The 72,089-nt window shown below is 35.2% G+C and overlaps 3 protein-coding genes across 4 annotated transcripts; 2 read left to right on the top strand and 1 right to left on the bottom strand.

The window, feature by feature from the left end:
* Positions 1–14,129: 14,129 nt before the first annotated feature.
* LOC136807201 (uncharacterized) lies at positions 14,130–33,598 on the top strand. Of its 2 annotated transcripts, none has more exons than XM_067063785.1 (4): positions 14,130–14,212; positions 29,467–30,438; positions 31,047–31,285; positions 32,522–33,598. In XM_067063785.1, exons 2-4 carry the CDS (start codon positions 29,504–29,506, stop codon positions 33,274–33,276), a joined length of 1,929 nt encoding a protein of 642 aa, XP_066919886.1. In that variant the 5' UTR covers positions 14,130–14,212; positions 29,467–29,503; the 3' UTR covers positions 33,277–33,598. The 2 variants fall into 2 exon arrangements, with proteins under 2 accessions (XP_066919886.1, XP_066919887.1); XM_067063786.1 differs by lacking the exon at positions 14,130–14,212 and adding an exon at positions 21,095–21,117.
* A 1,773-nt stretch (positions 33,599–35,371) lies between these two features.
* Positions 35,372–41,943, bottom strand: LOC136807211 (N-alpha-acetyltransferase 40-like). The gene is made up of 11 exons (XM_067063806.1): positions 41,900–41,943; positions 40,692–40,736; positions 40,377–40,427; positions 40,160–40,212; positions 39,500–39,595; positions 39,041–39,109; positions 38,746–38,835; positions 38,050–38,133; positions 37,062–37,099; positions 36,301–36,337; positions 35,372–35,747 (listed from the first exon to the last, which is right to left on the bottom strand). The coding sequence occupies exons 1-11, from the start codon at positions 41,903–41,905 to the stop codon at positions 35,651–35,653; spliced, it is 666 nt and encodes a 221-aa protein (XP_066919907.1). The 5' UTR covers positions 41,906–41,943; the 3' UTR covers positions 35,372–35,650.
* A 1,357-nt stretch (positions 41,944–43,300) lies between these two features.
* Positions 43,301–69,327, top strand: LOC136807210 (uncharacterized). Its single transcript, XM_067063805.1, has 7 exons — positions 43,301–43,474; positions 61,866–62,099; positions 63,863–64,087; positions 65,149–65,915; positions 66,482–66,813; positions 67,260–67,458; positions 68,736–69,327. The coding sequence occupies exons 3-7, from the start codon at positions 63,867–63,869 to the stop codon at positions 68,972–68,974; spliced, it is 1,758 nt and encodes a 585-aa protein (XP_066919906.1). The 5' UTR covers positions 43,301–43,474; positions 61,866–62,099; positions 63,863–63,866; the 3' UTR covers positions 68,975–69,327.
* Positions 69,328–72,089: the final 2,762 nt, after the last annotated feature.

The raw sequence follows: 72,089 nt of genomic DNA, 5'->3' as shown, positions 1-72,089 counted from the left end.
AATTGGATCGTAATCGTAATACAACGAAGAACTTTATCAAGTTTTTGAAAATAAAATTACGATTACGTTCGATTACGATCGTAATACACATCTATTACGTTGATACATATAGCCTGGTTTTGGCCTATATTTACCTTATTTTTGGGTTTTCGGAAGTACAATTTCCAACCCCCCGGCAATTAGGGAGAATTAGGTCCCCCTATTTATCAATATCTCGTACGTTGTTACTAAAAGTGGTAACGATAGGTAACGATAGGTAACGATAGGTAACGACAAGTAACGGTAGGTAACGACAGGTAACGATGAAGTAACGGTCGGTAACGATGAAGTAACGCAAGTAACGAGGGGTAACGAAAAAGTAACGAAAAAGTAACGAAGTAACGATGGGGAAAAAGCTGAAAATGGTGGCCCTGACGTGTCGAACTATCAAAATTTGTAAATTTGTGCACCAGAGCTAATGGTCCCGGTGATTTTGGGAGAACCTAACGACGCTGGTTAATCTATTCAAGAATTTGGGAAATCTGATGATTGTACAGCAGGATCTGATCGTTCTGGTGAATATGACTGTGGAGATAATAAATCCAATTGTTTTTATTGTAAATTGGTGTTTGTGAATAAACTGAAAGATTTCACGGCTTTGGTGAATCAATGGTGTGGGTCAATGCAATAATGAAATAAATGGTGCTGGTCAATGTAATGATGGAATCAGTGGCGATGGTCAATGCAGTGATGGAATCAATGGTGTTAGTCAATGCAATGATGGAATCAATGGTGCTGGTCAATGAAATGATGGAATCAATGGTGCTGGTCAATACAATGATGGAATCAATGGTGCTGGTCAATGAAATGATGGAATCAATGGTGCTGGTCAATACAATGATGGAATCAATGGTGCTGGTCAACACAATGCTGGAATCAATGATGCTGGTCAATGCAATGATGGAATCAATACTGCTGGCCAATGCAATGATGGAATCAATGGTGCTGGTCAATGCAATGATGGAATCAATGGTGCTGGTCAATACAATGATGGAATCAATGCTGTTGGTCAATGCAATGATGAAATCAATGGTGCTGGTCAATGCATGATGGAATCAACAATCTAATCAATGTGCTGGTCTATTCAATCAAGTGCAATGTGGAAATTGTTGGATCAAGTGGGAATCAATCAATGCTGGAGATCAATCGGTCAATGCTATGAGAGAATCAATGGTGCTGGTCATTGCATGATGGAATCAATGGGTTGCTGGGGTGCCAAGGAGGAATGAATGGTGATCAATGGGGGTGGTGGTGGGCTGGTCAATGCAAATGGATGGAATCAATGGTGCGGGGCAATGTGCTGGTCGATGGTTGCTGGTGGTCATGTACAATAAAACAATGCTGCTGGTCAATGCAATGGATGGAAAATGGTGGTGGTCAAGCAATGAGGAATCAATGTGTTGGTCAAGCAACTGATGGAATCAATGTGTGTCATGCATGATGAAAATGGTGCTGGTCAAATGAAAATGGAATCAATGGGGCCTGGTCAATGCAATGATGGAATCAATGGTGCTGGTCGATGCAATGATGGAATCAATGGTGCTGGTCAATGGTGCTGGTCGATGGTGCTGGTGATCATGGAATCAATGGTTGGTCAATGCAATATGGAATCAATGGGTGCTGGTCAATGAATGGATAGAATCAATGGTGCTGGTCAATGCAATGATGGAATCAATGGTGCTGGTCAATGCAATGATGGAATCAATGGTGCTGGTCAATGTTATGGGGGGGGGGGATGGAAATCAATGGTACTGGGTCAATGCAGTGATGGAATCAATGGTGCAATGGTGTGGTTCTGGTCAATGGTGGAATCATTGACTGGGAAAAAATGGTATAATGGGCGGGTGAAATGCAGTGGATGGTGGGGGGATCATTGGTCTTTAAGGATATCATATGTTATCAAGGGTATTGACTTGCAGGGTCTCGCCAAGTTAGTGTGTGAATGAAAAATGAGGGAGATTGTGTATTTTTTATAAGCAGCATCGTTTATAAAATCCATCTTAATTTAAGGGTATGGACTTTCGGTGATTGGTTCATCAACAATTGTAGTAGGGGGGGTTTTGTGCATTTTGGAATCAATCCGAAATGGTGTTTTTGTTAAAGCATGTTAAGGGTACAATGGTAAAAAGCAAAGGTAGTGGGGAATTGAAATACAGGGATTTTTCATTTTTTTTCAGACACTTTGGTGATGGTTATTTAATTTAAGGGGTGGGTATGTGGCTGGCGCAAAATGAATTCAATAAAGGTGGGTGGTAGGGAAAGGAATAAAATTTAAGTCAGAAAAGGTCAATGGTGTAACCTTGGTTGGTGTTGGGTTGGATGGTTCAAATCAATGCAATTATTACAATGGTGTTTCCAATTGTTGGTTCAAAAAAAAATGGGTTCAGGAAAAAAGCAAACACTTTGCGCGGTGAATGAGAGGAAAAATAATGGTCTGGTCCAATTTGATTGTTTTGGTAAGACGCGGGATGAATTTTCATAGACGCAAAAAAAAAGCAATATGGTGGCGTTATTTTCGGAATTAGAAGCAAAGCTTATATGAAAGACAACCAATGGGTGCAAATTGAGTATATGAGCTGGTTGGAGTTAATAAAGAATATATCCAAAATGTGACAAAATTTTTGTATAACATCTTTTAAAAGGTTGGTTTGATATGGGGTGGGTTGTTTAAAAGGTGGCGGTTCTAATATTATTAGAATACATTATGCCATTCATAAGATCAAGGTATTGGCGACTTTGGGGAAGGGGTGAAATGGGGTGTGAGGGGGGATGGTTCTTTTTTAGTCACTCACAAGACAATAAGATAAATTTGAATTTTTAATTTTGGGAGGGGTTATTTGCCAAATGGAAGAAACCCTCATAACGGTTGTCGTTTTTTAAATGAATAAACCAATTATCAGGCACGATTGCAAAGCATTGTACAAAAAGGAAAATCAGGATCATGTTTTAAAAAAATTCCAACTCCAAACAAAAGGGCGAAACACAAAAGGGATATTAGATCGAGTAATAAAAAATATGCGCACAGGATAAATAAAAACCAACCCGATCTTTGAAAAAACGTAAAAAGTTATGGATGGAAAAATCAAAAAATTAGCTTAATTAAAGAAAATAAAATATGTCACAAGCACACCCCGAAGCAAAGAGAATAAACCAATGCCGAAAGAAAAATAATGCATCCAAAAGAAACAATTCTGAAAGGCTTATTCCTTGCACAAACCCCCAGTTGAAAAACGCAAAGTTATCTTGATAAAATAAGATGTATTCTAGAAGAGATGCTAAAAAATATGCTCACATTTTGCACACACCCGATTGCTTTGAATGAACCAATCGCCGAAAGTCAATACCCCTTGAATCAAAAGTTAGACTCTTATTGGATGATGCTTATAAGAAAAAATATGCTCACATTTTGCACAAACTCAAAAAAACCCATGCCAAGCGCAAAGTAAAACCCCTTGATCGAAAAAATCAAGGGATTCTATAAGAATGATGCTTACAAAAAATACACGCCTAACTTGCACACCTACAACAGTACCATTGGGCAGTGCAGCATGTATCCAAGTAACACCCCATGAATTCCCCACCATTGATTCACCAAAACATGATTAATCATTGCAATTGACCGCACCATTGATTCCATCAGTTACCAGCACGATTCATGCTTGACCAGCAACCATTGATTCCATCATTGCATTGACCACATTGATTCCACATTGCTTCAACACCATTGAGTTCCATTCATTGATTTACATATGCATTGGACCGCACATGATTCCATTGATTCCATCAGTATTGATTCCACATTTGACCAGCATCTTGATTCCCATTCATTGCATTGACCAGCACCATTGATTCCCCTGCATTCCCTCATTGCATTGACCAGCATTGCACATGGCATTGTTGACCAGCACCATTGATTCCATCATTGTATTGACCCATGACCAGGATTCCATGAGTATTGTCATTGACCAGCACCATTGATTCCATCATTGTATTGACCAGCACCATTGATTCCATCATTTCATTGACCAGCACCATTGATTCCATCATTGCATTGACTAACACCATTGATTCCATCACTGCATGACCATCGCCACTTGATTCCATCATTACATTCACCCAGACCAGGGTTCATCATGCATGGGACCACACCATTGATTCATCACCAAAAGACCGTGAAAACTTTCAGTTATCCAAACCCAATTTACAAAATAAAACAATTGGATTTATTATCTCCACAGTCATATTCACCAGAACGATCAGATCCTGCTGTACAATCATCAGATTTCCCAAATTCTTGAATAGATTAACCCGAGTCGTTCGGTTCTCCCAAACCGGAAACATTAGCTCTGGCGCACATTTAAAATTTCTGGCTTCCCACAGGTTTAGTACCCTCAGGTCCAGAATTTAGTAACCCCTGGTGCCAAATATTTTAGGTGACCCCTAAGCCAATGACACGTCAAATTTTTTCGAAAATCCTTTTCATTCAGACAATCAAACAAATACAATAGTTAGTTTAGCTTATTGCTAAATAGAATAAATGCCCTACTAAGAAATAGGAAATAAGCTAAGTATTGAAGGTTCATGCCAGATTATCAAGGTTTTGTAAGTCAGGGGGCAAATCCCTTGTCAGACAGATTTTTTATCTAAGTAATGCAACATAATTAAAGAATTTTTACAGATATATAATATATTAGATACCAAATTTTCAGTTTTTGAGCATTGCTTAGATTGGGCGGTTCAAGTTATAGTCCGTTAACCCCATGTGAACAACATGGATTTTTCGTAACAATTTAATTTTGAAAAACTTCAGGATTTCCGTAACATTCAAGATTTCTTACGGGAATATCTTGAATTTTTCGAAACTTGGCAAGAAAATAGAGCAAATTTTATGGATTTTCCAATACATATGACTAAATAACGAGGAAAAATCCTGGATTTTCCGAAACCTTTTTCAAATTTCTCAGGATTTCCAAGTGAAAAAAAAATCCCAAAAACCCTGTCGTCCACAGCCCAATAAAATATAAGATGAGAAAGTGCCAACCTATGGTCTGGTAGGCTGCTTATGATGAAAAGCAAGTTCAGAAAAAAATCACCAAACATAGAATCTAGCCCCCAGGCAGATCCATCTGAAAAAATTTAGGTGACCCCTAACATGGTTAGTCCCCCCTAGCCACAGGCCAAAATTAGGTACCAAACGCTGTTCGACCTTTTAGCCCCCCCCTCAGGCCAGGGGGGGGGTTCCAGCCATGAAATTCTGATAGTTCGACACCTCAGGGCCACCATATTCAGCTTTTTCCCCATCGTTACTTCGTTACTTTTTCGTTACCCCTCGTTACTTGCGTTACTTCATCGTTACCGACCGTTACTTCATCGTTACCTGTCGTTACCTACCGTTACTTGTCGTTACTTGTCGTTACCTATCGTTACCTACCGTTACCACTTTTAGTAACAACGTATCTCGTAAATTTTCCAACATTAGCAATTATATTAGCGTATTCTCCACCTTCCAAAATATTACATTTTGTAATATTACATACTGTATATATTTTTTAATTTTACATATTTTTCAAAATATTGCTTTTTCGGGCTTTGAAATGTTATAATAGTGTCAAATATTGTATTTTGAACGTTTACAAAACTTTGTTCCCAAGTGTTACTAAACTTAAAGAAGGCCAAGCTTGTGGTAACATTTAAATTCCAAATCAGCACCCTCAAATTGACTAAAATTAATGGTCAAATCTCGTTAATCGGCATTTTGAAAAAAAGTTTTGAGAGGACTGATGGCCACGGCCTATTGAATGTCCAGAGAGCAGTGCAGTGTGCAATAAATTTGGAAAATATCTAAGGGCGTTTTGTACGCTAAAATTGGTTCATGTGCACGATTTCGTAAAAATTTTGCGCGCTTTGCGTGCGTTGTATGCGTGCGTTGTCTTTGTTACGTGAGTGATTCGTTGCTCTCCTACTTATTTCTTCCTGGAAAAGCCTGCTGATAGAAAGTGCATGGTTTCTGCCTACTTTTTCAGTCCACCCTTAAAATGCAATTTTGCCCTTAAGAAAACTCCCCCCTTAAATCGAACAAAAATTACCAGTACCCCTTGTTAGAATGTCCCCCCTTAAAATGAAAAAAAGAGGAGTCCCGCCTCAGATTTTTATTTTTAGAGTTTGACAATAACAAAGTACAAGGATTGGTTTGATATCAATGCCATCAACATTATATTGGGTACATAATGATATCCAACTAAATAAAAAGAAATCATTGGAAATAAACTGAATCCTATAATCAAATGATACAAATAAAACTTTTTATGAATAAAACCAAACAAAAGATGCAGTACCTGGTATAACAGTTGTGTTTTGTTCCTATCTTAGGCCTTGTAAATTATCTTTATCATTAGATTTGAACTGGGAATCTTTTCTGATTGTAGTCCTAGTTTAAGTTAGGTCAAGCAAGTGGTCTTCCCAAGTAGAGAATTTAAGCAGTAAAACACAAGTAAGATATTCATGCTTATCACATTGATTTTGGATGTGACGGAACTTGTAAAAATCTCTGCTGAAAATGTCAAAGATCATTAATGTCAACCAACTATTTCAAGAAAATCTTTGTACCCTTCAGCAAACAATTTTTACAATAGAGAGAGAGAGAAGAGAGGATGCAGATTCATATGGGCCCCGGTGAGCCATTTGAGTGGGGGATGGGCAAGATTTAGGAAAAAAATGTCGCCACCATGGTTGGGCGACAAAGAAAATTTTTCACTTTTAACACCCTCAAAACACCTTAAAACATTAGCTATCTAATTCATGCTTTTCAATAAGACGTGCGCGATCGCGCTTAGAAAAACGCTCGTCAATCTCGTATGGTGAGCGAAAAGTTGCTCGCATCAATTATACTTTGATTCTATAGAAAAATATCTAAGGGCGTTTTGTTTGTACGAAATCGCGCATGCTAAAATTGGTTCACGTGCGTGATTTCGTAAAAAAATTTGCGTGTGAAGCACGCATTCTCTTTGTTACGTAAGCGATTTGTCGCTCTCCTACTTATTTCTTCCTGGGAAAGCCTGTAATTGGGGAGAATAAAAGTTTTTATGGTTTGATTTGGTCTGTTAAAGGTTGTTCTAATGTACATAACTTTCAATATAGCATGGTCTGCAAAATAGTGGGCATAAGAATTGTGAGCACGAAAACGGGAAAGAAGATATTATTAGACAAAGAAAATTATTATCAATAAAACCAAAGATATATTTTTAGTCCCCCCTTTTTTCTTGTTTTGATAGATTCTTGCATGCAGCCCTTGATAAAGAATCCCCCCTTATTTAAAAAAATTGACAAAAATCCCCCCTTTTTTAAAAGGCAATTTTTTTGCTCCCCCCTTATTTTAAGGGGGGGGGCAGAAACCATGAAGTGCATACCCCAAGAAAAAAAAAAGTCTGAAAAATAAAGAGGCGTTGTGGGTTACCGTAGGTTTGTCTAATGTCGACATCCCTCTTTTAGTTTCGTCACCCTTCTTTCAGTCTTTAAAGATATGAATGATAGGATGGTCGGAATCGCTGATTGAAACTTATTTTTTTGCTAAGCAATCAGTTGAGGAGTCCATCAATGATTCCGACCTTCCTATTATTCCTATCTTAAAGAAGGATGTCGACATTAGACCAAGTTACGGTAGTGGACATCAACCTTGATTCCTGTACGACCCTGGACACCGCCGTACATTGCGCGGTGGAGTCCGGTGGGCGTCCGGTGGGTGAAGCCTAACCTATTTTTACCACCGTTCATGTCCCACCGTACACGAAAAATACCGCCGTACATTGTACACGGGATGCTTACTCAAAGCATCTATAGTTGCGAGAATGGGCTCCCAGAACCTCCTGTAACTCAAACATAATACATAGATAGATAGAGAACAAAGTTTTTTTAAAAACAAGGTAAGAACTAAACTACTAAACCACTGCTAGACTGTCAGACGATGTTAGCTTTTTTAGGTTTATGCAAATAAATGGATAGAAATAGAAACTGTGGACACCCTGCCCCTTCCCTTTTACTATAAGCAAGATACTTATCATCTCTTCACTTGTGTCCTGATTTCTATGCAGGTTCAATAACCACACTCATAAATGTTCTTGACACAATTTTAGTCAATTTTATGATCTGGTGTTTGAATTTGGCCATGCCAGTCTGATCTTTAATTTTTGCCCACGCGCATGGAATTTAAAAAGCTTATCAACATCTAGGCTAGGCTGATAGAAGTATAAAACACAGACTAAAGCTTTTGAATTTGTTTGCATTGTGATTCCTATAATTTTAACTAAAAATTAGTCTATTTAATTTTATAAATTTATGAATAAATTTTAATTATGCTTTTTTAAGTCAAAATTATACAAAAATATCAAGTTACAATAAAAATTATGAGTCTGTAATTTTAACGTAACACTAAATTCTTGGAAATACGAGAAAACGAAAGTGGAATAAAGCTAAAATGGCGAGCATTCGCCACCAAAGTCAAGTTAGCGACACATTCAGCGACACATTCAGCGACACTTTCGCTTTCAGCGACACTTTCAGCGACACATTCGAATTCTTTTGTATTTTTCATGCTGAAGGAGAGGATTCCTATTCTGGAAATTGGTATTCCTGTCAAGCCCCATCTGTTAGCTATAAATTACACCAAACTTGGATATCATGTTTACCCGGGACGCCCGGGACGGATGAGTAAGTAATTTATTTATTTTTTTACTTAGCAGATGATGAATTGAGCTGGTTTATCTCTTGACTAGGGGGGGGGGTTCACTTTTACGGTATGACGGTATTGGGCCTTTTTATACCCCCGGTAAATCGGTATTACGAGAAAAAAACGACGGGATTACGGTATTTCTACCGGTATCGGTAAATTGCCTGTTTTTTTTTGTCGGTATTTCGGTTTCACGCAGAAAAGTCTATCATAGTATTTTTCATGCTGAAGGAGAGGATTCCTATTCTGGAAATTGGTATTCCTGTCAAGCCCCATCTGTTAGCTATAAATTACACCAAAAATGAAGTTCTAAAAGCGTTTCCTCTTTTCAGGACACGTTCGAATAGATGCCTCATTGGAAATCTCGGAATACTCATTTTGGGCATTATGGCCTGATTTCGCACCAAAACAATGGATTCCTATCCTGGAAACTTCTATTCCTATCAAGCCTCATCTGTTAGCTATAAATTATACCAAAAATGAAGTTCTAAAAGCGTTTCCTCTTTTCAGGACACGTTCGAATAGATGCCTCATTGGAAATCTCGGAATACTCATTTTGGGCATTATGGCCTGATTTCGCACCAAACAATGGATTCCTATCCTGGAAACTTGTATTCCTATCAAGCCTCATCTGTTAGCTATAAATTACACCAAAAATGAAGATCTAAAAGCGTTTCCTCTTTTCAGGACACGTTCGAATAGATGCCTCATTGGAAATCTCGGAATACTCATTTTTTTTGGGCATTATGGCCTGATTTCGCACCGAAACAATGGATTCCTATCCTGGAAACTTGTATTCCCCCCAAGCCTCGTTAGCTATAAATTACACCAAAAATGAAGATCTAAAAGCGTTTCCTCTTTTCAGGACACGTTCGAATAGATGCCTCATTGGAAATCTCGGAATACTCATTTTGGGTATTATGGCCTGATTTCGCACCAAACCAATGGATTCCTATCCTGGAAACTTCTATTCCTATCAAGCCTCATCTATTAGCTATAAATTACACCAAAAATTAAGTTCTAAAAGCGTTTCCTCTTTTCAGGACACGTTCGAATAGATGCCTCATTGGAAATCTCGGAATACTCATTTTGGGCATTATGGCCTGATTTCGCACCAAAACAATGGATTGCTATACTGGAAACTTCTATTCCTATCAAGCCTCATCTGTTAGCTATAAATTACACCAAAAATGAAGTTCTAAAAGCGTTTCCTCTTTTCAGGACACGTTCGAATAGATGCCTCATTGGAAATCTCGGAATACTCATCTTGGGCATTATGACCTGATTTGGCACCAAAACACTAGATTCCTATCCTGGAAACTTTTATTTCTATTAAGCCTTATTTATTAGCTACAAATTACATCAAAAATGAAGTTCTAAAACCGTTTCCTTTTTTCAGAACACGTTTGGATAGATGTCGCGTTGAAAAAAATCGAAATACTTTAAAGGAAGAAATTTTTGCGGGAGTTTAATTTGGCGGATCGCCACCAGAAAATTAATTTTAAATTATTAATTTAATTTTGTGGATGGTGGGAAAAATTAATGTGAAAATGTTTAAAATACCCCCTTTTTATGACCTAAATAGTGGAAAATCAAGCAAAATTTGAGAAAATTTAAATTTGGCGAGAATTAGAATTGTTAGGGATGGCGGAAAAATTTCAATTTGACGGGTTTTTGCCAATAAATCCGCCCAATCTTGTAAAGTTTCTTTGCGCCGAAAATTCTTCATTTTTGCTATAAATTCTAAATTACACCAATTTTAAGTTGGCGTTTCGGTACTTTTCCTATATGACATTTGTTGATGTTCGGCCGATGTCTCATGCTCTTTCCAACGGCAATAGCAATACATAGTTCCTGAAAGTGAGTAGTTTCAGTTGGACAGTTGAAGGTGATACCAACTTTTAGCACTTGAAACAGGAAAAGAGAGCGTTCATACTAATTTTGACTTCATTGGTAGGACTATATTTATTTTCATTTTTATAGACCGACAGCACATGGATGCGGCATGAAGTGATCCTATATGTTTAAAATTTTCTAGATCCATATTTAAGGATTTGATCCATATACTTGTTAGGCAACGGGATTTCCTGGTAGTCTAATGTTAAGTTACCTTTTGAGGAGATTCGGGTTCAATCTCCGACCAGGAAAAAAATCTTATCACAGAATCGATCAGGTACTCAGTACCCACTGGAAAATCAGCTAGAAACTTATATTTGACTTTTTTCTAGATGTTATAAAAGTTCTCTAAAGTTCGCTTAGATTTTGATGTACCACGACCAAGTAAAATCAAAAAGTGGTTTAAGTTGCTCTTGATACGAGATTGCACTAGAAATTGTCCTATTTTCTTATTGCAAATACGAGAACTTTTTGTCATTGCATGAACAAACAATTTTTTTCAGTGATTAAACAAACAATTTTTTTCAGTGATTAAAGTTTTCCAAACACAACTCTTCAAAAATGTCTTCCTCAATTAGCCCAAACTTGGATATCATGTTTACCCGGGACGCCCGGGACGGATGAGTAAGTAATTTATTTATTTTTTTACTTAGCAGATGATGAATTGAGCTGGTTTATCTCTTGACTAGGGGGGGGGGTTCACTTTTACGGTATGACGGTATTGGGCCTTTTTATACCCCCGGTAAATCGGTATTACGAGAAAAAAACGACGGGATTACGGTATTTCTACCGGTATCGGTAAATTGCCTGTTTTTTTTTGTCGGTATTTCGGTTTCACGCAGAAAAGTCTATCCCGCTATTTTAACCAGTAAAATCTTCTTGCTCGCTTAACTCGCACAATCTTGGATGTCCTATTGACTTATTGTCATGGTGAGGTTATTCAAAATAAGCGACAAAACTTTACGATATCTAAACAAATATTTTCATTATTTTTCTGCTAGATAAAATTTTCTCCGTCAGCACTAAATGATATGGTCGTCTCTCCGTATTCACTTATATTGCTACTACAATACAATACATTGATACTGTAGTAACTTAAAGACAGTAAATGTGGTATTTACTCATTCAATAATTAGTAAGAGTACGTAGTTCTAAAAACATCTTGTGCAGCATCGAACGATTAAAAAATAATTCACATCATGATGCACATGATGCCTTTTTAGTCAATCTATGCATTCTAAATTTTAATTTTTTTCTTAGTTGAAACTCTTGGAACGCCGCACCGGGTATGGCAGGTACGTCGATCGCTGTACCATATTTTTCTTTTTGCCAACAAATGGTCACTGTTAAATAAAATCAAAAATTGTGTGACCAAACAAGGCATACTTGGCTAACAATAGTATATTAAGGCCGTTTTTCAATAACAAAGGAGAGCGAAAATTGTCGAAAAATGTTTGCGCTCACTTCGCTCACGTTCTTATTTTCCAGTTATTTTCTTTGCTCCGATAGGGGGGGGGTGTAGACTTTAGAATTTGTGTCCTTTACTTGTGCCACAGCACCACCTCTACGAAGCCTGTGTTGAAGTCTACGGCTTCCCAGACCATGATTAGCCCAAACCTCGATTTTAAATTAATTCTCAATATAAAAGACATCTTACGGGTCAGGGTCAAAGGTTAAATTTAGCCCAATAAGGTCACAATCGTTTAACCAAAGATGTAAAAGCAAAATTGGTGTGACTGCGTGAACGTGAAAATAGTTTTTTTTCGCGCATGAATACGTGGATTGGCAAAATTTGTGCGTGAATACCTGAATTGAGGGTTGACTGGGGGGCCTCATAAAGTACAAGACTTGTTTGTACAGTTTCTAATTTGTTACTACACAATAAATTTGATAACTGAAAATTGATTATTTTCGAAAAAAACATAAATATAATATCGGTACCGGTATTAGGCTTTCTTCACCGACGGTATTACGGTATTTGACCCGAAATTTTGTCGGTATGACGGTATTTAAGACCCCTCAATGTGTATTTTGACAAAAGAGGCTACGGGGATTGCCAGGGTGCATAACAGCTTGAGAAGAAGCTAGAACAATTCTAGGTCTAGATGGGGGGCGTACGGTCCGGTAATCTGGAATCCCGCCATCCCGCCATCCCGTAAATTTTTCGAGGGGATCCCGTCATCCCGTGATCTTTTTCGAAAACACCGATATTGTGACTAATATTATCGCAACTTGAAAATGCAAAGTCCAAGTTTCTTTTCGTAGCTCTTTCTTTGGTTTAAAGCATCTTTCACGCGCTTATCTTGCACTTTTTGTTTAACTTTTGCAACCTTATATTGTGGCTAGCTTTGTCTTTTTCATGGCCTCTAGTATTTTGAACAAAAATATCCTATCCCAGGCCCGAAACAAAAATCTGACATTAACCGTCACCGTGAGTCATCTGAAATCTCGTCATCGCGTAATAATAATTTTTCCCGCGAATACCGTCATCCCGTGTTTAAAAAAGCCTTATCCCAGATACCGTGAAACCGTGCGCTGGGGCCTATTACTACCGTCAATAAGAAATTAGAAAGTGATTTGACATAAGTACGACGCTGCAAAACCCCCGGCAAATCCCTAAGAAAATAAATGAAAATGAGGAAATTATCAAAAAATCTTCATTTTTGATGCAATTTGTAGTTAATAAATAAAACTTGATAGGAATAGAAGTTTCCAGGATAGGAATCCATTGTTTTGGTGCCAAATTAGGCCATAATGCCCAAAATGAGTATTCCGAGATTTCCAATGAGGCATCTATTTGAACGTGTCCTGAAAAGAGGAAACGCTTTTAGAACTTCATTTTTGGTGTAATTTGTAGATAATAGATGAGGCTTGATAGGAATACAAGTTTCCAGGATAGGAATCCATTCTTTTGGTGCGATATTAGGCCATAATACCCAAAATGAGTATTCCGAGATTTCCAATGAGGCCAGATGAGGCATCTATTTGAACGTGTCCTGAAAAGAGGAAACGCTTTTAGAACTTTATTTTTGGTGTAATTTATAGCTAACAGATGAGGCTTGATAGGAATACCAATTTCCAGAATAGGAATCCATTGTTTTGGTGCGAAATCAGGCCATAATGCCCAAAATGAGTATTCCGAGATTTCCAATGAGGCATCTATTCGAACGTGTCCTGAAAAGAGGAAACGCTTTTAGAACTTTATTTTTGGTGTAATTTATAGCTAACAGATGAGGCTTGATAGGAATACCAATTTCCAGAATAGGAATCCTCTCCTTCAGCATGAAAAATACAAAAGAATTCGAATGTGTCGCTGAAAGTGTCGCTGAAAGCGAAAGTGTCGCTGAATGTGTCGCTGAATGTGTCGCTAACTTGACTTTGGTGCATTCGCCGACCAAAATGACCAACAACAGATCAAATATCCGACTTACTAACTGACAGCTTCTGACAAAAACTCAACCAGGTAAGCCTGCTACAACTGCCTGACTGCTAACTCATCACTGGGCACAGATCCTACCCAAAACAAAATACTGAACAATCGATTATCAAATCAAGGTATTTTAAATTCAAATTTATTTTTTTCCTTTCAGTTTTTACTTAGCTACCAGGCTACTACTAGGTATAGTAGACTACACTACAGTTAGTCAGTTAGTGGAAGTACCTTGATTTCAAGCATGTTCAAAGTTCACAATGACAACTTTCTTTTTATTACAGAAACGAAACGAGTGAGAGCAAGTCATAAAACTAAAAGTCAGCGCTCCGTAGTTGTGACATTGTTTACAATTATTGTTAAGATAAAATGACTTTTTAACGACTTTTTTCTACTTCATTTTTTTTAAGCCTCTTTGTAGGAGAATCTTTCTATAAGGAATTTTACAACACTTCATGGCAGATTAAAAAGACAGTCAGAAAACGAAAGCTTCTTCGGATTCCCATTTCCGTAAATTTGCGATTCCCCATGGTTGCGAAATGGTGGCGATGGGTAATTCCTTTGTTCTTTTGCTATTTTCTTTTGTTCTAAATTTGACACCCTTTTCTAAAGCTGAAAAATGAAAGAAAGTTCGAAATTATTTTTCTTTTTTCAATCACCGATTCCACCTTTCATATTATTCCTATCTCTACTAAATAAGTGTGTCGAAATTAGAATTTGTGATTATTACGACCTTTGGTGGGATTTTAAAGATAAAAAGGCACCTTTAAGAAAGGCAGCACATACCTGGACCCTCCTTTTGCCTAGGTGACTCCCCGGGTAGCTACAGCTACTGACCAAAATGAACAGTGTGTTGCAGTGCTTTTGATTAGAATTTAATGAAAGACACCCGTTTGTACAAAGAATTTTTTTTGTATAGACTCTTCCATCATACTAAGTTTTGAGAGTTTTAATATTCATCTATTGAATGGATATTGTGGAAGAATCAGGGATTAAAAACTTTTAAAAAGTGAGTATATATTTGAGGAATTCCCCCAATTACTGTATATCACAATTGGTAGTGTTCATTGGTAGTGTTCACAGGCTTATAGCAGGTACATAAGGTGCTGGTCAACAAAGATAATTAAAACAATTTATTTTCAAAAATTGTACCAGAAAAAAGCTTATCTTGTTAAAAGTCTCTAAAGAAAAAGAATATTTCATCCGTTTGTTAAAAAAAGATTATATTATTATATATGGTTTGTTAGATTTGAAGCATTGGTTCGGTTAGTGTAAAACGCAGGTCACAGGTCACAGGTCGCAGGTCACAGGTCACAGGTCAGTGATGACAGGTTAACTCTAATCAATGTCATTGCAGAGGAAAATGTTTGGAAAACACAAAGAATTATCAAAAACCTAATTCTCAAGCAATTTCATCCATATAAAACATTTAAAACATCAAAAATTTAACCATGTGCTTTTATCGATTTCGAGTTGCCGTGTGGTATTAGCAGACAGAAATATTGAAACCTATATACGTTAACAGGTATATTTAATATTGTAATGTTTGTAGTATATGTAGTTACATATAATAAAACACATCGCTCTAAAACTACCTTCTCAGAGAACTCACGCGCTTCTGATTGGTGTAATTTTATATCCAGCCATATTTGTTATCATCACATTCGGCATGCTGAATATTTTGGTGTTTTTCTCTTGTAAGAAAATATATTTTGTAATTCTGTCAATATTTTTGTCAAATTGTCATTAAGTCATTAAAATGACAATTGAATTAATTATAGTTTTCTCCTTCTAAAACCACTCCTTAGGGTCCTTGAAGCTTGTTTGGTGCCCTATATCATTCACACCATCCACATCACATTCTGTATAATAAATATTTTTCGTGCTTTTGTCTTGCTAGGCATTTATTTATGTTTTGTCATTATTTTTTAAGTAGTGTCACTATGTCAAAAAGGTTGTTATTCTATTCAATTGTCATTTTATAATATCTAAATAGCATGTATTACTTTTTTGTAATTTAATGCGCTATGTATTGATGTTATTGTTATGTATATGTTATGATCTTATTTTTTTTTCCGGTCTGCACTTGTGACCTGGACCTGCGACCGTGACCTGCGACCTGTGACCTTACCTGACCTGTGTTTTACCACCGGATTGTTGGAAATGGCAGTAACAACATTTATGTACATATAAGCCGAACTTTGATTGGTACATTTACTTCCAGCCATTTTGCTCCTAGTCTTTCAAGCTTCTTCACAAATAAATCTTTGTTGTTACCCCAAATTAAATCATTTATAGGTTAGGAGTTGTACTCAAAAACATAAGAGAATTGAAAATTGGGGCCCTTAGGCATGGTCATTTTTACGTCAAAATAAGCGTATTGATATAAGATGTAGATTTCAGAACTGCCTGTCAATAGAATTAATTTTTTGGCTTTTTTAAGTAATTAGGCAAAAAGTACTTTATTACGTCATAATTGATGACGTCATAAAACTTAAAATTTGAATACCTCAAAAAGTACAAATCAAAAGATGAATTATAATGGTGATTAGTGCAGTGATCGAAGAGTTTGAGGGGCTGTTACAGTTTTTTCTACAGGATAGTAAAATCATAACGAAAATATTCGAGGATTCTAACCCAAACCTAGACTGTATCAACAACTCAAATCAATATAAGCGAAAAGTGTTATAAAAATTAAGAGTTATTTCAAGGTTGATATGGTTTTCTCCTAAGATATTCCTCGAAACTTTTCAAATTTTTAAAGACACTGCTATATCGCTTTTATGCTCTCCGGGTTGTGTCGGTGACGATCGCCGGGAGATATCAATAGGAATATCTTTGCTAATGTTAGACACAACTATGGTTTGCATGGAGGAAGAAAATTTCCTATTTCCTCATCTCTTTTACGTCATTTGGTTAAGTTGAAACATCATAATGCACTTTACAATCAGCTCTCGCTAATTCCAACTCGAACGGGGAATTTTATTTGTTCGAACTACAGAGAGATTCGAATTATTAAAAGGTTTCTTCTTGACAGGGAATGAAGATTAGTTCGAATTATTGAAAGATTCGAATGATAAAGTCCCGGGATAAAGTAAGCAAGAGTCTATTGTACATATTATAAAAATTATGCTAATAGAGAACTTCTTAGAAAAAGTCATTTTATAAAAGCAAACCCATTATTTGATTCAAACCAAGAGGGGTCTACACCTCTCTACACTGTCTACACTTAATTTTTTTATCAAGATGTTTTCTGAACTGTTCTACACGTTCAAACTTTGTCACGAGGAACAAACGGTCATTATGTCTAAAAACCAAAATCTCGAGAAATATTTGCTAGATTACTGTTTACTGTTAGATTTAAGGGTGTAATCCCGGTATCGGGATAGAGATCCAGTCCCGTTTTCCCGTTAGATTGCAAATGCAAATCCCAGAATACCGTTCAAAAAAGAGCCTGATCCCGTCGGGAGTTACTCCCCGCTTATTCTAATCTCAAAATTTGAACTAAAATCCAAAGATTAAAGGTTTTCTTTTTACATAAGTAAAAAGTTTCATATCAGACACATGTTTCATATCTGGACAGTGTCTGCCTATTGTTATATCATGCTGATATAAGCAAAAAATGTTTTTCTTTTTCTTTTTCTGACCAGTCTTGCCCCATATCCGTGTCAATCCAATCCAATGTCAAAAAGCTTGAAAATCAAAATTAATGAGTGAGCAAACAATATCATTCTTATCTAAAAACAAAACCTTTAAGTGCATCCAAAAAAGGTTATCTACCCTACATCATTTATGATGACCAATCCCATAAGTAGCTTGTCCTCTAATGAAAAAAAATTAGAAAAGCAACACTAGAAGTAGTAGTAGAAGCGTTCTTCTTTATTATTTCTATTTCTAATCTTCATGACCACTAACTTTATTCCAGCTAGTTGAGGTTTCCCATTCCGCTCTCCTCCCCGACCCCCCCACTCTCATTCCTACCCTTTCGATTTGAATATCATAAAAGATCCAAAGCGGATGAATTTTAAAAAAAGAAAAAAATTAGCGTTTTTTCTTTTCCTCCTACTGTGTACACGTTTTTTATAGAACAAACTATAAAGAACATAAGGCTTCGATGGCCAAAATACTAAGAACAAGTTAAGAACATTTTAAGGCTTCGCGGACTCTAAAACAGCCGATTTCTTAGGAAAATGGACTAATATACTCAAAAAACGGTGAAAAAATAACATGTTAAGAACATTTTTAGGCTTAAAACTCAAAAAGAAAAAAGTTAGGAACATCTGAAGGCTTCAAAAACTTTTGGATGTTCTTATTAAAAAAACGTGTAATATGATCATAATGATTTTCCATCTCTCTTTTATTTTGTAATATTCTGGTTCTTATTTTTTTCTTCAAATAAAGATATTTTCAAGGAATCAAATACTCTGTCCAGCAGTGTTGTACATGTATTCTATTTTCTCCTGTGAAAGTTTAATTGACCTCTTTTATCAGAAAAAAGGGTCCTTTACTAGTACACGTTTTTTTATAAGAATATCCAAAATTTTTGAAGCCTTCGGACGTTCTTAACTTTTTGAGTATTAAGCCTAAAAATGTTCTTAAAATGTTCTTATTTTTTGAGTTTTTTTCTTCTTAAGAAATCGGGTGTTTTAAAGTCCACAAAGCCTTAAAAATGTTCTTAACATTTAGGCCAGCGAAGCCTTATGTTCTTTTATAGTTAGTTCTTATAATAAAAGTAAAGTAAAATACACACTTTAGTTGAAGTGAAGATAGGGGTTCCATTAACAATAAAACACAAAACAAATACTTGAAAACTTTACTGTTACAATTACTTTATCCTTCAAATATTCCTTTTTTTAAGATTTTTTGGTTCATATTTTGCGTTAAGTCCTCTCTTCTAATTCAGTTACAGACTCCTCTTTTCATCACACCTTCTTTAATTAAAGTATTATTTCTAATTTTTCTGCTAAAAACACTCCAAAAAGTAATCGTTACCATAAGAATACCCAATATTTTTGAAGACTACGTTTGATCTTAGCTTCTTTAGTTTTAAGCCTTGTTCTAAAAATGTTCTTATTTTCACCATTTTGTGAGTATTCTGCCCATTTACCAAAGAAGTCGGGTGTTTTAGAGTAAACAAAGCTGAAATATTGTAACTTGTTTAATATTTTGACCATCGAAGCTTTATGTTCTTATATAGATTGTTTTTATAAAAAACGTGTATTGTTTTATTCCGAGATTGGGTACTCTTTTCGCAGGAAATGATCGGCCAGGCTTTATACCTTCTTTTTTATAAGAACGATACCGTTAAAAATCCCCAAAAATAGGAACAGCTTAAGAATAAAGTCGAGCCTGGAATCGCTGTAATTTTAGAGCCAAGGTATCAAAAATTGGATAAAAGGCCTAAGATACCTCAAATTTAGCCTAGAAGCCTACTAAACCTAAAGGGACGGGATAAGAACAATCCGAGTGCCAATAATAAGAACAATCGAGCCTCACTAAAAATGTACTGCTTATTAGAGTGTAATAATATGCTTAAAACCTTAACTAAAAAACCTATTCTAAATATTCTATTCAAAATTTTCCTCCTCGAAACTTTCATAACTTATCATATTCTTTGAAATCATTGAGATTTTTGAAATTGATGAAATTGTTTCAAAAATAAAAGTACCTAGGTGGACTATATACTTTTAAGACAGAACTTAATAACCAGATTTCTCTAAGATTCAAAGTTTTCATATCTTTAGATTGTTCTAATAAAAAATGATCGTTGATTTTCAATCAATGTATCCAATAGTAAGTGCCCCTCCTTTCGGACTTGTGGTCATAATTGTAGACTCAGAACAATTTAATCTTCATTGCAAGTAATTGCAAATGCTATAACTTTGGTATTGATATTGAATGTCTTTTTAAATGACTTTAAAAGGAAGTAACAATCATCTTCATTCTATTACGGAAGTAAGAAAATACACGTTTGTTTTATAAGAACATCCAAAATTTTTGAAGTCTTTGGATGTTCTAATTTTGATTATTTTCCCATTTAGTGAGTATGTTGTTATTTTCGAGAAAATAGTGTTTCGGTCCCCAAAGCCTTAAAATGTTCTACTTGTCTTAGTATTTGGTTAGCCATCGAAGCCTATGTTCTTATATAGTTTGTTCTTATTAAAAAATACGTGTACAATTTTCGTTTTCCTTATAATAAGTCATTCTTCGATCCCTGGCAAGTTTTCGTCAATGTGGTCTAAATTTCGAGGTTCATAAAACAAACGCTACAAGAACATTGGCTTCGACGGCCAAAATGCTAAGAACAAGTTAGTACCGCGACATCATTCTTAGGGAAAGGGACAAAACTCACAAAAGGGTGAAAAATAAGAACATATTAAGAACATTTTCATTTAAATTCAAAAAGTTTAAGAACATCTGATGATGAAAATTTTATTTTCCCTTCAAAAAAGTCATTCGATTCATCTCTGGCATATTTCAATTTAGTGAAATAGTGCGTAACCATGGTCAGTTCTTAGACAATTAATAAAATTTCCTAAGAAACCACTCAACCTTTTGAACAACATAGCTTTTAATGAGAACATTATAAAACATAAGAACATGTAATAATTGACAACCTTCTGCTATAGCCTAAGAATAAATCATTAAGAATAATGACTATGCGTATAGTTATCTAAAAAGTGATGATTTTTGTATTGCGATTCTTCTAATACTTATAATAGTGATCGTTGGAGTAGGCATATAATGTAAAGAAATATATGATTAAGTCTTTGAAAAACAAGAAACGGTATGAACAATCGAGGCCAAGTTTATTTACTACTTCTTATAGAAAAAACGTGTAGTTGCCAAGTTATTATCCAAATAACTACTATAACTACTTCTCTCTCATTTGATGTCATTAAAGCTAAGGTATGGTAAAACACACAAAACAATTTTCTTCATATCATATTATAATGTTTTGTATTGCGGTCGAGCTTGAGTTATCTCTGTATTGCTTGTCCTTTTCAATTGCACACATCATCAATCAAAAGTATGGGTTATTTTTTGAAGATTGTTGAGGTATTTTGTGCACTTAGGATTTAGAAATACTGAGAAATATGCTAGTTGTTAATTTTTGTAACTGACCTTTTGAGGACGTTACAGGTCGGTAGAGTGACTGAAGCGATTTGGAAAAACCCGCAGTTCTTCCCTGCAAAATCGAGGACGGTAAAATTGCTGATTCATCGTTGTCCTCAGTTGGTCAGGGTTTAGTTCAAATGAGAACTTTACGTCTCGTCGCAAAGAGGAGGAGTATAAAACCAAAAAGAAGAAAAAAAACACAAATCATAAAACTTCGGTATGTCTCGCTCGGGTTAACTTCACATTGATTTTTTTCTAAACGAATCCGAACGGAATATCTTTGTGTTTGGAATTTTTCGAATTACAGCTACTTTCTCTATTCGAACTCAAACTGGAGTTATTTGACCTATTCGGAATACAGAGAGATTAAGTTCGAATTTGTCGTAGAGTATTTTAGGTAAGTTTTTCCTCTGTGACAGTAACTGAGGAATATTTGAATGTACGAAGATTCAAATTACACCGTTCTTTTTTAGACTAAACTATATAAGAACATTAAGGCTTCATGCCAAAACTTGTAAGAAAGGTAAGAAATTTTACAATGCTTTGCACCTATCTAAAAAACACCGATTCTAGGAAAAAGTCAAAAAATGCTCAGAAACATGGTTCAAATTAAGAACAATATTATGGAAACATTTTTAGGCTTAAAACTCAAAAAGTTAATAACATCCGAAGGCTTCAAAAATTTTGATTTCTTATAAAACGTGTAATGAAGTTTGATTAGGAAAGTAACTGTACTTAATATTCAAATTGTCTTGGTGAATGTTTCTCCTGAAGGAGACTGAGAATAAGTTTGGTTTTTGCTACATAGAATTAATAGCGGTGTGTCGGGCTACTAAACCGTTAACGAATCGTGTTATATTACCTACGACTACAAACCTATACTACGGGAAGTATTGATCAAATACCCCCCTCCTCCAATACCTATCGGGGGGAAAACTTCGTCTGCGCGGAGGGAAAATTTTTTCGTCGGGGGTGAAAAATTTTGTCATTACTGGTAGCTGTAAACGCATTAAGTCGTGTCCGGAAAATTTTCGTCGGGGGATAAAATATTCGTACTTGCTGGTAGTTTGGTAAGCATTAAGGCCGGGGAATAATTTCCGTTCGGGGAAAAATATTCTATCATTGCCAAAATTTCGTTCACTTTCCTGACGATAGTAGTTTCCCGATTAAGGAGCTAGAGATAACCTCGATTTAACACTGTCATGTCTATCTCTTTGCGGCCTTCGGTTTGCTAAGCGTCAAGGAAACGGGTGGGCGGGAAAGACTCATAACAAATATTTCCGACGACCTCGTTGACTTCCAGTTGGTAAACTATCTCACCAGACCTTCTTTCCCCATTAGTGACCTACTCAACACAAATTTTTGATTTGCGGCACTTTCTATTATTAAGTTTCTTTTCAATTGAAGGCATCGAAATTTCATAACTAAACTTAATAAGTTCGACAAAAAAGTACGGAAAAAGTAGGATAGATTTAAGATAACAAATTGTTTAATCACGAGATATACCGGAGACAGTCTTTCTTTTGCTTTTTTAATTGATTCTCTTTACGCGAGATGGGAGTGGTGCGGCAACCCTCTCGTTTGTCTCAACCCACAACTTTCTTTAAGCTTTAGAGACAAAAGCCCAGTTGTATTTTATAGTCTTCGGTATTAGTGTTAAGATCGTGTGCATTATTGATGTGAACTCGGTGCGTTGTTTCTAAACCATACTTTATGGATTATCGAGTGGTACTTACATTATAGCTGAAAGTACAACTCTTTTTTCTCAACCCACTAACCTCTATTTTTTTTTGAGGACACTTTGCCGTTTCTATTTTTGGTGACACCCTTACTCTACCCGAATTTGCTCTCCACCACTCCCTCACCGCTTCCATATCCTCCCACACACCCGCTCGCAGCACTAAAAAACAGCCCTTAATTTAGGCTTATACACTCACACACCAGACTCTCCCACCCCCCCTCCCTTCGACCCCCTACACACACAACACCACCAGACACAACCCAAACTTAGATCACCAAGCCCTACAACCACGCACACCCTCACAACCCCCACACTCCGCCCTCCACCTCCTCACCTCCCACACAATTGCCACTTCTCTCAGAGACCGCACCACTTACAACCCCCATACCCCGTCCTTAGCAGGCCTCCCCACCTCCTCCACCACCGCACCCCACCCCCTCCGACTCCCCACCACAACAAAGCTATTATACGTTCTAAAAACCACAATGGTTTTTCACTTTCTTGCCCCCCGACGTTTGCACATTGGTTTGTGCATCACCATTGTCAGCTGGGTTTTTTTTGCCGCCTTACATTGTAATGGCATATGAGATAGTGCGACTTTCGGTGGTCTGTGGTTGAATTTTCCGAATCTCTTGGTTAAATCACCGAATTCTTACCAGCGGTTTCCTGTCGCAATACTTTTAGTTGGTCCGGTTTTTTTAAGCTCAGGAGTATCCTACTCAAACAGCACGGGGAATAAATTTTTTTAAACATTGAGGTTAATTGGATTAGCAAAGTGTCTCTCGTATAGAATTTCTAGTTGTGGATAATGAAGACGAAAGTGCTAAGTTAAGTTTAGTGGATATGATTTAATGAAAAACCGTGTTTTCTGCCTAGATCAGTTATTCTTCCTTTTGTTCAGTTTTATGGCTTATGTTCCTTACAGCTTAAAGCTATTCGTGTATTATCAAAAATTCTAAGAGCAAAACTCCAAAGTGAAAGTTCAGAATTGCTTTGTTTTAGCAGCAAATCAGTATTATTAGAGAACATTGACGCGTGGTGTTTGTTCAACAATCATTCTCTCCAAAACATTCAAGAAATTGATGATTTCTGTCTTGTTTTGAACTTCGCTAGTGAGTGTTAACCCATTTGTGGTCTATATGGAACTCGCTTTGTGAACAAAAGTTGTACAAGGTTAATCTATAATGTCAATCCTTTTTTTTTGAAATTTTCCTTGTGTTTTTTTTTCATTTAGTTGATCTTTGACTTGCTCTAATCGTCGTTCATGTTACTATCCAGACTATCAAGAGTTCAGTAAGGAATTCTGGTATTTATAATTTCTGGTCTTTTTGGTATTTTTTTTTTCCAATGTTTAAATTCTATTTTAGTCTTGGACGGTTCAGTGTACTGACTAGTAACTGATGATTTATAGAATGTGATGGCGAGCACTATAGAATTTCAAATGAATGCTCTTTAGATTTTTTGGTACTATACAGGGATACTGCTGAAAAGGTAGTTTTATCGACATTACAAATTTTGGTTTTTAGGTGCGTGGTCTCTAGTTTTTCGCCAAAGCGAGACTAAATCTTTGGGACAGGCTTCAAAAATGGTCCGATTTGTCAGAATTTTGCACATTGTTCCTTTGCTAAATTTCTGGCGGTGTTGTTTCATTTTTTCAAAATTTTCATTTAAAAGGCGTGGTCACGAGTCTTTCGCCAAAACAAGGCTGAAACTTTTCATTTATCAAAAATTTTATTTTTGATTTTTTGATTTTGATTTTTTATGTTTACAATTAGGCCTACAAAGTAATTTAAAAGATACTAAGTTAAGCCAGTGTGGTTAGCACGTTCGACAATTGGCAGTCTGATAACATTTTTTTTCTTTCACAATAGTCCTCAGATGTGTAAGGTCAAGAAACTTTGAAAGTTAACAATTATTTTTCTAAGCGAGACGATTCTATAGACGTCATTAAAGTCCACTTCGGCGAGTTAGAGCATGTCTCAAAACCCAACAATATATCCTAACTTTGAACTTTTGGTTTTGTAATTTCAAAATATTTATACACGCTTTAACTCACCCGAGCATAAGCTTTGACTTTTTTTTAAATTAGGAAGCTTTACCAAAATTCAGTTTTCGTTTTTCTTCTTCATTTTCAAAAATTATAAAGCTAATGGACTCCGAACATCAAGTTATGACTCCCGATTATGTTTAGACATATTACTGCTATTAAATTAGAGGGATCAGATATAAACATATAAACGCCCCATAACTTCTTATGACGATAATTACTATCGCGGTTGGAATTTGTACAGAATCGCAGAAAAAGCGAATGCTAAGCGGTTCATTGAGACAGGGTTTAAAACAAAGTACATAAAGAATGACAAGAAAGCCTTAAAAACTGTACTAATAAGGTTTAATGCCCAGCTTAATTTAGCACTACATTTTTCACTATATTGAATGTTTTTTTTCTGCCTTTGGTATTATACGCGTAAGTAAGTTTCGAATATACAGAATTTTATCAATAATCTGCGCACTAAGTAGGTCGATACGTGTTTGATTCAGTTTAAAACATTTTTTACTAGATATATTATCAAAGTATTATATCAGTAATACTTATACAATCTCATGGAATTTTTTGTAGAAATAATTTTAAGAGCAGCGGATTTTCTAAATATATAGCGTACGTCAACATGGTGTTTATGTTTTTGAATGTGCCCGATAAAAATTTTATGAAGTCGATTCCTCTACTCAATATATGAATATTTTCGTCACTTGAGAGATGCACTGGTATTTGTAAAAATAGGACATTTTTTTGTAACGATTTATTACCCTCAGGAACTATTTTTGCCGAGGCGAGAATTAATTTTTACAGCATTTGTTTTCAGCAAGTTTAAAAGGATTGCTACCTCGCTTCATATTTATTTCTAGGACTTTTCCTGCTTGTCAAAATGAGTTCACTTAAGGTAATAGGAATTGGTTCAATTTAGCTTGGTGGGAGAAATTGGAGGGTGCACTCATTCCTAGGCTTCAGGGAGGAGGGTAATATGTAACTTCAAGTTTTGCTCTCAAATCCGTGAAGGGCTTGAAACTTGGTAGAATGCTGGCATCCACAACGAATTCTTCCTCCTTATAAACTATAGACTTATATACTACCTGCGATTTTGTAGAGGTCTGCAATTCATACTCGAAACTTAGGTGACAAGTTTAAACACCTTTAAAATGAACTAGTTAGAAGGATCTTGTCTATTCGCCATTACTTAAACTTTTTCAGTACACGATCTAATTTAAGAGAATTTTAATAGACATGTGACTTAAGTAAGTTGTTTTAAAGTCGCATATTTTAAGTGTCACTCATCAAAGCCTATCCTTGTTTATATTTTGATCTTGTATTGACGCCTCTTTAATGTTTCCTGGATACCAAACATTGATGGTTCGAATTTCACGAAAGTACATACTTAGTGCCTCTTTATACATGATAACACATTTTTTATAAAAGTTATTTTAATGATACTGCGACTGTTCATATTTTATCGTTATTCAGTCTTAGATCAATTTGAGCCCTGTTCTCAATTTCAGTTGAGCTAGAATCTGAGAATGTCTGTCTGTGTCACTGTGTGTGTCTGTGTGTCTCAAAAACCTTGGGGCAGCCTGGAGACTTAAAAAATGGTTGGATTTGCTGAAATTTGGCACATTTGTTCCTTGGGTGAATATCTGGGGATGGTTTTTTTACTTTTCAAAAATTTTGACTTTCAAAGGTCTGGATACTAATCTTTTGTTTTCTTTGCTACAATCGGGTCTATGAATAATTTGAAGCATCTGAAGTTGAGCCCAGTGCATCGCGCACATTAAATTATATTTCAATCGCTCTTCCAAAATTTTTTATATCTTCGTTCAAGCTAAAAAAATACCTTTGTCCTTTCGTGCAGTTTTAGACATTTTTAGTTGTGATTTCTTTACTAACTCCGACAATTCAAGTGTCCTGTTTTTATACCTTGAATTTTGTAGTACATATTTGAAACCGGAGAGGAAGTTAAAAGAATACGTGACACTATATGTGCAATGTTTACATGTAAGTTTCTTGTTTGAGCAGTAAAAGTGTTTTATACTTGTTGGTTATATGTTGTGATATAAAAGAAAGTTTGCTAGGATTTTATATGTTTACATACGATTATACTGCTTAGTACCGAGCACCTCACCAAAAACCGAGATTTTACATTTCGCTACTGCGTAGAAAAAAAGCCATGGGGTCTAGTAATAGGCTAACACTTGAGTTTCCATAACTCGAACACGCTCGGGGAACACTTGTTTGAGTTAAGGAAAATTCGAGTTATTGTTTAGGTTTATAAGGCATTGTTAACCGAAGGGATCAGACAGTTGAGTCTCCACTCAGACTTGTTCGAGTTAAAGAAACATTCGAGTTATAGAGGTTCGAATTATGGAGACTCTACTATACAATCTATTCCAGTTAAGGAGACATTCGAGTTATAGAGGTTCGAATTAAAAAGATTCCACTGCGTATAAAAAAAATTAAAAGCTGATGTGATAATGAGGACCCCCAGCGGTTTTCGTGATGGCGTGATTGGCGTTTTTTCAAGTTCGTGATTTCGTGATTTAAGATTTTTAAAGTACGTGAACAACGTGATCGTGGTAGAAAGGAAATTTAACTCGTGATATCGTGATTTGGAAATTTTTCTTTCACTTTGAAAGGTGACTGGGGGCCTCGATAATGTATAAGAATTTTATTCTATTTCATGCTTTGTTTTGAATTTCGAGTCGAAAAGAGTTCTTTTGTAGAAGGTATTAAAAAACTATTTTGGATATTTTCGAATGACCCTGAATGACACTAAAAATCACTAAATCGGAAAGACAACTCCTTGATACATGGGAGCTGGGGAGTTCAAGTTTATTTAACGAATTTTTGGTAATTTAATTTCAACCTTTGGGATAACTGGATTTGTGAATGAGGAATGAAAATCTATATATTTGTTATCAATGTGCTAAGAAGACTGTTGTTTGTATACACGCTCTTTAATAAGAATAAACTATATAAGAACATATGGCTCGATAGCCTTCCATCTTTAATATGAAATATTAAGAACAAGTCAAGTACATTTTGAGGCTTTGGGACTCTAAAACACAAAATTTCTTAGGAAATTGCACAAAAAGACTCACAAAATGGTGAAAATAAGAGCAGGTTACTGTAGGAACATTTTTAGGCTTCAAACTCGTGAAAAAGAAGTTAAGAACATCGGAAGGCTTCAAGAGATTTTGGATGTTCTTATAAAAAGCGTGTATCGTAACTCAATGTAAGAAAAAATGAGAGAGAATCAAGGGTTCAATCTGTTTTGACAATGATTTATTATATCAATCCCAATCCCCTTGAAAAATTGTTACGAAAACAAATCATGGATGATGTTTGAGATGTGTGAGAGCGCATAGAGAGACAGTTTATTGGAGTGGATGAGATTTCTTGTATTTGTATAGATTTCAACTTATACTTTAAGGCCCTCTAACTTTTTGTATGATGGCGTGATTGGTATGAGGGTCTTCACTTATTAATTAGACATTCTTCTATATATAGTGGAGTCTCCAAAACTCGAACAAGCACGGGGAACACAAATTTGTTCGAGTTAAGGAATTTTTGAGCTATGGAGTAAGGTTTATAAGGTTTTGACAATTGAAGGGGTCATAAAACTTGGTCGAGTTACAACATACAGTTGACTGTTCACTCAAACTTGTTTAAGTTAACATTGTTTAAAACATTCGAGTTATAGAGGTTCGAATTATGGGGACTCTACTGTACAATTTGTTCGAGTTAAGGAGACATTCGAATTATAGAGGTTCGAGTTATGGAGACTTCGCGGTAGATTTTTGACAAGGTTTGAAAAAGATTTATCAAAGGTACGCAAATTAACGTCGTTAAGACCATGCCCAACAGTAAAATTAAGCCTTAATTAAGATTAAATTCAATTAAAGAGAGGTATATAGAAAAAGTAGCTGCAAGGAATATCATTTATTACATAAGGTTGACCTCTACATGGTAATGAAATGGGAAGTCGCTCATCTTGTCGGTGTGTAATTTAAATGCGAAACTTGATTTCTATAACAGCTAGTAAATCTTGTCCTCAGCTGGTCTTATTTTATATGATTCTTAGGATAAATTGTTCTCAAGCTGTTCTTACTGTTCTTCGTGTAATGCTTAAGCTTTAAAAGCATCCAGATATATAGTATATGCTTATTATCAAGTTAGTTATTTTTCTATCGTGGTATATGCTTATATCGTCCCTCACATGACTAAAGGTTCAATCTCAAAATAAGCTTAATAGCTTAGGAAACTGCTTGAAAGCAGAAATCTAAAAATGTGAAATAAAAATCGCTTCGTTTTAAAACACAACATCACATCCTGTAGGTATATGTACATAAAACGAACAATAAATTTGATTTGAAACCAGGTTGATGAATAAAAACACACAGGGCTTGAATATCCCACAGCAAGGGTGGGGGGTGCAAACAAGGCTAAATTCGTATCTTTCATTCTAGACAATAAATCACCAACACTGAAATCACCAAATGAATTATGACGACATTCACACCGAGGCTTGATCGAATCATTGAAGATGAAGAATCATCAAAACATCCAGATGATCCAATCGATTTTGATGATAATATTTTGGAGGAATATGATTTGCTGACGGAACAAGATTTATTCATTGCTCTTGAGATCAATCCGAAGAAATTCAAAGATGGCGAATACTTAAATGGTGTTACTTATAAGAAAGATGGTGACGATCAAAGTGAAGATGACGATTCGAATTTTACGGAATCCGGTGATGAATTTGATGGTTGCCATAGCAACGGGCCAAGCACCCTTAGTAACGGACATAATGGCGCTGTAGATCACTTTTCGAAATTACATAGTGGGACTCAGGCTAAGAATTTTGAGATTATGCAACGTTATCAATCACCAATAGACTGTGTTCGTAATACTTCGAGTAGTGCTGACTCGGCAAATAATGACGAAGTATCAAGTATGATCAGTGATTCATCCAGTTTATCCAAAATTTCACGACGACGTAAAATATCTGGTCATTCGAATCCATTTTCACCGATAACGCGTGGTCAAGATTTGTTGAAAAAATATTTGAGCAATTACGAAGGTTATGAGTTTGATTCGAAAAACGGCCGTAAAATATTCGTGAAAGCCATTTTGAAAAAATACATGACAATGTATTACGTCATTTCCCCGCCCCAGATCACTGCAGCAGATCTTGATAATAGTGGTGTTTCAACTTTATTGGCGATACGCAACGCCTTGAAAATTAAGGAGGATAAATTAGTAACGGAACAAAATGGCGGAGATAATAACGACAGTTTAATTACGTCATGTCTAATGTTTGACTACCAGAATAACGACGAGTTGAATTTTGATGAATTTGCTTGTATCGCGAAATTAAATGCTTTGAATGTTGAAGCTGTTGTTGCACACTCGGATTCAAACATCAAAGAGTTCAGGTGAGGAAATTTTTAGGAAGGCTACCAAACCTATGTTAGTAAATATTTTTTTAACAAGAACCTCAAAAATTTTTCTTATACTGTACTATATTCTGATACCATTATTGATTCATAATATTGCACCTCTTTTTCAACAAGGAACCTTTTCTCAAACCAGAGCGCTATTTGCACCACTTTTGACAATTTTGATAGACTGATGGATGTCACTTGATACAATCGGGATGCTAAGGGACTGGGACTGAGTTTGCCCTTTTTTAAAGAGGAACTTGTTTTGAGTAATCAATTTATTTATTCAAATTTCAAGGAGATATTATCCCCAGCAAGATTTCTTACTAATCTTTCTGGTAGACGGACGGGCTTTACCGGGGCTGTGACGAATGACTTACAGTATAATTGAGATCCAATATCCTTTAGGCCTCTCTTCTTAAACTCTTGCAAAAACGAGCTACCATAACTAGTTAGAAAGAGGGCATCTTTATCATGTCTCTTAAGACATTATGTACGTCATAAATTCGCTTTGGTTTTTCTTTAATTATATATTGATATAGCCTATAAATCAGTGATTTCACTGTCTAAAACAATAAATGACTCACAACTCTCTTTTCTAGGAGAGACATCAAGCTCTCTTGTCAAACGGACAGTCGAATATGCGTTTGCTATTACACTTCCAACGACCTCTTCCAGTGTTCCGGTTCCTATTTTACATTAGTCGGTGGATATTCCAAAGAGAAAGATCTGGTCCTGCTTTTTGATGCTTCCAGTCATAAAATTCCACCATTTTGGATACCGTTACCAATACTGTTCAAATCCATTCAAAGCAAACCGATCGATGAGACTAATATAAAAGGTATGTTATGTTTTTGAAAATGAATCCTTAGTTCTTTGCACCCTTGTACGCCCTCTTCTCACAGACCCACTCAGACCCCTTCCCACTGGAAAAAATTGGCCAAAATATCGTTCCATCCACATTGAATTTTCTGGCTCGAAAACAATAAAATTCAAATCCGCCCCAGCCATAAAAACAAGAGAATATCCAATCCCCATCGAGTGTTTTGATCCGTTATTTTTACCCCCCACTGGCTGAAAAAATCCCACCGGGTCTGTGAGAAGGGGGTGTCCTTGTATCCTTATCCTTGGGGTGTCCTTAGCGTTTTTTTGCAGTGTGGGTAAAAAGAAATACCAACAGGGGTGTAAAATTCGTTTGACTTTAATTTGCTAATAGTATGCTTTTACGGCATCTAAAGTTTTCTCCATTTAAAGTTCCTTGATTTAATAGAGAATTAGCTTGTGCAAGAGAGGTTTAAATGTGATATTTCCAACAAGGGTATTAGTAGGGGGCCAATCCTTAGGATCCGTGACATCTTTTATGCGACGCAACCGCATGTAGTTAGTTCGAAAGTAGGAAGGTTTTTAAGACTTTTTTGAGAGGGGGCCCGCGAATTAGGCCCGGCAAAAGTTTTTATGACTAAAAACTGACGTTTACAGGCAAAACTGTAATGGAAAAAAATGAGTAAAAAATTGACGTTTTTTAAAAGTCGAATTTGAAAAAAATGAATGAGACCATCGGAAAGAGCATGAAATTCTGAACAAAAAAGTATACTACAACAAGTCTTACTCGAACACACATATAGGATACATGCAAGGGTAACCATGACACAGGCAATATTTGAGAAAGAAAAGCAGCGTCCGGTGGTGGTCAAAAAGGGCTCTTTTCCTGGTGTTTTTCTACCAAAAAGGCTGATTTTACCTAAATTTCAGTGATTTCAGGAGGGGCAGTGTCGGATAACCGGACGCTAAAAGGGCATAAAAAATGGCCTGTGACAAATAACTACTCATGAGTGATAGGATTATTGTTACTGAAATAAGACTGGGAGAAACTCAATTAACAGATCTTCATTTACGCGGGGCTTTTAAAGTGTATATTGTTGTAGTCTTACGGTCTTGTAACCCTGTTTCCACAATACAAACTCGGTCAGAAACGGAAATTTACTATTCTAAGCCTGAAAAGTAAGGTTGACTTATTTTAATCTGGATATTTTGTGTTGACAAATGATTTGTTTTCTTATTTTCTCTTACTGTTTAGAATTCAAACTGGGTTATTTTCTTTTGGAGAAAAGTGAAAAGAAAGCTTCCATATTATTGAACATCAACAAAAAGATTTCTGTCTTGTTAAACGCTCCCGATGAACATTATGAGAAATTATGTAACATGAAAGATGATTGGGAAATGTGGTTAATATCTCCACTATCCACATCTAGAAAAGATGACATCCTCAGACTTGCGGTTGATAATATTATGGAGATAATAAAGAAACAAACTTTAAGAACAGTCCGTGTCAAAGAAGAGCAAGCTAAGTTAACGTACAAACAAGGCAGTTTAGTTGACTCGCTAACAAAAACAAAAATTTTCCCTGTAATTGAGAAATTCGTATCGAATATGAATAATGATTCCTTATCGAAACTAACAATTTTCTCCGAATGGGTCTTAGAGACCGTCTTCATTATGCGAAAAAGTGATAAAAACAAAAACAAATTTGCTGCTCCTACAAAGAAAAAGAAAAAGAAGTTGGTTCGTACTAACGTTAATATGAACACTTTCAACAACACGACAATGTTAGCTACCTGGTTGTTATTCTGGCCGTACGCGCATAAGAAATTTGATTCGAACAGTACGTCACTCTCTGAATGCATTGAAAACGATTTAAAAATATTTCCATCTAAATTGGTAGAGACTTTTCATCATCAAATGGATTTTGTTATCAAAGTAGTTCAATCTTCTACTATGAATGTTGTCAAAAGGAAAGCCAGAAAAAATGGAACTTTGCCACATGGTTTATGATGATTTTTCTTATTTTATTCTAGCTTGATGAACCTTTTCATAAATAACGTTACGAACATCACTTGCGTCGTTTTGACTTCCTATTTACAAAAAAATAATTTAACCATGTCTCATGAGACATAATCACCATGGTAATTGTTTGAATACAAGGCAAGTGATGTTCGTGACGTAATTTATGAAAAGGTCTACTAGCTGTATTTTTATTGTTTCTCTTTAGGTTATCTTTCCAACGAGATTTTTTTTCAAGACTTTTGTTTTTGGAATATACGTCTTTTAAATTTAATATTAGAAGAAAGTAAAGCTTCGATGCCAAAGGAAGATTTAAGCCCAGATTTAAGGCTTTGCAAACTCTGAAAAATACGATTTCTTAGGATGAGACCAAATAAGAACAAAGATACAAACTTTTTAAAGTAGTTTCTAAGTTTAAAATCTGAAAAGTTGAGAATATCCAAGAGATTTTTTTTAGCTCTTATAAAAACGTGTATTTTTACAAGAAGTGTATAAATGGCTTGAACAAAAGGGCACAAATTTTGCAATGATATATCCAACTCGTCCAGGAGATTTTAAAATAACTTAATCAGTAATTCTTTTATTCCTCTAATTTTACTATATTACTATATTTTATTTTTAAACTTAGTATTTTATAAATATTTTTGTTATGAGAGATTATATAACGTGAATGAAGGATTTATTTTGACAATGGAAATATAAACACACGATATTTTGTATAAACTAACAGATGGATTGCAAAACTTAACTGGGTGATAAACGTAGCATTTGTTGAAATGGGTACAAGTCTGTTATACAGTATGTGGCCCCTAAAACATCGATCAAATCTAGAATTTCTCTCAAATCTAGAAGAAAAGAGGTTTTACAAAAGTTTGTGTTGCATGCAAAATTTTCAAAATTTTAATTAACGGGAGGAGGAGAAGGTATGTTGGAAATTTTACTTGCGAAAACTCCAAGCTAAGGTAAATATAGGCTAAAATCAGGCTATTTAGAGCAGATTGAGAACTTTCTCTATGAAAGCTGAAAAAATTCTTCAAAATTAATAAACGGGGGGGGGGGGGTCCGGGGTCCTAATAAGGGGTGTTGGAAAATTTTCGAGAAATTAACAAGCGGGGGAGGGGGAGCGCGTTTATTTGGAACCTAAGAGTACTTTATTTCCCGAAAGTTCTTTTTCAACATTTTCAATTTCAACAATATTTTTCAATCGCATAAAGATAGGTAGCTTTCGTATAAAAGGCCCCAAAAAGTAGGTTTGCAATTTTAGCGATTTCTTGAGATCTCTTTAACATATGAATATAAAATATTGACCATAGTTTGGAAATGTGATTTATGTAGAGGGTTTTGGGTATAAATTTGTTTTACTATGAACATATTTTTGTTTTCCCTTAAGATGGATGTAAAATTTATGATTTTTATAAAATATTTCAAGATTTTCGATGATGTTACTTTAATCGTAGAAATTTTAGCGAGACTAATTTTAGCGTATATTAGCGATATTAGCGAGTCATGAAAATCTTGATTCTTTTTGGATTTATTTTAGCGAATCACTATTTCAAACAATTACGCGTGGATAAATTTTAGCGAATACTCGTATTACATTATTGATTTAATTATTTTTCTAGCATTTCTTTGCACTGAAAACCTTCCTATTGGTAAAAATGTATCAAGGCAATATAACCAGAAATTCCGCGTGGATAAATTTTAGCGATCTGTCGATTCGGCGTATCTTTGCGGGATTTATTTTAGCGAAAATAGGGAAAACTCGCTAAAACGCTAAAATTAGTCTCGCTAAAATTTCTACGATTAAAGTAAGTCCAAACTGAAAAAGCCCTGACGACAAAGATCTTTTTTCATCGTGAAATGGCTGGACTAGGTTCTGCTCTCAATAGAGAGAAAATCGGGTTGAGTAAAGAAATCTGTCTAGAATTTCGAATATAATTTATCGGGAATAAGCCTTTGTCCGGTAAAAATGGCCATTGAATATTTTACCCATTTTAAAAATTTAAATGATCTAATCTAATCAAATTCACTTTCTTTTTCAAAAGGAAATTCACTTGAAAAAAGATTAAAGAGTCGAGTGATGTCATATAATTTAATTCAGATTTTCTATCTTTCGTTTAAATAAAAGTTTTCTATAAAAAATCTTTTTTTGTCTTACATTTTTCTCTTTACATAAAAAACCTCTTGAATCCACCAAGCATTTTTGGTACAGCTCGAAGCCAAATCTGTCTTTAAGATCACAGTTCGTATTCAATACCACATTGAAATTTTGAACTTAATCGGGCCAATGAGTGTCATTTCGGTCAAAGTTAAAGCGAATGTTCAAAAAACCTTCAATCATCTTTAAAAATGGTAGCGCGTTCGATCACCTGATTGGTAGAGATTTGCTCATTATTTCGTAATCATAGTCTTCAGGATGTAGAGGGTCAATGTAATGCGGTGAAGTGGAGTCTATAGTATATCTGAGCACAAAAGAATTTAAAAATATTATTACAACATGAACTCCGCGTCCAACACGTCATTATTATATCAACTCAAATTTGTACGAGTCTCAATCACATAGTTCATTTCAAAATTATTGGAAAACCGTGAAAGATCTTGCCTTTCTTTTGATATTGAAAGATTTTAATGTGCAAGAGAAATTAACGCAAAGGAGGATGGGATTGCAAGTCATACAAACGAATATATTTGTGCAAATTTGGTACTATTTTTAGATTCACCGAGGTACGCTATGGAATTGATACTTACGCAGACAATTCAAAAGTAGGACGTTATATGGACGTTATATGGACGTTGTGAACGTTAAATAAACGTTGAAACAACGTTGTGTGCCCGCTGGGGTAGGACACATCTAGGTATAAATGGAAGATTTCATACGACCGTTTTATGGTCAGGCAATGGTCAAAATGAATAAAGTGCAAGTTCTACCTAACATTACGAGTTCAGCTTTTCATCACATTTATATTTTTAATTGATTCCAGGAAAAAAGGAATATGTCAGGTAAAAAAGACTTACTTTAGTTTGTTGAAGAAATTGACAGCCCTTGAATTTGCTAAAGAGAAGAGGAGAATTATTTTGTCAGTGGCTCTATGTGAATAACAAAGTTTGAGTTTTACAAATAATTGAAAAAGGGGACTTGCCCTTTTTCTCTAGATCTGTCCTCTGTAGACTGTAGACTGTACTCTGTAGACTACAGCCTACTGGCTGAATTTTGCTTTCTGATAATGCTTTCTGAGTCCAGTGAAGTAGACTAGGAGCACTTGACGAGCCCGCTTTGAAAGAAAAACACCAATATTTCAATTAGCGATAAAGCTACTTAGCATTGAAAAATATAATAAAGAAGCATGAGAAACCAACATGTTAATAAACAGGTTTACAATGCCCTTTTCTAATAAAAACACTGCCCCATAACATCTAAAATCTGGCTCAAAATTTAGAGCTGCCATATACTACTACTGGGCTAATTGATTGCGCCATCCAGTCTATCAAAAACCTTAAGTATACCCTGGGCTATTCCCTTTCATGCTATCTCTTCAATTCTATTAATCGTCGGATTGAATACCCTTTTTTGATTACCTTGCCCCTAGAAACTTTGAAATTGACGTGCCAAAGTGATCAAATCTCTTCTTATGGAAATTCAAAAAACAATCAGAAAATATTCCAAAACGAAGTCGAATTCTTCAGAAGGTTTTGCGATTCTTCCCCATTTTTTCGGGAGTGGGCCGTTCTTTAAAAATGGAAATTGGGTAAGGCAATGAAAATGAAAATTCTCTCACCTTTAAAAACTGTTAGCACAACTTTCTTCATTTTAGCTCTGAAATTGATAACAAATGGAAAACTTAAAGATTCATCAATATAAAAAATATGTAAAGTCAATGGGCCATTCCATTTTTATCTGTATACATGATGGGCTCTTCAAGAAAAAAATTGATTTTGGGGTTTGGAGGATATAACATTTTTTGGAAATTTCCCCCCAGACATTGTGAATTTTGACCCCTTGGACACTGATCTCACCCCCTGGACAAGCATCAGTTGAACTCCCAGACATTCAAAATCACCTCCATTCAGAGCAAATTTGCCCCCAAAACAAAGTAAATTTTGCAGATTTATCACTATCCCCCGGACAAAATATCCAATATATTCTCCCCCCCCATGTACAAAAATTTTCTGGAAGAGCCCAATGATAGACGAACTTTTCCAAGGTATCCCAAAAGAAGAAATCCCAGGGGTCCTATAAAACATTGTTTTGCATTTTTCCAAAAAGTTTGGTTTGAATTGTTCTTTTCCCAATGCGTTGGACGACAAAGCATCACCCATTAATATTTCCTTCTTCCAGATTTGAACATTTTATTTCTAGGCACAAGGTTAAGGTTGTAATTTCTAGAAACCTTGTTTAAATTTCCAGGGGGTTAAAAGCTATTCTGAAATTTGATTTTAGTTCGTCCACCCTTACTTTATGGAAAGTAGTAGAATCTTTTCCAAAGGCAATAGAGCAAGTTTTTCCATGACTTTTTTGTGCAAATTTTGTCATTTTTCCAGAGGATATTCGCACAATTGCAATTTGAACTTTGTTTGGCTTGAAAAGGATCTCCCAATATTAAAGGGACTAGTCCCATGAATTTATAACATTTGAGAGTCCATTTTTGAGCTAAGGGGAATGTAGTTCAAATGTAGTTAAAAAAATTATTAATGAGACCTTGCTTTTCAGAATTTGGTACAAACTCAACATAGCAAGCGACAGTTTCTTCCAAAATGACAACTTACTTCAATGCCATAAGTTCGAGAACCTGTATCATGAATTTCCCTAGACCTTTTCCACGGATTGAACTTACAAGTTGAATCTCATAACTAAAAGAAAAATTGAGTCCATTTAATCAATGGGAACAGTTACGAAAAGGGGAACTCCACACACAACTTATTCATTTAACCTTACGGTAAAAAAAGCTGACGGCCCGGGGGTGGGGTACTAGGGCAAGATGGGTTACGGGGATGCACCGCTGGTCAGGGTACCTTTTTAACCTCCACGAGTCCCAGGTAGGGTCGCAAAAACACCAAATAGAAAAATCAGTCCCTTGTAGGGTGCCTATTTTAGGAAAATTTGGGGAAAAAGTAGAAAATTTGAGAAAATTTTGGAATTTCAGTCCCTTTCGAAAATTTCGAGTCCCACGTAGGGTCCATTTTTTGAACCTCAGCGGAGCACCCTCGTCGGTCGACAACGGTAGTACCCCCCCCCTGGGCTGACGGGTTGAAAGGAGGATTTTATATTATTGCTCCTTCTGGTAGAGCACTTTGCTGTTGTTGACAATCTTTTTCAACTTATTTGATATGACGTTTATTAGTACAAAAGAAATATAACAACCAAATTTATTAGATTTTAGCCAAATCCAACTTTACTGCGAAGGTCATCATCAGTCGTTACCTCTTGTCAACGGATATATTAAGAAGGTGTATCGCACTTACCAGTATATGACTTCTACATCATCATCAACGTCAAATCGAAAGTGTGTCATTGCAACAATATTCTTTTCACCGTCCAAAGCATATAAATATCTAAAATCAAAAGAAAGTTCTTCAACTTGTATAGAATTCAAGTAATTTAGAAGGCTTTAATCATTTCAAAATAATTTGATTTCTAACCTTTGTAATTTGTACTATTACCTGAATAACTTTCTGCTTCACCCCTTATAAGAAAATCATTCTTAATGTACTCTCTTCCTAGAATTTTTGTCATTAATCTCAAAGAATTGTTACTTACCTAGCATTTTCTTCATTCATTTCAATCTTTTTCTCTTTTTCATTCCATCCCCAATTACTGTTCTCGTACCTAAAGTTTTTAAAGTAAGCACATAACATTAAATAACCCATGGAAAGAAAATTCCCTTTGTTAAGATTACGTAGACAGGCACCAGTAGCAGAGGGTGTAATGAATAAATAAATATTCAAATATGTTACGCAAACAAGATTATGTTAAAGGTTTTGTTCTTAAATAAGAGTGATATCGTTTGCTTACTCATCAATTTTAATTCACTTGGTCAGAAAGAGAAAAAGAAAAACATTTTTTGCTTATATCAGCATAATATAACAATAGGCAGACACTGTCCTGATGTGAAATATGTGTCTGATATGAAACTGGAACACTTATGTAAAAATAAAACCTTTAATTTGGTTTTCCATAATAAAGTTACATAAAAATTAGGTATGAAATTAGGCTCACATTAATTGCATGTTATCTTTAACCAGATTGTAACATACATCCATTTCATCTTCTGACATTTGACTAGCCCTCTTACTATGTAACGTCAGGTCCAATCTAAAAAATTCATACATAAAACATTGAGATTAACAAAATCTCAGGGATTCAATGTTTTTCAGTTAAATTTATCAAAGAATCTTTTAAGATTCAACGAGGATTTGCAGGGATTTGATGGTTGTTTTCACTGTTTATTCTGGTTCATTCCTTCCTGTGCATTCTGGTATTGAAATATACTCAGTAGGGATTTTAGTAAATTTTGTTATTAATCGTATCGCAGGGCAGTTTGGAAAAAAAAGCTGAAGTTTATGTGACGTTTTCTGAAATTTCTAAAAACTTCAAAATGAACCAAAGGTCTGCTTTTCCAAAATTACCAGAGAAGGTCACACAAATTCAGATTAATTGTATTAAAATAAGTATTGAAAGTTTGTTGTTGAAAAAACATTCTGCAGATAAGGCCTTTTCAAATTTCCATTTGGACTCTGATGATACCTAGAAAACTTTCTTATCCCATCAAAGAACTCTTGAATACTTGTCAAAAAGTAAAAAAAAAAACAAAAAAAAAACAGTTTAACAAGACTTGCAAACACCCACTCTTTTATAATATGATGCTTAAAATCTTACTCATTTCTTTTATAAGTAGCAAATGCTGGAAGGACAGCTAATGGGTCATCAACCTAATGTAGAATTAAAGATCAATTTGAAGTTGTCAGACGCGATTCAAAAAGGAAAAATTGTGACATAATTTTAGCAACATTGAAATTTAATCAAAGAATTCAAAAATTTGGCTAGTTCTTCTACATTGGTACATTGAAAATATCTAAGCAAAATACATATATACCATGTTTGCATTTTTGACTGCAAGTACAGCTTCATTCTTCTTCATAATTTCCTATAAAAAGAAAAGACCTAACTTGATCTTGAGGAACAAAGAAGATTGTAAATATTTATAGCCTACTACTAATAAAAAATGAAGAAATTTGATAACCTTTCATTCCTTACAACCTACAATGACTAAAAAAGATAGTATGAAAGGCCTCTGACAGATACATATAAATCCAGATTTCACCAGTTATAATATTGCAACAATAAAAAGTGGACCCTAAAAATCACAGACTGTTATTTCAAGCCTGATCAAAATCTAAATTTATCCAACCTCTTTCCTTTTTTCTTTCTTTTCCTTTCCTTTGGTAGACTTTTTCTATAATTCAAATTTAAATAAAAATCATTATCTATATATTAATAGCCGTAGTCTGTATGTGTGTTTGTTTTTTGTGTGTTTGTTTTTTGTGTGTCACTTTCGTTTTCGCAAGCAATGTTTTGTTCTTTTAAAAGATGACTTTTGCTTCTTGCTCCACAAATGTGTTAAATCAGATTCGCGCCGTTTTATAAAGACTTTGTTTTGATTGATAGATTAGACTTTTTTCTTTTCTTTTTTTTTCTTTCTTTTCTTTTTTTTTATGTTTTCGAATGTAATTAACGACCTTATTTGATTTGAGACATTCGAATTCTTTTCAAAACAAAAGAAAATCTTTTAAACAGAATCTGTTAAAGAAAAGAACAAATATAAAATAAAAACATAAGAATCACAAGACAAGTTTGTAGAACAACAGCAACATTAAAAATACATTCAAAAAGGCGGTAAAAACTAAAGTTCTTTCTTCGTAAAAAGGGACCTTTAAACATCTATGTCGATAATTATTTTGCTGTAAATCTAAGTCATTGTTGAATTTGAAAAGTTATCGAAGTTATGACGGAGTTATTTATAAAAAGCAACATAAAATTGCGCAATCACGCTTTTTTGTCTGCGTGTCCTAGCTGCCTTCCGGCAAGTTTCCCTAAACATCAAGAACTACGGCAAATATAACGCGAGCGAAGCGAGAAAAAAAATCTAATTGCAGAGTCGTCTCGGACGTCGCTGGTCGCCGGTATGGTGTAATTTGGGAATGACGCCCTTTCTGTTTTCTGATCGTTTTTACCACAAAAATCTTTTTCAAAATATGGTTAAAAGATACGTCAGCCGGGAGGGATAGAGTCAAACTTTGAAGAGAATTCTTCCCTTTAATTTTGATTTCATCGTGTTTAAGCCACCTTCCCAACATCTCTAAAGACTTTAAATGCGTTCAGCAAACAGCTAAACCGGCGTGCGACGCCGGGTACCGGCTAGTAACCATATAATTCTGCACAATCTTATTTAAACCACTCTATAGTAAAGATTTAGCGAGAGAATTTGACCAAGAATATTTCAGATTGGTCAATTTCAAACTCTGACAAGATTTTGTTTTGCAGATAAGACTCAAATTAACAAAATCCTGGAACAAAACAAGAAAAATCACCTCAAATTAAAGTTTGTACTTTACTTACACCCATTTTGTTCCTTTCACTTTATACTTTTTTGTTGAGTCTGAAGAGAAAAAAGAACGATTGATACTTTTAGGAAGGTCCCTGGCTAATCAATAGAAAATACAAAGTAAAAAAGAAATCAGGACTGACCAGGCTTCGTTCAATGTGCACAACACACTGAGCTCAACTTCAATAGCTTCAAATTATTCATATGCTCGTTTGATTGTAGCTATACAAACCAAAAGATTAGTGCCCAGGCCCCAAAAATGTAAATTTTTGAACATTCAAAAATTACCCCCACTCAGGTTCAGGGATTTTTCTAAGCACTTTGAGCTGGGGCCGTTTTTGTAAACTTAGATTGAGTTTCTAAGCATAATACTAAGCACACCTCCAAGCTGAAATCCATAAAAACTTGTGCAGCTTTTCTAAAATGCTGAGCTTTTAAAGGTTACTTTTAAAGCTGCTTTAGCTTTCTTAAACCAAAGACTTTCGGGGCGCCAAATATTTTTTCTCTCCTCTCCTCTTCTAATTTTGTTCCGCAACAACAGATTTAAGATTTTCCTTGTGTGCTTTGGTTGTTTCAGTGTAGGTTTAATGTGATGACTCTTTCATAAAATTCTTTGTCTATTGTATCTCCTCTTTTATCATTTTCCTTGTTTTGTGGCTTCTAAGTCGTTCATCTTTTCTTAAGCACAATATCTAGCCCTTTGGGCTTTATTATAAATCTATCTATGCATGAGTAGCTAATTCTACTTTTTTGATGACTAGGGAGATAATAACACCTTCCCGCAGATCTTTAGGAAAGGGTTTGGTATTAGGTCTGTTTGAATTCTTCCGCCCTAAAACAATGAAACGTGCACGATTGAAGTAAAGATGGAGGGTGAAGCAAAGGATGGAATTTTGTGACTTCCCACGCCTCAAAATAATTGAAGATTTAAGAAAAATTATCAGTCAGTTGGACGACGCAAACACAATTTATTTGTGATCGTGGCCTTAGAAGGATTTCTTTATGCTGACTCAGTGTCAGTCACATACTCAGTCAGACTGACTGACTGACTGACTGACTACTGTGTATACATGTATACATACAGAGTACTACTGTACTATTATATTATAATTTTTAATTGAATTTTCATGTCTTAAACAGAAAGTAAGTAATGTAAAACTAACTACGTAAATATGAAATATCTGATATATACTGTATATGGTAGTGGCTAGCTCAGTTAATTTCTTTTAGTTCACAGTTCAAGTTTTTCGTTTTTTAGTTCTAAAATTGTGTGTGGGCTTGATTTTCCCGCCAAATCTCCATGCGTTCGACGAATGAATGTTGTGGTGGAGCAAAGAACGAAGTTGTGCGGCAGCCATTATGCTTCGAATAATTTGCAGACTCTACAATAGACTCATAAACCTTAGGTCAGGAAAATTAACCATGTTGTAAACAAATCAGAACGATGCAAGATGGCGGATGAAACAGGTTCAAGAAATGAAAATAATCTTGAAGGAAACATAAAAAAGCAAGGGAAATTTTCAACAAAATGGTACCATTGTCATGCCAAACTAGAAAAAGACTGCTTTGTGTATAAAAGGGCAGATAAGGTACTTATCATTTTTCACTCTTTTCATTTTATTTCCCATCATAGCTAGCCGACGTGCTAGTAGTGCTAGCCTATATTTTTACCGTACGTAGACTAGTTGGTCTATAATGTAATGTCAACACCCCTCTTCTTATTTCGACACCCTTCTTTGGAGATTCGAATAATAGGAAAGTGGGACTCGCTTATTGAAACAACTTGTCTTTGCTTAACTTTCAGAGAGGAAAAAACTTTCTTCTATTCTATCTATATCCAGCTATATCAGTAGTGATTCCTTTAAGAGGCCATTTATTTAAGAAAGGGGTGTTATATCATAAATGAATTATGTAAGTAAGTGATATTTTAAGTAACAAGTTCATTAACAATTTTATTTTGAAGTTTGTTTTTAAAAACAGAACCCCCGTGCTATATGATAATCTCATTTTCTTAACTTATGGACCCATTTGGAAGTCTTTACAATTGTAATACAGATAATTTGGCAGTGTAGTTGCAGCCTATACAAGAATTGGAATCTAAAGTCTGAAGTCGTAACTCCTTGTCAGTGACCCCGCAGATAAGTTTTTAGTTGGCAGACACTGACTTTAGGTTGGTTTGGAAATCGTTTTATTTTGAAATGTAATCTTCACTTTAGATGAATACTTTTATTTATTTGGATTCATGAAAGGTTTAAGGTTTGTTTACTTTTTATTTCAAATTATTTCATTGATTTATTGAGCTGCAATAGCTGAATGAAAAACAAAGATTTTTGATAGTTATCAGCGTGGGCTTGACCGCCATTTTGAATTTCGATTTTTTTCTCTCCTGTACTCGGCAATTTAGAGGTTGTTCGTAATACGCGATTTGGCTTACGCGTAACACTTGTGCCAACCTTCCTTATAAACTAAAGGGCCGTTCGTAAAAAATTGTTTGGTTCCTGTCGACCGACCGACCGTGATTTCAGTATAGACCTAACTCTTCACACAAAAATTACGGGAAACGCATGTTTGGACTTTGTACCCTATGCTGCACTCAAGCACTTAAGCCAAAGTCCCGCAAAGGCGGGACAAAAATCAGTTTTTTGAAGTTTGCAAAAAAACGCCACATAGAAGATCTTTAAAATTCAGTATGTGAATAGAGCAGTAAAAAATACAACTTTTCTATTTTTCCTTTTTTTTGCAAAAGTTCTAGGAATGAAAATAAAGGGATAATGATAATTGAATACTATCCATTGATGATCCGCGGCACTATCGTAAAGCTAGAATCGCTTCGCGTACTCTTCGCTTGAGAAAATGATTGACAGATTGAAGTTTTTCATCCCCGCGGTGCGCGCCGCGCAGGAGCTCGGGCGCTCTGCTCAATCATCGGACCGCGCTAAAAATGGTAGACTGAGCTTTGATAGATCATTTCGATGGAAGTTGTTGGAATGTTTACAAGGCTCTTGACAGAAAATCGTTTGTTTTATTGTAAATGATGACAGTGCGGTTATTAATTTTGTTAGATCTGACAAATTGATGTTTGTAAGTGCACTTTATAGTTTTGATTCCCATTGAAGAATCATATTCTGGTTTTCATGTTATTAGATGCTGTTTTAGAGCTTTAGGTCTACACTGGATTTATACTGAAAAATTGGAGTTGGAGAGTCGGAAACCATTTTTCCTGACAGCTGAAACTCCACCATCACCCTCCATGTTTTCTTTTTTGAGAGAATAGAAAGAGAGTAAACGCTAATCTAACCTCCCTCCAAGCAGGTCTTGACTGCGGAATCTCATCCCCAGTGATCAAAGTTCTTCCGTCTCAGACGGATTTCCGTCTCACAGAAATTTTTGTCAAAGTTTTCCGTCTCAGTTAGAAATTAGTCAGTCTCAATTGCACGCTTATGTTCCGAGGCCGTAAGCACGCAATTGCATGGTTATCAAAATGGCAGAATTTTTAAGCGTGTAACTACACGCTTATCGAAATTGTTCTGTTAAACGGGTGGTAAGCGGTAAGCGTGCAATTGCACCGTTTATTATTCTGACACGCAATTCCTTCCGAAAGCTCTGTTGAATTTCAAAAGCCTAGGGCAGTTTTACTCAAAATTTATTGTAGAAGAAGATTCCGTAAAAATGGATTGCCCGTTAAACCATGCCTTTGCCCGAATTAGAGAATTCTGAACCCCTTGAAATCCCTAAGCAATTTCAACCGGGGCGGGAGCGGGCGTAAATTATAACCATGCAATTGCGCCCTACGCCCTCGGAACATAAGCGTGCAATTGAGAGGATTTCCCAGACTGGAAATGGTTATTCAGCAAGAAATATTGATTTTATCCTCTAGAATAATTCTATCAGAAAGATATCTCGTATTAAAACTGTGTTTATGGCTGATTTTACATATTGGTTAGGTCTATGTTTATTTTTCAACGTTTTTAGATTCATAGATATTTTCACTGTATGATCGGCATTTAAGAACATTTTGAGTTGTTTTAATTAACAAAGTTTAGTGCCTTTTTAGCAGTTAGTCACACTAGGAAATTAAGCTTTCAGAAAAAACAACATCAGTCATCTACAGGATACATTTCAACAACAAGGATGAGAGTTACTTGAATCAAGTTCGCAAGACAATATTAATTTAAAAACTTGAAAGTTGGAAACAAAATAAAACGTGCAGCAGCCAAAATCAACCAACCAAAATTTGTCATTCAATTCCCGAGACAGCGCTTCGATTTTTAAGGCCTTGTTTATACGCTAAAGTAAAAACAATTCCGCACATGTAAATGGGTCATTGTTTGAGGTCCGGCGAAATTTCCGGGAGATAGCCTATCCGGCGGTGCGCGGATCTAGGTGGGTTCCGCCTCCCCCGTAGATCTTTTTCTTGGGAAATTGATCTTCAAATTAGTTTTCAAGGTTGGCTTGGCTCAAATTTTTTCATCTATGGCTTAAATTTTAGGCAATTTCTCAAAGCGCCGGGTTATTTTTTCATGAATCTCCTTAGAAGTTTTGCGGCGCATTTCTTTGCTTGAGAGTCAAGTAAACGATATAGCGCTTTCGCATCATTAATCTTTGATACGCATTTTGGCGGGACGCTAGTGTGACTAACTGTTTAGCCAATCTAGGGGGTAAAAAATCTGAAAATTTTCTGTCCCTCGGCCCTAACAATGATGGACCCTGCGGGTGTCACTGTGTACCAAAATATCTCTATTAAAAAGTTTTTCCGTCTCACAGAAAAAAACTGCTTTGACCACTACATCCCACGCTCTAAAGGGGATGGATCCGCAGGATTATATGCCTTAGCAATGATGATCGGTTATGAGATTAACGCTAATCTCGCCCAAAAAAACAATTTGAAACCCGTTAATTCCTTTTTTCCCGATTTTCAAGTCCGACTATTCATTGTAGACCATATGGAAGCATCAAAACAAACCAGCGGAGCTTTTGTGAAGTGAAAAAGAGGCTTAGGGCAATCAAATATCCGTTTACCGCCTTTTTCTAAGGAAAATTCCGCCCTCTCGGACTGTTTCGTTCAAACAGAAAATTCTTTTTGCCCAATCGACCGACCGACCCACTTTTTTATGGTTGGAATGACAGGAACCAAGGGATTTTTCACAAACGGCCTAAGGAAGGATGTGGAAATTAGAAGATGGGTATCGACATTAAGACTTACTTACAGTATTATTAGGATAGTTTATGATAAAATCTTTCTTTTTAATTTTTGCAGGCAAAATCGTTTAGAATTTCTGTTGATCCTCACTAAAATATAGGGAGAGTTGGATTCTGCTGTATTCTGATCGAAAAAAATACTGAAAAACTTTTGTATTATAATGAATGTGCAACGTTTCCAGTGGTGGTTAGAAATTCTGATGAAAATCCATGTACTTTCGCAAAATGCGTCAGAAATTCCACTCTTATTTTTGCCAATTTTAATTCAATTGTCTTAGAAATTCATACATTTTCTTCTCTCGCCTTGGAAATTTTGAATTTTGCTGAAAACTTTTGCCCTCAGAAAAAATCCCAAGTCCTCCACCCCCTGTAACAGACAAATTCTGGAATGGCGCTTTTGAGGCCCATTATTGCAACTGGGTAAATTGCACCAAATCTGTACCATGGGTGATGGGTTTGTAAACAAGACAAACTGTCTTCAAATTTCCATAGAAGTAGATGTGTTTTAGGTCTTAGAACTTGAGTTTTTGTGGATTTTGTACTGTGGCAGAAGGTATCACTATCAGTAAGAACTAAGTCATTTTTTGATACTTTGTTTCGTCTTTATTGAAATATTAGCAAAACTCTGTGACCGATGGGACGTCCTATCCATCACGCTTGTCTTTTATTCACTCAATTTTAAACTTGGCTTTCTAAATTCTTTTCAATTTTATGAAAAAACAACAAAATTGTGTCCCGTCTGTCACACATTTTCAGTTACAGTATATTAAGGGCTTAGAAGAATGATACACATGACAGAAAGAAGCATGAAGATATTGGTGCATATCATTTAGCTTCATTAGAGATGGGTTATAAGTTTACTCCCATGACAAATTATTTTAGCATCCAGGAATTCTTGAGCTAGTAATTAGCTAGCAGTAAACTTTTAATTGCTAGAATCAATTTTATGAGATGTTCTATAAAATAGTTGAGTTTCTTCTCACCATGCTCCGGGTGAAACAACAACATCAGGCTTTGTAAAGGAGTTGTTGCTTGTGATCACCCATGAAAATAATTGCATATGATGACTCCATCTTGATGTCTATAGCAGTCTCCCTCTTTTTTGAATAAACGTACCATTGTCTTTAAGATAATGTTCTTCATTATATTAGCACAGTGAGCTCTAAGAGGGTTCCGGAAGGGGTACCCCCTGCCGCTAAAGAGCCTTACGGACTTTTGTCATGGGAAAGATTTCAGTACATCCCTACAACATTCTGATGTGCATAAAATAGCATCCTCAGGATCCTCAGGCAACTTTGTATAGAATGCAGCTTACAGAGAAAATCATTTGTTTCTTTAACGACTTTAATGACTTCACCTGCTCAGCAAGGAGTTAGAGGTGGATCAACAAACTCTGAAATATTTTCTGTGAAATAACCAGAATTAGAAATTACTGCCCCCCCCCCGCTTGAACACTGTGCAAAATGAATTTTTGGAAGTAATAGAATCGAACCAAACGGGGTTGTCAGCAAAAAAAGAAACCCATCGTAACTTAAAAATTATGTTTCCTGGTAATAAGATGACTGTCTCCATTCCTGAAAACCTCCTCATACTATGTCTTCCAATATCTTCAAGTTGAGTAGATGCTTCTTGGAGATAATCTTTCCGATCTCACTAGTGTTTTAAAAAGTGGTTTCATATTCTATGTAATAGTACAGCTTAACTTTCCTGATGAATATACAGTATTTTCATGATAAATGTCTATGTGAAGTTGATCTATATATCGCATTTTTTGAGGTTAACTTGTAAAATATAAATCGTTAATCTTGATGTGCTGGCGTTTCTTTAATTCATATTTATTACGGATTATACCTGAGATGTCTGTAAGAGACATTTCTTTGTCCATTAACAAATGGTCTATTCGTATATATTCAGTTATATCATACATGTTTAAAAAGAATAAAATTAATTTCATGACAGGCATGATGTGAATTTCAGGATACAGCCCTAAATCACATTCCTCAACCGTTTTTAAATTGCATCAAGTGTTTTTTACAGCATCGGCGTCTCCGAAAAGTCTTATACATTGTAATGGGATATCTTTTCTTCTGGATATCATCTCTTTAATCTCACCAATTGTATAATCATCTTGTACCATGATAACAAAGGTATAGGATTCAATCTTGTTCATTGATCTATTATAAAAAGGCCTTGTTATTTTCACTTCATAAGGTCTTTTAACGACCACTACGTTGAATTCAAAATCACTCAAAGATAATCTTGAATATTTCGCTATTACAGTAAAAATGGAACTGCAAACTTCGTCAATTTTTTGTCCTCTGAATAGTATTATTTGATCGTTATTTTGTATATTGTAAGTCCTTTGGATATAATGTTTTATGGAAATGATTTTATCATAGTGAATGACATCCATGTAATCAATCTTTGACAAGAACCTCAATCTGAAGGTTGTAATTGGTGAAATATTGTTTTCTGTTAACCAGTTTTCAACTTCGAGTAATAACTTGATCATGATTGTCAATAAGTACTTGATTTTTGTTGCTGATTCAATAGCTGCATTGATGTGTCTGGATATTAGTGATGATCTCACACGAATCACTCTCTCTCTGATCCAATAACTTGAATTTCTAATTCTTCTTCGGTTTCAGAGTGATCTTTATTTGAAGTAGTTAACAACGTTGTTTCGTAGTTTTTTAATATTTTTATATAAGGTTGTACATCATTTTCAGACCAAAACATTTTCTGGCTCTCAAGTTTATATATACAAATGCATAGTGCGGAAAAGGAGTCTGATCCCCCCTTGTTAAATGATCCCCCCTTCTTGGCATCCCCCCAACCTTTAAAAATGCCTATCCTCCAAGGGTTTTGGGCTAAATTTTCGAAAATATAGTGTATAGTGCAATCCGATAATCCCATTCTTCTTCTTCTTATTCTTTCTTGCTTCTTGTTGACTCAGACTACTCGAACAGAAAAACTTCCTTTCATGCAGACCAAATTTCATAACAGTGCTGGAAAATAAACTGCAATATAATGTAAGCCCTCCCCCTTCTTAAACTACTACTACTATTTTTTAATGAAAATTTCTTCACTTTTTTGGAATATGTTATCCCCCTTAAGAAAGGGGGGGGGGGTGTCCGAACTATGAAATATCAGACTTCCATGAAATGACTTGTGTTTACATTAAATTAGAAATTGCAGACAAGAAAAATCAGCGTTCTGAATGCAACGTTAGCGTCAACACTTGTTTATTCATAATATGCATCACTGCAATGTCTTCGACACTATGTCACTTGCAACCAATCAGCTGCTGGGTCAGCGATGTAATGTTACAAGGCATTGCAGTGGTGCAAATCATGAATTAAAGTAATTAAATGCTAGGTAATGTTAATTAGATGATGTCTTTCCTATTTTGCAGTCTTAAGGAAAAAGTACTTAAGTGACTCACCTTAAAGGAGATCTTGGCGGAAAGAAAATTTGGCGGATTTGGCGGATTCGGCAAGAATTAAGTTCCCGCCAAAATTTCTTTTTTTCGCAATCCGCTAAATTAAACTTTTTGAAAATATGATCTCTTTTATGGTGTTTTTGCATTTTTTTTGCTGTTTTTACGCCATTTTAAGGATAACTTTTTCAGCAAACGCCAAATTGAATTCCCGCCAAATTTAGTTTTTTCGTCCATCCGTCAAATTAAATTCCCTCTAAAAAACTTTTTCGGCCATCCGTCAAATTAAATTCCCGTCAAAATTTCTCCCTTTAAGGTATTAGATATCAAGGTATTATCAAGGGAAGGTTTTTGAGGCTTTGAAATTTACACTATTAAAAATATAACCTGAAAAAAAGCATTGCAAAAGTTTGAAATTTGGGAAAATATGACATCATTGAATTATTTAGCAATTAGGGACCTTCACTTGTTGAAATTGCACTGTGAGTGTAATAAAATATTGCCTGAAAAAGGAAATGAAAAAAAATCATTCCATAGGTATTCAACTTAGGAATAAGTGGGCAAAATCAAATCTGACTATTCTTTAATTTTTACCGGTCACTCCAAAGTTTTTAACCTAAACTGAAGTACAAGTTCGACATCGGTATTTATTACGGTTGATAACAGAGAAGCAACATCATACGAAATACGAAAACATTCTTGGCTTATCTATGAAAAACATTAACAACCTTTATTGCGGTTTCAAAGTAATTAATATAAAAATGCTTACTTGCAATTTTTTCCCTATCTTTTGGCATCAAAATAAGTTTTGAAATTCTTCATATGCTTTTAATTGATTCGTTTTTGTGTTGGTTAAGAAGTAAAAAAACCTGGTTTTATATCTAAGTTAGAAGAGTGTTCATGTACATTTCATTAAATTTAGATATAAGGGGTCAGTTGAAAATGTTGGGTACCCAATTTGTTACCCAAGTTTGGCTACCTATTTGGGTACTGGAAAAATGGCGAATCAGCGCTATCAGGGAAATCCAAGCACTTAAGCCTGCACCTATTCAAATTTACTAGAGAATTGAGTCGTGTCTTTTATCATTCTTTTTCCAGAAATTAAAGTAGAATTTGCTAAAAGGATTTTGGAAAGTAACATATACATTATGCTACAATGGGTTTATTGTGACGGTGTTCTTTGCCACTCTGATTTTTTACATCCGAATTTAAAAAGTTTTCTTATATTTTCTTCCAGAAATTGATCTAGAATTACTTAAAGATCACGAAATAAAGTATCACACATTATGCCAGAATGGATATACACTTGTGAAGATGTTCTCTGCCAATGATCAAACCGTGCATCCTTCTTTTAATACTGATACCCAGAGTCCACAAACCAAAATTCATATATTCAATCGACCTAATCATAATGTGGTATTTTTTAATTTCATTTTCGAATCGTTACCAACATTATCAGACATAAAACAAAAGATTCAAAAGACTCTTCCAATTCCAAGTGATGATTTACTGCTCTTTGAATATGACGGTCCCTGTAGTATAGAAAGTTTGGTCCTGGAAGAACCTGTGAAAGCTTTGCATGTGAACAATGAACGTAAACCTGCTTTAAAATTTCTTTTGGTTATTCGTGGGAACACAACAATTGGCATTGTAAGAGAACTTTTCTTTGAAACTCTTGATGAAATAGAGATCCAAGTGCTTGGCTCACATACGCATTTTAAGGTGGAGACGATAAGAAGATTGCATTTTATCAAAACAGCAATTGTATCAAAATTTAATATCCCTTTGGGAAATCTAGCATTATTAACTAATGATGGTATAGAAGATTATGAAGATTATGAACCTATTCCTTATGATGCAAACGTGTCTTTAGCAGTTATAGGAGATGTACCAACAGAAACTATAAGTTGGTTAACAGAGAATGACATAACACCAATCACAACCTTCAAGTTGAGGTTTTTGTCAAAGATCGATTCTTTGAATATTACGGAATACCATACAGTCAGTGCCATAAAGGATTACATTGAAATTCAATATAAAATACGACGCAGTGACCAGATTATATTATTTAAAGGTAGAGAAACGAGGGAACGTCAGTCGGTGTTCAGCTTAATGGTGACTGAGCCTTTTAGTGAATTCGGATTGGATGTTGTTGTCGTTAAGAAGCCATTTGAAGTGAGATTGATTCGATTGTATGCGGATAAATATTCACGAGAAGAATTTCCAATCACAGCTTTAGATTCAAATACTATTGGCGAAATTAAAGAGAAAATCTCAAATGAAATAGGCTTTCCAATAAGTCATATAAAACTTTTCAGTGATGCTGAAGGCTTTAAAACACTTGAGGATGATTCGAAAACAGTTGAGGAATGTGATTTAGGACTATATCCAAAAATCTGGATGAAACCAATCGTACACGTGTATGTTACCTTTGCTGGACTTACTCCAGAATTAAGAGTTTCTCACTACGAAGTTCTTGAGGAACACTCAACTTTGGGGGATGTAATAATGAGAATAAGGAACGCTCATAATTTAAAGAAAAATCAACAGATAGAAACTAGAGATGTAATATGGGGTCATTTATTAGATCCAGCCGTTTCTTTGGTGTCTGAATCACAAATACGGGCTACTGTTTATCCGTTACCTAAGAGATCTTGTAATGTTATGTAATGATGGCTTTTAGATTTTTATGAAAAAAAACACTCCTGTTGCATTTACAAACCAAACCAAACTTCTAATTGACTCTGTCATTTCCGCGCCTTCTCTATTATCCGAAAAAGAATACAGTAAAACCTCTAATATTAACGGACAATTCTATTTTTTCCTCGGCCATTTCTTAGTCAAATCCTCCTAAAAACGTTTCCAAAAGGCGGACTAAGTTTTTGCACGAAATGGCCGAAACCCTACTTTTTCCTCTCTAATTAGCGGACATCGACGGTCAAACTGGTCACAGACTTTAAAAGATTAGACAGAATTGATTTATAATGATAGTTAGATTTATAAGTTATTGTCAACTGAAGGGACCATGAAAGTTTTTTAGAGTTAAGGAGACATTGGAGTTATAATGGTTCGAGTTTCCACTGTATTCAACTGGGTAAATAACTTTCGGAACGTTGTTTTTTAGTATCTACGTGTAATTTCATGCATTCTTCGTGTAACCTTATAACCTTGCTATGTTTCGTGTATGTATTGTGTTCTTACATTTTACTTATTATATTTTTAGTTCTAAACATTGAAATAAATTAAATAACAAATTTTAAGAGATGGCAATAACTCTCGAAGATGTGGTTAGTATCGTTGAAAGAGCAAAGCAAAAGCTTGATGTATTGTTCGTCTCTGTACAAATGCCTGAATCTCATGGTTTAACTCATTGTCTCATTGTACTGGGAAATATGAACAGTGCTATCAGTCGTGCTCCAAAAGACCTTTGCCATCTCCTAACCCCGGAGAAAATTTTGACTTTGAAACTTGCTGCCTTACTTCACGAAGCTGATGACCACAAGTTTTTCAAAGGAAGTGTCGATTTTGAAAATGCGAAACGGATTTGTGAAGAAGTTATCCCTGAGAATGTTGATAATAAGAAAAAAATCATTACGGATGTAGTGAAGATGATTTCCTATGTTTCTGCATCAGTTAATGGGAACAGTGTACCGGGAGATGCCAAAGCTGACCCCACCTTTCTATGGCCACGTTATTGCGACAGGCTAGAATCTATTGGTGTGATAGGAGCTGTTAGGTGTTATCAATATAACACAGAGGTAGGGGCACCCCTGATGGTAGCATCTACTCCTCGTCCAGCTACAGTGTCAGAACTATGGGACCAAGTCAAAGAAGAAAGATGGAAGCAGTACCAAAATGGAGGGAACAGTCAAAGTATGATGGATCATTATTATGATAAACTTCTCCATATTGCTAAACTGGATCCAGGAGTTGTGAGAAATGATTTTCTAGTAGAGGAAGCTAATAAAAGAGTCCAACCTTTGATTGATATTTGCTTGGAATCTGGGAGGACTGGCAAAGCACCTGTAGAATCTCTAAAGAAACTTGAGAAATCGTTGACTTAAGAAAATGAAGACGACTTAGAAAATATAAGTTTTTTTGGATTTATGTTATACGTTTTTGTTATTTTTAGGTTATATATATGACAATGAAAAGATATGCAAAAATATTTGTACCGAGGTCAATTATTTTGTCTATTTTTATTTTTCGTTATCATGGAGATGTTTTATCTTTGGAGAAGCAAGTTCATTTCATGATTTACAACGACTCTGACTTGTGCATGTGTATCAAATTACATCCAACCTTGACTCGTCAAAGGTTGATTTATTATAACTTTAAGTTTTTCGTGGCTTTGATCACGATTCCCGGGATCGACAAAGGTTTATTTATCCTTTAATAGACCTTTTCATAAATTACGTCACGAACATCACTTGCCTCGTATTCAAACAATTACCATGGTGATTATGTGGCTCAAGGGACAATGTCCCTTGAGACATTAAATGATATTTTTATGAATAGAAAGTAGTTTTAATAAAATCCGCTAGGCGTTTAATCACCATGGCAATAATTTCAAAACGAAGCAAGTGATGTTCGTAACGTAATTTATGAAAAGGTCTATTTTATAACTATTACAGGTCATGTTTCGCAACTATTCTGAGTGTGCCTGCATCAGCAAAAACTTCTGTTGATGCAAGTTTACAAAGCATCATTCACTGCAAATATTGCAGATGAGATGGAGTTTTTATAAGATACTTTAATAATTGGCCATTTGAAGTATGATGCGTTCTTTAGAAAAAGTATTGTTTTATTACTGCTGGTTAACGACCAACCAAATCAAATAAGAGCTTGTAAATACTCCATCTCGTCCTAAAAATATTGATGCCTTGACAGTCAGACCATTCAAATATGGTTTATTACTTTTTTCATAATACCGTTTATAGTTTTTACCCCGTTTAGGGCCCGCTCAAACTTGCTCAAATAAGATTGTGAATTTAACTTGCATAAGGCATTTTTAAGAGCATCGCGTAGATAAACATTGATTCTGCACGAGACCACCTTTACTTAAAAGAGACAGGAAGTGTTGGTTAAAAGGTATTTTTACTGTTAACAGTGTGATCTTAAAATGATGTCATGATCAAGCAAGCTGGTTTTTATGTTGCATTGCTATGTTGTTCATTCTAATCTTTTACTGTTCTTAATCAGTAGTTATTATTTTATGATTCTTTTAGATCATGTTCATACGTTACTGTTCCGTTTCGTTCCGGTATGATTTTCGTTACGGATCGAATATGTTCACATTGGTTTCGGAACGCTTCGGAGCAAGAAAACAGAGCAGTTCTATTCCGATGAAAAAAGTAAAGCGAAACCGTTTCGATCTGTTTTGCTTTGAAACGTCTTCTTTTTTAACGTTCACATTTGTTTCGGAACCGTTTCGGAACCGAACCGGACCGAACGAAACGTCTGAACATGGTCTTAAACGGTTACATTTTAAAAGTGATCTTTTTACGCGTTTTTTTAGAGTCATTTTTGGTTATGGGTTTCTGGATCATCATTAGGTCTTTTTCACAACCAGTAGTGTGATGGCAGAGGGCAGAACTAATCTTCGCTAGTGAATAATATCATATTATTATTTTGTCTTTTAGTTTTATTTATGTTACATGTTTTTTTATAAGTTTATTTTTCGGAAAACAAACTCAGTTATGTTTTGGAATCAAGTTCAAATTCAGCTTGATGATTCATTTGAAATGGAAAAGAAAATTGAATCTGCCCAATACACAATACACGAACAATGACCTATGACCAACGCTCACTGATATGCTTATTTTTCACCAAAGCCAGCTCTTAGTATGCTTAAAATCGTTTCGCTTATAAAACAATAAACAAATATTGATTCCCTGTAAGGTGACCAATATGAAACTTTGTTTGTCTGAAAGGTCTGTCAGTCAATTTTCAACAACATCTAAAATCATATGACTCTTTTGATAATTCTTAGAATGTTAACTCCCTTATCTGATTAAACTAGTACATAGCTTACACTAACATGCCACCGCAGCAATATAATATTTAAAGAATTCTATAATAAATTGTATAATCATAACAATGTCAATTGCAAGATTTTAAGAAATGCATGGGGACAAAAAAATAGTAAGTAACTACACGTTTGGTTAAACGAAGAAATAAAAGATTTTCTTTTTTCCTGAAAATAATAACAATAACACTCCATCTAAATAAATAAAAACGATGGCCTAGTTATAATTAAGGTTTCGACGAAGACATGAAAAAATGTAATTAAAAAGAAATGACTCTTATGTTTTGCAAGCTAAAGTTTATTCCACTTAAATTGGCATTCATTTTTGCTATCATGTGGAAACCATATCAGAGTAATTAGACTACTCGAGTACCTAATAAACGTACCGTAGCGAATAAACGTACAGGGTCGAAAATGGAGGCATGCAAACCTAATTGAAGGATCTTTTTAATGAGGTTAGGGGGTAAATATTGGGTAATTTGCTTACTTTTGACGAGTAGAACAAACCTCAAAAGTCAAAGATGGATATTTATAATTAGAAACAAAAGTAGGCACTTGAAATTGAGGAAAATTTTTGTTAAAATTAATAAACGTACATGTACGTTTATTAGATACCCCACCCGAGAGTATCTTCCTTGAGAGTGGTTTGTACATGGTAGCAAAACAAACTTCCAATTTACATAGAATAGATTTTAAATGTAAGACGGGTTCAAGAAACGAGCTTGTCGGAACAGGTTGACGAGATAAAGCTTTTAATGCTTTAAAGATTGAAACATAAAAAATAATCAGGAATAATTAATTGATTTGATTATTGATTGATTTAATTACTGATTGATTGATTGATTGATTCTCTATTGCTACTTTGCCTAATAAACAATAGTCAAGAGGATACTGCGGATAAAATTTATCAAAAAGTTCTGCGCCATCTTAAATAGGGCGAAATAGAAACCAATCCTAGCTAAGGCCCGGACTCCACTCGCCTACGCTTTGATTGTACTTCTCAAGCAAAATCTTTTATGTTGTTGGTCAAAAGAAAAATAAAGATATGCCATTGTGGTCCATTCAGACGTACAGTCGAGAAAAGTTGAAATGCGCCTAATTTTTTTTAAAGTGCATAGTACTTTTTCATGATGCAATCTTTTCTCCAAACTAAAAGCTGATTGAATCCATTAAGATGATCGCAGCGCAGACAATGAAGAGACGTGCCTTCAGGAAGCTAGACTTTTTGAGTTTATAGCTATATACTTTCACTTTATGGTGTTTCTGTATGACTGTCTGTGTGCCTAGTCTAACCACCGTTAAATGCCTTTGGGAAGGTCCCTCCTAACTTGGAAAGCCAGAATTGGAGCTATTTCACCAAACTACTGGAGCGCAAGTTATTACGTAGGCTATCACAACTGAAAAAGTTGAATGTATGCGCCTATACAAACTTTTTTCAGGTTTTCCAAATAGATTTACCACACTGAACAAACAGTGAAAACACTCTAAGTGAGGTAAATCTATTTTGAAGACCAAAAAAAAAGTTTGTTTACATCGATTCACATTCAATTTTGGATTCATATGCTACATTCTACTTTTTTGTACTTTGCCGGTATCTTGTTTTACCGAGTTAAGAAAGATATTCCCGAGTTACGACCATATAATGGTCTTTAAAGCTTAAGAAGCTCTATAAACAATAAAGGTAGTTATTAATAAAATAACAGACAATATAAATTACAGTTTGATAAGTTTGAACAAAAATATCAACAAAATGTACATTTGAAAACTTGAGCAAATTTCTTTAAAGATTCCCGAAAAAGAATTGAAATCATTGCTGAAATGAACTTCTGACTAAATTACAGTATTTATTCAGTTTTAAAGACAAGAAACAAAATTAGACATACATAACACATACAAAACACTTTTTCCATTCAATGAATCGAATCAGCTCATCATCATAACCAGTCTGCCATTTTGTTTGTTTTGATTTGCAAAAGTAATATTGTAATCCCTTCAAAACTAATGAAATGCAATATATAATAATGGTAATAGCATATAACGTAATATGAAAATGTGTATAACATTTACCGCTGTATAATTTACCGCCATATTTTTGCGGAACACTTAATTGGCCGGAACATACAATACGAACAAACGCGCGCAAAGATTCGAGATTCCTGTCCAATATCCTTGCGTGAAGCTATGAAGGCCTCCTCACTCGCTACGCTCGTTGCGGGGGCAATAATCGTTACAGAAGGCTCTCTTTATTAACTGATGTCTATCTCAAAACAATAGATCAAATATTTTTGCTTAATCAGCAGAATTAGCACTTTGAATGTTTACATTTTTATGAAAGGAGAGAGTTTGATGAAATTACTCAAAAAGACGGCTTCTCTTTTAACAAATAAAGTACTTGTGTCGAAGAAAAAATATTCTGCTGACAGATATAAAAAAGTATTTCCTTCTGCTATTTATTCTTTTCATACTTTTAGTATGCTATTCCCAGCTGGCACACAACGTTGTTTCAACGTTTATCTAACGTTCATAACGTCCATATAACGTTAGATGAACGTTGAAACAACGTTGTGTGCCAGCTGGGATGCTATTGAGATGATTTTAATTAGCCATTGGTATCATTTTTGCAATGTTCGTTCGCAAATAAAGGATATTTTCGAGAATTTTTGCGATTAGCGATTTTTTCAGTTAGAGTTAGAGCTTGTCATTTCTTTGTGTGATGGAACTTGACTCTATGTAGTATAAGATCTTTGGGGATGAAAATACTCTGGCAAAACTACGTGTACTATGTGGCAAAGAGTATATCGATGACAATGAAAAAGAGGCAAAAATTTATTACTGTATACAGAAATCAAATATGGACGCTTAAATGTGAAATTTTGGTGTCCCCTTTCAGTCATGTGAATCGTGTAGTGTCACATAAGAAATGATGTTTTGTTTTTTGAGTTGTTTATTGAAGGGCTTTTAATGTAGTTCTCGTTTGAGTTAAGGAAACAAAAAAAACATTGAGTTATGTGATGGTGTGTCTTAGTTGTGTTACTTACACGTGAATTTGTTGAAAATATAGGATTCATCAGGTTTTAGTAGACAGACTTGATTCAGCAGAATATATCTAAGTTTTAGACTTAGATATTCATGTTAAAGAATTGATCTATTTTAATATTAAAATTTTTGCTGGATTTTGAACTTGACACTACTATCATTTTAGTGTTTGCTCCTCTCGATTTTTCAAATATTCAAGGGAATTTCTTGATTGATTGGTTTTGTCAGATTTTGGTTTCCCAGATGATCATGAAATCGACTGAGCAAATCCAGTACCAAAGCCCCCTATATTTTCTATTTAATTTAGACAAAAAATCTAGTCAAGGTAGTCAATATAAAGCCTAGATGCTTTTTGGACATGGCTCTGCAGACACGGTATAATAATTTAAACGCCTATCCTGATCTGTTGGAATGATTTTAGAAATACACGTTTTTTTTTATAAGAACAAACTATATAAGAACATAAGGCTTCGAGGCCCAAAAATTTAAGAACATTCTAAGAACATTCTAAGGCTTTGGAGACTTAAAAACATGCAATTTCTTAAGAAATTACATCAAAATGCTCAAGAAATGCTGAAAATAAGAACATTTTAAGAACATTTTTAGGCTTCAAATCCAAAAAACTAAGAACATCCGAAGGCTTCGAAAATTTTTGACGTTCTTATAAAAAAAAAACGTGTAGATACTTTTTGGACATAGCTCTGCAGACACGGTATAATAATTTAAACGTCTGATCCTAATCTGTTGGAATGATTTTGGAAATAACCCTAAATACTTTAGCCATCGCATTAAAAGGTTTTATTAAAAGGATTATTCTTACTTCTGCTTGAATGATACATATGAGATTTATAATTTAACTGGTACACGCTTTTTTTTTTATAAGAATGGTGTTTTTTTCATTTCATCATGGATATTCTCAACTTTTTGGCGAAAATCATCCAAAAGTATTCTTACGGTATTCTTAGGTTAAGATCGAAATTGGCAATCTACAGGTTAAAATGCATGAAAAATGACATTCTTAAGTTCAGTTGTTAAATTCCATGATGGTGATACTCTTAGCATATTCTTAATTTTTTGGCCATTTTCATCATGGACATTCTTATAAAGTGTATTCTTATATAAAAAAAAAAGCGTGTAGATTTTAATTCAATGCAATCTTTTTCAAAAAAATATATAAACTGCTAATAATTTGTTTTTCGCTCTTAAATTTTTGTCCCTGCTTGCACTTGACGTTCATCTAATGTTATATGGACTTTAAATGGGCGTTGTTTGACGTTGTATTGACGTTGTTTTGACGTTGAAACAACGTGGCCACCAGTTTCGTCGAATTATTTATACTTCCTTTTTTCTTATAATCTGCGAAGTTTTTTTCTCGGAAAACTTCTACACTCAGATCTTTGCAAATGATTTTCAAATTCATTTATTGTGATGCATTTTAGATTACAAGAGCTCTCTTAATTACATGTCAAATTAGATATTTTCTATAATCATCCATCATTCCCGCTATTAGAGAACTCTTTAATCACTTTCAACATGTGTATTCAAATAGTATATGTTGAATCAAAATGTCTTTTTAGTTTTGCTGATGTTTAGTCTTTGGCATATCAGAGATGTTGTTGCTATGAATTTATGCCATTTTACCATGCCTTTCTTGTAAATTTTTCGAAGGTTCTTTTGGAGTTGGTCGAGGCTTTATAGTAATCGTTTAGACTTTGTCTGTAGTTTTTTTAGGCCGGGATCTACTTGTTATCTATTTTTCAGACAGATATTATCAAAGAGTGTAGCTTACAAAAAGTCATATATGTAAATTAGATTTACGTCTACTGGATTATCAATAAACCAACGCTTTCTCCCATGTTTGTTTATATTCGAGATCGGTTTTGTTTTTAGTTTTGATGGGCTGAAAGAAAAGCGAAAGTATTTTTAGCCATACTTTTAACCTCAAAAAATTATACACTCCATTTTGAAAAATAATATTTAATTTTGATTTCCTAGTTTACCTAAAATTGAACTTTTTTGAATAAGATTTTGAGGTCCTCACTACTGCTAGATTTCTTGAGAAATACTCACACGTTTGCAGTTTAGATAATTTTGTATCGTCTAATTCTTGTAAAACTTCCTGGTATTTTAGACTTTAGCTACAATGTTATTATCCTGTCTGTCTGTCTATCTATCTATCTGCGTAATCTTTTCCCGACTAGTTCAGACACGTTAGGCAGTTTCAAAGTAGATTTTAGAACATCAATCATATTAAGTTTATACTTTTCTTTACTTATAGGTCAAAACGAAACTTGTGCTACTTGTTGACGTCTCATTGGAGCACAACGAAGAAAAAGATTGTATTTTTACCATCATCGACTCTAAAAGGAAGAACAAGAAACTCATCTTCAAAACGCAGACCCCAGAGGAGTGCAAACAGTGGTTGGAGGCTATCTTCGAAGCTATACTTGAAAGTAAAGAAAGCTCTCAACGTCAAGGAAACTCAGAAGCTTGTTCCATCCAATAACACAACGTAAGACCTCTTTTATAGTGACCGTTTAAAAAAAATATTTTGAATCCGAAATTTGATTTTTTGATGCTGTCCTATAGCAAATTATAATCGGGTTTGTAAAAGGTTTATTCTAGGTTTCAATTTTGCATTATTTTAGCGTCTCTCATTTTTAAAAGTAAGGCAGAAGCTTTAAACTCATTGTTCAAACAGACCTAAAGCCTTTAACAGAAGGCATAAAACTACAACCATTTATTTTCAAAACTCTGGGAAAATGGTCTAAAAATCTTTTAATTACACGCTTTTCACGGGACAATTGAATCTGAAAAAAAAAGATTCCTGAGACAAAGATGGGAAATCAAGACATTTCCAAGAAAGTATTTATCTGATGTTTAAGAAAGCTCTTTTGGCAAAGGATAATTAGATCTTCTGAAGATTTGAACCTTAATTTTTCGAGCAATAAGAACAACTATTCCTAAGTCACAATTTGCTGGTTGTTATAAAAGCAGCGTGTAGAAGATTTCTATTTTTTAAATAAATTGAGGAGATGGGATTATCAATGCAGTAAGTATCTATGCAAACAGTGCCTCTAGGAAAATACAAGTCTCCTCCGAGAATTATTATTTGAAGGTATTCTCACTAAGTCATGTGCCTTCTGTTCTACACTAATCGTGCACTAGCATGTTTTCGTGTTTCGTACTTTTTTATGCCACTCTGTTTATTATACTCTCATGAAGAAATGTCTAGTTGTTTGAACTATAATGTAAAGATGTTGTCTTTTTCATGGTTTATTTGCAAAACTGTTGTCACCTTTGTCGAGCGGTTAGCATTTTATCAGATTTTTTTTAATACACGTGACCTTATATTTTGTATTTATAAGAAACTCGTGTTAACCTTTATTCTGAGTTAAGACATGTCAAAGTAAGGTACATTTTTCAAAGCCGAAAAGTGGCTCATTTTCAAAAAAGGAAATCCCCCCCTGAAGTACCAAAACCTTTTTTCCGAATTTTTAAATATGTTGAATTACAGTATTCTTTCAATCTTCGAATCTTATATCTAACCATGTAATATTTTCCCGATTCTTATATCTAACCTTCAGGTATTCTGATGCGATATATCCCCGATCAAATTTCATTATTTAGCTTATGAGTTTCTCAACTTCCGGAGATCACACAACAAGGAAAATCTCATCTCCTAAGCGTTAGATATTTTAATCCATACATAGCAACTATACATTGTAACAACGATAAAGGGTTGATAAAACTTTATACCCGTTCATTGGCAATTTTAAAAATCCCTTGAAAACAGCTCTCGAATTTCAGGTCGGCATTCGGCAGTGCCGACCTAAAAGCCGACCAAAGAGTGCGTATGGTCGGCAGTTCATTGCCGACCATATTCATTGATTCTCTCGGCAGCCGACCATAAGTTATCTTTTAGGTCAGCAAAGCCGACCTTAACAGCAAAAAGTATTAAAAGAGCCGTAGCCTTTAATCAACTTTGCCGACCTAAAATATAGCTCAGATCGGCATTGCCGACCTAAAAACAAGCTTAGGTCGGCAAAATTTTGCCGGCCTTCGGCCGGATTTGGACGGCACTTACGTGCCGACTTACTTTTACTTGAATTTCGAGGGCTGGAAAATATCTGTAAAATTTTAAATTCAAACTATCCAAAATCCTGGTAGATTGTTAGCCTAATCCTGTATCTGACTTTGTTGTTACTTTCCCTGAGATGTCCGTTTAGTGTCGGTCTTATGGTGCCATGATAAAGATTTTTTATTTTTTTGCAGCACAATGGCAAGCGCTCGTCCACCCTCAACTGATGGATATGACCGCCCACCACGTCCGCCCTCTTCCCTCTCTATGATGTCGACCGCCTCTTCTTTCACTTCACAAGCGCTCGATCGTTTGTCCGAAATGAATAAATGTCCGAAATGTAATGAACAAATCCGTGACCCTAGAATGTTACCATGTCATCATACCTTTTGTGCTGATTGCATTCGTGAAATGATCGGGTGAGAGTTTCATTTTAGCCTGAACGTCAATTGTATTACACGTTTTTTTTTTAATAAGGAACCTTATCTTTGCTCTGAGCCTGGAGTTCCTTATTTTTACAGAGAACTTCAGCCTCAAAGTTCCTTGTCGAGTTCCTTATTTACATAGCTGCTAAGTTTGAATAACCATCTCTTACTGTTCCTTAAAACTTGTTTTCTTATTCTCAGCCTGAGTTCCTTAACAATTCCTTATTTTTTGGAACATTTTCAGCCTCGAGTTCCTTACAAACGTGTTCCTTATAAAAAAAACAACGTGTACTTCAAATGACCAATTAGTGAAGTATCTTATAAAAACTCCAGCTCATCCCGAGTTTGATTTCTCTCCGTTCCTAAAAGTATAGTTTGAAATCTGGTTTAATTCCTTAGTTAGGAATGAGCAACTTTTCGAAATAAGTATAATTTAAAAACCAGAAGGAAATACATGCCAATGGTCACATGCCCTACGAGGTCTAAATAGACGTAGAGAGTGTCTACTGCACATTTTTTTATATTCATAATTGGGCAAACATCTACTCAGAATCAAGTTTGGTAGTTCCTTGGTCCATCAGAATGTATTTTGAGCAAACAAAAAAACATTGTTTGCTTTATATCTCTGAGTGAATAAGTAGTTGTTAGGGTGTCACTTTCTTTCCTCTTTGTCTCTTATTATAAAACTTTCGAAAGTGAAAGAATTTGATACTTAGTCAATCCGCACAGCTTGAGTGCTGTTTTTTAGACAGGGACTCATAATTATAGTAGTCTGGTATGGGGATGAGTTTTAACTTGATATTGTTGGAAACTGTATTTTCTACATTGATAAAATGGAACCATTCATTTTAATTCAATAGGCGTTGAACGTTCTTCTTAATTAGAAAATGGTGAAATTAAGAATATTTTAAGAAGATTTTTAGGCTTAAAACTCAAAAAGTTAAGAATATCCGTGTACACTTGACCCATTTTAAGCCTCTAACTCCTCGACAAGAATCAGGACAATTTTTCTAAGATATCGCTTATTTTGCAACAAAAAGTAAATTCTTTTTTAGTTCTGCTACACGGAACGAATTCTTATGTCCACTTGATCGAACCACAATCGCTGTCCCGCCTCTCGGAATGGATGCGTTTCCGCCGGATAACCGCATGAAAGAATTGGAAAACATTCGAATTGATCTAGAACAAAGTCTTGTTTTGGAAGACCCTGAAACCGCAGATCTTGACATTAATTTGGAAAGTTTGAATAAGGGAGTCAAAGATATTGAACATTCATCAGCTATGGCTCAACACGAAGTCAATACCATGTTCGAAGCTATTCAAAAATCTTTGAAAAAGAAACAGGATTCTTTCATTCAAGATATTCGACGTAAAAGTCGACGTCAAATCAGTTTGTTAGAATTTGAAAAATTCCGTCTAATCGAGACAAAGAAATTTCAAAACGAGCAGTTGATGGGTGATTCATCGTTTTATGAAGAAGAAATCATTGAACCTTTCAATCGCGGTCAGTCTATAAACACGTCAACCCCGCCCTCCCCTGTATCATTCCGTAGCCGCAATCACCATTACAACAGTTCAACATCAAGTGAACCAAGGCTAGCTCTTTTAGCCTGTCACATTGGTCAACAACATATCGAATTTAACGAGACTGAAGGCGGGTTAACTAGACTGGAAGAACAAGTGGAGAAACTAGGCAAAGTGACTTGTGACTTCGATTTGAAAGTCAAACTGGATAGAAATTTGTTAACGTTAGATGAATTTCCATTTGGTATGAAAGTTGGTGGTAACGATTCCTTTGAGTGGCAACCAAGTCAACCTAAAGGTAAGAACGGGTTTTTCTATTAATTAAAACCTTATTTTACCGCTATTCTAACGGCGTCAAGTTACAACAAGCTCCTTCAAATACAATGGAGTCCAGTGAAATCTCTTTAACTCAAACCCCTACAACTCGAATGTGCTCTTTAACTCAAACAATTATTATGGTCCCTTAACTTTAAAATGCCTTAAAAACCCTACTTCATATCTCGTTTATTTCCTTAATTCGAATAAATTTTATTTCCCGTGTGTGTTCGAGTTATGAAGACTTCACTGTGCAATAACTTTCAAATGCATTAAAAACAAAGGTTTCTTTTTCATCAGAAATTTGTCGATTTTTCTGTTGACGATTCGATAAAGATGAAACTTAGAGTACTATAATTCAAATTTTGTTTTTTCTTGTACACTGTATGAAGCTCTGGTCCTGATCATCGAGCACTCTTTGATGTAATCACCTATCACTTATTGATATAGATTTTTCTGGAAATGATTAAAACGTAATAAAACCAGGTAAAGACATGCGATTTAATCAAATTCCAATGTTTTGTATTGTATCTTCTCAAACCTCTATAGGGCTTTGTAGACGATCACCGACTTCCATTCTAATGGTCAGCAGTGGTAAAAGTGAGGTCATTGAAATGGATAACTCATTCAATGTCGTCTGCCGTATCTCTGGACGAAACGTTTTCAGTAACAATATATCCGACGTCGCCTCCTCCAACGGTTATATATATGTCGCTGATGCTGGAGCGTGTCAAGTTGTCATGTTGAGTAAAGACGGCACACTCGTGAAACGGTTCGGAAAAGCAGGCACTGGTGCACAAGAATTTAAACGACCCAACGGCCTTTGTGTTGATAGTAAAGGAAGAGTGATCGTGTCTGATTCACTGAACCACCGTGTTAAAGTGAGTAATCTCGTGGTCGGCTTGTTATTGTCATTCCACCCTCTATTTCTCGTGAAAATTTCATTCCGAATTCATGATATTCACGACGTAATGTTTTTTTACGGAAACGGAAATAACTCGGTTTTAGCCAGTAGTGGCAAATTTAAACTAGACAAAAGTTGTATAAAATTTGCCACTACTGGCAAAAACCGGGGTCTTCCCGTAGAAAACATTACGTCATGAATATCACGTTAATAGTAGTTCTTTGATCCTTGATTTTCATGAGTAGCTATTAAGAATTAGGAAATTTCACTTTTTCTAACAAATCTTAAGTTCAAAACTTATTTTTTCGTTTTTTACTGGCAACTTTTCTAGTCTGGTTATAATTTCGATTGACCTCAATATGTATTGGAACAACGTCAATAGTACAGTCCATAGTAATATTCAACACATATTATTTTATTCAGATCTTGTCACCGGACCTGAAGACCGTTATCCTCACTATCACAAACGACCGGAAAAAGTATAAAGAAGCCGGGCGCTTCAGTTTCCCGTATGGCGTAGCGTGTGACAAAGAGGATAATATCTACATCGTGGATACGAATAACAAACGCTTAGTACAAATCAGTAAAGATGGCAAATTCTTGAAAGAAATCTACCCAGCAGGTTTGTACCTCTCTGTTAAAGTTTGATTTTCAAAGCCAAGGCAACTAAAATTACTAAACCTTTCAGGGATTTTTCTAAGCACTTTTGTCCGTATACTGGCTAAATTTAAGATTGAGTTTTTGAAACTAAATCCAAAATAAATGAGGATTTTTGTGAAATTAACCTTTTTCGTTGTTTATGAGCAACAATAACTAATTATTAGTTTTTGAAAGCTTCACCCTCTGAACACCCACAAGATCCCCAGCTTCATCAATGTACAGCTTTGCTGAGCAAGTCCCCTTTCAGGCATATTAGAAATTTAATCCAAGTTTACAAAAACGGCCCCAGCTCAAAGTGCTTAAAAAATCGCAGTTTTAAATTTCTATGGTTGAATAGAGGATTCAAACACTACGAGTCTGAAAGCTTGGTACATAAAGGTCTTTTACATTGAACCTATCAACTGCCACCGTTTTAATGGACCACGATTGAACAAAACTAAGTGAGTATGTAGCCAGAGGGCCGACAAAGAATGTTTTTGCGACTGCAGGCAAGGGCAATAGGAAGGCTTATTTTCGGATATCCTTATTTTCTATACTCCTAGGTGCCAAATAAACGGGCCCCCCGCTTGTTAATTTTTCGATTTTTTCCAAACACCCCCCCCCTTTATTAATTTTTGAAAAAATTCCCAGCTACAAAAAGGAAAATTCCTTGTTGTACTCTAGAAAGCCTAAATTTAGTCTATTTTGACCGTTTTTAGGGTTTTTAAGAGGTCCATTTTCCAACCCCCCCCCCTCCCCGGTAATTAGGTCCCCCCCCCCCCCCCCGTTTATTTAATTTGAAAATTTTTTCCAACCCCCCCCCATTTATTCGAACCCCCCCGTTTATTTGGCACCTAAGAGTAACTACTTTAATGGGAGCTCATTCGCAAAATTCAAGGTTTCTCAGGGATTTAATTACGCGAACGGCACTATTAGGAGTGATATTTTAAAATTTTGTGCCTTTTACTGCCAACTCATGTATATTTGGATATATTTGGACGTATATACGGATGCGTTTCATTGATGCTAAGTAAACATTTAAAAAATAGTTTGTTTGACACTTTGTTTAAAAATATTTTGCAGATTAGGACTTTCCGAATTTCGATTGGGATTTAAATTCGCAGATGACATCCAAATCCGAAAAATTTTGTCCCATTAATATAGTATATTAGTGCTACTATAAGCTTAGCAATAGTGTCGATGCATCAAAGGTATTAAAAAAGAATGATAATTATTTCTTATATTTCACTTTCCTGTCAGACATGGCAGATCCTCGTTGTGTGGCCGTCACGTCCGACCATCGTATCTTAGTCACCGATCGTGAGAACGCTCAACTATTGATCATTGATCTTCACACGAACACGACGACACGCGTGTCGGGAATCACGGACAGTCACGGTCGTGAAATCACCTTCAAACAACCGTACGGTGTTGTGGTTGATGGTACGGATAAAGTTTACGTTTCGGATATTGAGCGCAATGCATTATTTGTACTGTAATATTTGGGTGAGGATGACATGTACTGTTAGCAGTTGATTCTCTTTAATTCAATCTTAAAGGGAACAAACATTTTACAGTAAACTCTTGCTTACTCGAACTTCTATTATTTGAATCTTTCTATAATTTAAACTTCTTTCAAGTCCACGTCAAGGAGAAACCCTTTCTATACTTCGAACCTCTCATTAATTCGAACAAATAAGATTCCCTGTTCGTTCGTTAATTAATTTCATGGTCAAAGTGAATAATGAGTAATCAGGACCATCACACACCGAAATGACTTAATGTTGTACGAAAATTTTTGAAGGTTTTTGCGTTTCGACCAAATTTTGGGATAGCTACATTTTGATGTGAATCTTTACGCGAATCTTTTCGGGTTTGGTTTCTCTATGTAGAAGGAATTGAAACTTATTTCCATTACTTAGGCCATAGTATAAGAAAGCCGCGGCTGGAATGATAACGTCTGAATTTCTGTTGTTCTATCTCTGTCGTATTTGATGACTATTTGTTGATCAAGAAATCAGTAATGTAGCATCTTTAATGGTAAATTTTATTGGTTTTTCGTTAATAATTACTTCTCACTGCGCTTTAGACATTAATGATATGCCCTTGATACACTTGCATTATAAAATCATTGTAAATGAAAGATCAACAATAAGAAATTTAAACAAGCACAAAACGGCTGGGCTGAAAGAACTTAAAAATTAATAAAGTGCCTCAAATGCCTTCACAATATTTCAGTGAAATCTTTTTAGAAATCAAAGAAAAAGTACATCAAGATAATACTGTTAAAATTTCAAGCCAGCACCTTTAAAGGGACATTACAGTAGTACAATGTAAACATTGCGCAAACCACGTGTCATTAAAGAGAACAATGAAAATCACGTGTCCAAAACAAACTTGTAAAACAATTGAACAATAAAAACTAGCCATATTTGGTTTGATTTTTCATTTTGACATGTGACATTTGTTTTGATTTTGTATCCGCCACATACAGTTTGTTTACAAATTTTGCAAGTACTGTTATGTCCCTTTAAAATTTATCATTCAAACTGACAGGAAAGTTGTCATCTTGAATGTACTTCTTATAATTTCAATTTTGGTAAAAAACCATTGTTTTCCCAAAATACCCCTAAAATATGTCCAAAATTAGTTCAAGTGTTCTATTGGGTACAGATTCAGAGTTATTTAGCAACCCGGGGGGGGGGCAGCTGGGCAAAAAGACCGACGGGTATGTGCGGGTCCTAAGGGTACCTTTTCCAATATGTTTAAAATGCGCTGTAAGGGTCGGAAAAACTAGAGATGCACTGTAAGGGTAGAATTTCAGAAAATTTTTGAAAAATCTAGATATTTTGACCAAAAATGCTAGAATTTTGACCATCTTTTGCACGAAAAGGATCGAAAATTTTTGGGAAAATGCACTCTAAGGGTATGATTTTCACTGATTTTTGCTGCACTGTAAGGGTGCAATTTTAAAAGCCAATTTTTGGCCCGCACATACCGTCAGTCCGCAAACCCAGTGCCCCCCCCCCCGGGTTTAGCAATAAAAAAACTTTTTGTGAAGGAAAATAAGAGAAACATTTCAAATCTACCAATAATAAACTGAGCATCTTGATGTTCTTATAAAGCTCGGAGACAGAGATGGAACAGCAATTAACTGAAAAGACAATGCGGTACATATTCCAGCCGCCGCTTTCTTATACTATGCTTAGGCTCACACTTTACCCATTAATGCAATCACTCCGTAATTTCAAATTTCAATTTTTCTTTTGATTTTTTAAATGCGTGTATATATACGCCCAACTAAGAATAAAATGTCAATCTAGACTTAAAGGTTTTGTTTTTACATAAGTGTTCCCGTTTCATATCAGACACATATTTCATATCAGGACGTTGTCTCCCTATTGTTATATTGTGCAGAAATAAACTGAAAATTGTTTTTCTTTTCCTCTTTCTGACCAATCTTGCTCCACATTCGTGTCAATTCAATGTGAAAAAGCTTGTAAATTGAAATTGACGAGTAAGCAAACGATATCACTCCTATTTAAAAACAAAACCTTGACATCTTTTATTCGATCGGGGAAAAAAATAAACATTGGCGGCATTGGTCGTGGCTCACTTAGGTCCAAAAGTCGAGTGATTACTCTTAGGTGCCAAATAAACGGGGGGGGGGGGTTCGAATAAACGGGGGGGTTGGAAAAATTTTTCAAATCAAATAAACGGGGGGGGGACCTAATTACCGGGGGGGTTGGAAAATGGACTTTTAAAAACCCTAAAAAAGGTCAAAAAAGACTAAATTTAGGTTTTTTAGAGTAAAACAAGAAACTTTCCTTTTGGGAGCTGGGAATTTTTTCAAAAATTAATAAACGGGGGGGGGGGGGTCCTAATAACGTCCGGGGGGATTGGAAAAAAACCGAAAAATTAACAAGCGGGGGGCTGTTTATTTGGCACCTAAGAGTAAACGGCTCAGTATCATTTATTTAATTCTATTTTGAAAATTAGTATATCTCTGTTTTTTTTGTAAATGATTTTTTTTCTCCAAAAGTAGACATCAAGGGATAGCATTGAATTTAAAACCTTGAAAGTGATTCATTTGAATGAGAATGAAACCATTTTTTTTTTAACCTAAAACGTTTGACCCACGTAAATTTCAAGACCAGAATGAAAGTGAAATCTAATACCAGAATTCAAAAAAATGAAACAAAAAATCCATAAATTCAATCCTTCGTGGTGAATACTCTCGGGTACCTAATAGCCGGGGGGGCCCGCTAATTAATTTTTCGAAAATTTTCCACCCAGGACATTCTTATTCCAACCCCCCCGCTTATTAATTTTTGGGAATTTTTTTTTAAAAGTTCCCTCTTTTTCCCTAATTCTGCTGTATCAGCCTCCTTTTCGAACATTTTCCACCCAGGACATTTTTATTCCACCCCCCCCGCTTATTAAATTTTGAGATTTTTTCCAACCCCCCTGCTTATTCCAACCCCCCCCCCCCGGCTATTAGGTACTCGAGAGTATCTTTTCATTTATAAATATCCAATCTACTTTCGTACGAATCACATGTGGTTACAACCATTGAGTTTCAAGCCCGAAGGGCTAGAGATCAATCTCTAACCT

The sequence above is a fragment of the Clytia hemisphaerica genome, unplaced genomic scaffold (genome assembly GCF_902728285.1).
Source record: "Clytia hemisphaerica strain Z4C2 unplaced genomic scaffold, Clytia hemisphaerica genome assembly, whole genome shotgun sequence".
Classification (NCBI taxonomy): domain Eukaryota; kingdom Metazoa; phylum Cnidaria; class Hydrozoa; order Leptothecata; family Clytiidae; genus Clytia; species Clytia hemisphaerica.
The sequence above is the reverse complement of the archived record's forward strand: the minus strand, read 5'-3'. Positions and strand labels throughout refer to the sequence as shown.

Excerpts from the sequence above, each read along its gene's own strand:
- LOC136807201 (XM_067063785.1), top strand. The coding sequence starts at position 29,504 with ATGACGACATTCACACCGAGGCTTGATCGAATCATTGAAGATGAAGAA. Across the intron at positions 30,439-31,046 it reads TCAAACATCAAAGAGTTCAG|GAGAGACATCAAGCTCTCTT; the intron begins GTGAGGAAATTT and ends TCTCTTTTCTAG. Across the intron at positions 31,286-32,521 it reads CGATGAGACTAATATAAAAG|AATTCAAACTGGGTTATTTT; the intron begins GTATGTTATGTT and ends CTTACTGTTTAG.
- LOC136807211 (XM_067063806.1), bottom strand. Across the intron at positions 40,213-40,376 it reads CAGTCAAAAATGCAAACATG|GTTGATGACCCATTAGCTGT; the intron begins GTATATATGTAT and ends ATTCTACATTAG. Across the intron at positions 38,134-38,745 it reads GATGTAGAAGTCATATACTG|TTATGAGATTCAACTTGTAA; the intron begins GTAAGTGCGATA and ends TTTTTCTTTTAG.
- LOC136807210 (XM_067063805.1), top strand. The coding sequence starts at position 63,867 with ATGGCAAGCGCTCGTCCACCCTCAACTGATGGATATGACCGCCCACCA. Across the intron at positions 65,916-66,481 it reads GCAACCAAGTCAACCTAAAG|GGCTTTGTAGACGATCACCG; the intron begins GTAAGAACGGGT and ends AAACCTCTATAG. Across the intron at positions 66,814-67,259 it reads CACTGAACCACCGTGTTAAA|ATCTTGTCACCGGACCTGAA; the intron begins GTGAGTAATCTC and ends TATTTTATTCAG.